Genomic DNA, 72,089 nt, shown 5'->3' on the forward strand with positions numbered 1-72,089 from the left:
AAGGTAGAGTTGAAACCTCTTCCAACAAATCTCAGGTATGCTTTTCTAGGTCAAAATTCTACATATCCTGTGATTGTTAGTGCTAAATTGACTGATTGTGAGGTTGAAAAATTATTAAGAGTTCTTAGAAAGCATAGAAGGATAATTGGTTATACCATTGATGATATTAAAGGAATACATCCTTCTGTGTGCATGCATAGAATTTTGTTGGAAAATAATCATAAAGCCTCTCGAGAGTCACAGAGGAGATTGAATCCAAATATGAAAGAGGTTGTGAAAAAGGAAATCTTGAAATTGCTTGATGCAGGTATCATTTACCCTGTTTCTGACAGCAATTGGGTAAGTCCAGTTCATGTTGTACCTAAGAAAGGGGGCATCACAGTAGTGAAAAATGAAAATGATGAACTAATACCTACAAGGACTGTAACTGGATGGAGAATGTGTATAGACTATAGGAAATTGAATAATGCAACTAGAAAGGACCATTTTCCATTACCATTTATAGATCAAATGCTTGAGAGACTAGCTCATCATTCTTATTTTTGCTATTTGGATGGCTATTCAGGATTCTTTCAGATCCCTATTCACCCAGATGATCAGGATAAAACTACCTTCACATGTCCTTATGGTACCTTTGCATATCGAAGGATGCCATTTGGACTATGTAATGCCCCTGCTACATTTCAAAGATGTATGATGTCCATATTTTCTGACATGATTGAGGGTATTATGGAAGTGTTCATGGATGATTTTTCTGTGTATGGTAAATCTTTTGATGAATGCTTATCTAACTTGTCTAAGGTTTTGCAGAGATGTGAAGAGTTCAATTTAGTTTTGAATTGGGAAAAGTGCCATTTTATGGTACAAGAAGGAATTGTTTTGGGACATCTTGTGTCAAACAGGGGTATTGAGGTGGATAAAGCAAAGGTAGAAATTATTGAGAAAATGCCACCCCCAACATCTGTGAAGGGAGTGAGGAGTTTCTTGGGGCATGCTGGATTTTACAGGAGATTCATTAAAGATTTCTCTAAGATTTCTAAGCCTCTTACCAATTTATTGAGTAAAGATGTGGAATTCCATTTTGATACCAATTGTATGAATGCTTTTTGCAGGATAAAGGAAGCTTTGATATCTGCTCCTATTATGCAGCCTCCCGATTGGTCATTACCTTTTGAGTTAATGTGCGATGCTAGTGATTATGCCATTGGGGCTGTTTTGGGACAAAGGAAAGATAAGAAGGTATATGCAATATACTATGCAAGTAGGACCTTAGATGATGCTCAAATAATTTACTCTACTACAGAGAAAGAGTTTTTGGTAGTGGTATTTGCAGTAGATAAATTCAGGTCCTATCTTGTGGGGTCAAAGGTAATAGTGTACACGGATCATGCAGCTATCAAGTATCTCCTTCAGAAAAAAGAGGCTAAACCTAGATTGATAAGGTGGGTGCTACTCCTTCAAGAGTTTGACTTGGAAATTAAAGATAAGAAAGGAGTAGAAAATGTGGTAGCAGATCATCTATCTAGATTGAGGCAAGAACAAGGAGAAAATTTGGGAAAAGAACCCCCAATAGATGATTATTTTCCTAATGAACAACTGTTAGTAAGCATGAATGCAAAAATCCCTTGGTATGCAAATTTTGTGAACTATCTAGTGTGTGGAATCCTTCCACTTGACCTAACATGGTAGCAGAAGAAGAAATTTCTTTTTGATGTAAAGGATTATGATTGGGAAGAGCCATTTTTGTTCAAGAGATGTGGAGATGGGTTGATTAGAAGATGTTTAGCTGATAAGGAGATAGGGAATGTTATTAAAGATTGCCATTCTTCACTTTATGGGGGTCATATGAGTGTAACAAAGACTGCAGAAAAAGTTCTTCAAGCAGGATTCTTTTGGCCACACATATTTAAAGATGTGAGGAAGTTTGTAAATGCATGTGATAGGTGTCAAAGGATGGGTAATATCTCTAAGAGAGATGAAATGCCCCTCCAAAATATATTGGAAGTGGAACTATTTGATGTGTGGGGCATTGATTTCATGGGACCTTTTCCATCATCCTTTGGACACAAATACATTTTAGTTGGAGTAGATTATGTGAGCAAATGGGTTAAAGCTATACCATCTCCAACTAATGATGTTAGAGTTGTGATTAAATTCCTTAAAAAGTTCATTTTCACAAGATTTGGAACTCCACGTGCCATTATAAGTGATGGAGGTTCTCATTTTTGCAACCATCAATTTGAAAGATTATTACAAAAATATGGAGTGAAGCATAAGGTTGCAACACCCTATCATCCACAAACTAGTGGTCAAGTGGAGATCTCAAACAGAGAGTTGAAAAGAATTCTTGAGAAAACAGTGAATAGTTCAAGGAAAGATTGGTCACTAAAGTTAGATGATGCTCTTTGGGCCTATAGAACAGCTTTTAAAACTCCTATTGGCACCACTCCATTTACATTGGTTTATGGGAAAGCTTGTCATTTACCTTTGGAGTTAGAACATAGAGCATATTGGGCTATAAGGACACTGAACTTTGACTTAAAAACTGCAGGAGAAAAAAGAATGTTGCAACTAAATGAACTTGAGGAGCTTAGATTGGATGCTTATGAAAATGCCAAGCTTTACAAGGAAAGAACTAAGAGATGGCATGATAAGCATATTAGGAGTAAAGAATTTCAGGAAGGGGATGTTGTTCTTCTATACAACTCTAGGTTAAGGTTATTTGTCACACCTTACCTCTCTGTAAGGCATAATATGATCCCGTAGAATACTAAATGAACTACCTAACTTCACCTACCGATAACTCATTAAGTACCCTACAAGGGATTTTAAAACAATTTTCTTACATTTTGGAAGTGGTGAGCATTTTGGTAGAAATTAAAAACCATTTATTCAAAGTTTAAATACTAGTAAAAATTTTTGTCCATTTTAATTTTGCCGCAAATTTTATAAAAATTTTGACAGAGTTCCGTTTGTAATTAGAGAAAACAGTTCTTCAAATACCTGAGAAAAACACTTCCAAAAATTTTTCGCAACTCCCAACCTCCAATAAATCTCAATCATCTCAATTCTAATCACTTCAAAGTAATTTCACAATACAAATCAAAATTCATCATCTCAAAATATTTGATACTTCATTCACGAGGTATAAAACATGAAATTCACATGTACAAATATTAAATTTACAGAAGGAAATCAAAAATAATATTTTTACAATTTATTTACAACTGCTCAACTTACATTGATACATACAACATTTCTATATTTACATCAAAATTATCTACAAGGTTATAAAATAATACCCATACAAAATGATTGATGTGGTCCACAATTCGATAACAGCTCACTCTGTTGCTTTCTCCTTGCTCTTATCTGCGACCGCAAAATAAGCTATCGCTGAGTATAAAAATACTCAGTGGTGCACAATAAAAATTTAAAATGCAATACATAAATCATTCATTGGTGAAACACAATTTAAATATTTCTCAAATTATCAAAGCTCATAATAACACAATTTAGTCAAACAATTTCATAAACACAGTGTTGCCAAAGTCATACACAACTTAAGCCATGACAAAAAATTTCCGATCAATGTCGTGTTGTACACCACGACAAATCAATCTCAACCCCATTAATCGAAATCAATGAGGGAGGTGGCTAGCTAGCTAATGAGTACTCATCCGATCTACAACCTCAACTGGCAAGCCAGAGAGGGAGGAAAATAAACGATCTCAACCCCATAAATGGAGGAGGAATAATGCGGTACTGTCATGCTAAGTGTGAGCATAAAATCAATTCAAAATAATTTATACAAACAATTTATGAGAAATTTGATCAATTTCCAAAGTCACATTTACGATTATAAAATGGCAACACAGTACATAATTAATCAAAGAAGTCAAATTTTTGAGATTAAAATATTTAAACAATTATTATTGTGCACAAACCTGACTTGAGTCGCCTTTAAGCCTTGACTCAGTCTCTTCGAATTTCCAAGTCTTTTTCAGCTGAAACACACAGTTTCACAGTGTTTCAGTACCATAACTTAGCATAAATCCAAAAATAAATTTCACTCAATTTTTACCTAGCTTTAATGTGCTAATTTCGACGTTCTCGAAGTTTTTGTGTTTCGGGTTATTATTCACTATACTATTCAAGTCAAATTGTTGACTTTTTAAGGCTTAATAGGTATGGAAACTCCAACTTCACCCACATACCACATTTTGGTCATTAAATTTGTTGGTTTTGGTCATTTTCTCAAAGCTTAAATCCTTTTGGCCAAATTGTCAAATTTTCAGTTTTGGTGCTCCAAGTTGCACTGTTCCATTGGAAATTTTACTGTTGGAATTTGACAAAACTTCCTTCATAGAAAATGTTCCTTAATGTCTTAAGTTTATTGTAATTTTTGGATCACCCCAATTGGAGTTTTATAGCTCAAGTTATGGCCCTTTGAATCAGGGCTGCCGGATGAAAAATAACCCAGATTTTCTGGGCAAATTTTGGTGCTGGCAGTTTTGGATCACCAACTTGGGGTGGCCAAATGGCTTGGTTGCTGGCAGAATTTGGACTTGTGTTCTTTATAAAAGTTTTAGGTCTATATCTCATCTAATTACTGGTAAAAGTTTAGGTCAATTTGACCTGCCTAGCTCGAGTTATGACCAAATGAACAATCACTGTACATTTGGTCAGTTTGTACAGTGGCAGACTGCTTTTACTCAAATTTGGTCAATTGGTTCACTAAGTTTTGTCAGTTTTTGGGCATAGTTCCTAAATGAAAATTGTGTCATTTTATGTCTATTTTCATCTCCAATTGGTGCCATATCAATTGGACTTATAAAATTTCAGTTTTGGTCATTCAAAGTTGACTTGGTTATGCTGCCAGCAGCATGACCATACAACCTCCGAATTTGGCTTGACTTCCAACAATTCAAACACAACTCATTTGGTCATAATTGATCATTTTTCACTTCACAATAGGTCAAAGATATCATTTGCTCATTTCTCACATTTTTTGTTCACAAACCCTAAGTCCCAAAACCCTAGTTCACAATTTCTTTGCATTTAACCAAATCTAAACATTTCAATCTCATTACCACATTCACATAAGCTTGCCTAACATAATAAATTCAATCAAAACACATGCTTTTCATCACAAACCCTAGCTGCCAGAATTTCCATCTAGTCCTCCAACAATTCATTTCTTTTCATTTTAAGTTTATTTCTAAGTTAATTAAGCTATAAACACAACTAATTCAACTAGAAAATCAAATTTAATTTACTAAACTTAGTGCAGAATTTTCTTTCCCTTCAAACCTCTTCCTTTCTTCTTTCTTTATTCTTCAATCACCTCTTCTAGTTGCCAAAACAAGCTTTAACCATGGTAGAGTAATTTTCTATGGTGAGATTTTTGGTTTTTCAAGCTCAAAGATGAGCTTTCATGGAGGTTTTAAGGGTGAGAGGGCCTTGGGAGAAAGAGAGAAAGGGAGTTACGGGAAAGAAGAAGATGGATAATTTTATGTTTTTTTTTTTCATTTAATGTGTATTTATGCAAAATTTGACTTAGTCAAATTGGTTAATTAAATTAAAATTAATTTTGATGTCATATCTTATGTCATTTTTTTTCTTTTTCTTTTATGTGTTTTTTTTTTATATTTAGTAAGATAAAATTATCCTAAAATTTAAATTTTTAATTATTAAGTTTATTGCATCATGCATGATGTCATGCATGATGTAATAAGCTTTTTCACCTTTTCCAAAATTTTTTCTTTTTCTTTTTCACATATTTTTCTATTAGCTCTTTAATTTAATTCTTGATCTCAAAATTTTCTTTTCTCCGATTTAATTTGACAGTTAGGTCAGGAGTCAGCTCTCGGGGTCAATTGACCAAATTGCCCCTCGCCGGTTCATCCCGGTTTGCAAATAATTTCATATTTCTTCCGGCTCCCTGGCCTAATTATTTGACTAACTTAACAGTTCTTTTTTGTGATTTTCTCTTTTCCACTGTGCTCATAAGGGTCCTAAGGACCGCGGTGTCACATTTTACGGTTCGAAATTTGAGTTTAAAATGACTTCGCAGTTGTTCCCGAGGAGGTCACCCATCGCTGTGACTCTCGGCTCGTTTAACTTCTTATGTTCTGTTTTTCTTATTTATACTTAACTAATTGAATATTACTAATTATTTGTGTTTATGGTTTCTTTAGTTTTCTTAAGTATGGTTCTAATCCCTTTAATTGTCCGGACCGACATCGGTCACCGGAACAGTGAAATATACCAGGCTATACAAATAGGGGTGTTACAATTCTCCCCCCCTTAAATAAATTTCGTCTCGAAATTTTACCTGGTATCAATCTCTGAACAGCTGTGGGTGTTGTCTCCTCATGTCCTCCTCTCGTTCCCAAGTAGCTTTTTGGCCCGAATGATGGTTCCACAGCACTTTTACCAATGGTATCTGCTTGTTCCGTAGCTGCTTCACCTCATAAGCCAGAATCTTTATGGGTTCTTATTCATATGTGAGGTTTGGATTCACTTCAATTTCTTCTACTGATAGTACATGAGATGGGTCTGATCGATACCTCCTCAACATAGACACATGGAAGACGTTATGTATCTTCGCCAACTCTGGAGGTAGTGCCAAACAATAAGCCAAAGGACCCACTCTTTCCAATACCTCGTATGGCCCGATAAAACGAGGACTTAGCTTCCCCTTCCTACCGAATCTCATAATCCTCTTCCAAGGAGAAACCTTGAGGAAAACTTTCTCACCCACTGCATACTCAATATCCCTTCTTTTCAAATCAATATAGGACTTCTGACGGTCTGATGCAGCTTTAAATCGATCTTTGATCACCCTAATTTTCTCTTCAGTCTGTTGAACAATTTTGGGTCCAATCATTTTTCTTTCACTCACGTCATCCCAACACAATGGGGTTCTACATTTTCTGCCATACAAAGCTTCATATGGAGGCATCCCAATGCTTGATTGGTAGCTGTTGTTGTAAGCAAACTCAATCAAAGGCAAGTGTGTATCCCAACTACCCTCAAACTCAATCACACAAGCCCGTAGCATGTCCTCCAAGATCTGAATTACCCTCTCAGACTGGCCATCTGTTTGTGGGTGGAATGCAGTACTGAAGTTCAATCTAGTTCCTAGGGCTCTCTGAAGACTACCCCAGAATCTAGAAGTGAACCTAGGATCTGTCGATACAATGGATACCGCACTCCATGCAGTCTCACAATCTCATCAATGTACAACCTCGCCAATCTGTCTAAATCGTAGTCCATTCGATCGGCGAAAATGAGCAGACTTAGTTAGTCTGTCAATAATGACCCATACTGCATCATGACTCTTCTGTGTCCTCGGAATTCCCATCACAAAGTCCATAGTTATTCTTTCCCATTTCCATTCTGGCACTGGTAGTGGATGTAACAACCCAGTTGGTACTTGATGCTCTGCCTTTACTTGTTGACAAGTTAGGCATTTGGATACAAACTCTGCCACATCTCTTTTTAAACCCATCCACCAGTAATGCTCCTTTAGCCCTCTATACATTTTTGTACCACCAGGGTGCATAGCAAAAGGAGACTCATGTGCTTCCTTCAAAATGATCTGCCTCAAATTAACATCATTAGGAACACACATTACGCTCGGTGTAGCAAAGAAACCATCATCTCTGATTGAGAACTCTGGTTTCTTGCCCTGCCGGACTTCTTCCAACAGCTTCTGATACCTTTCATCATTCTGAGCAGCCATTCTGATCTGATCAATTAACACTGACTGTACATGCCATGTAACTGCTGTCTACCCATTATCATTAATCTCTAAACTGGCATGTAATGATCTCAACTCATGTACCAAAGACAAATGAGTAACCTATAGACTTGCCATAGTCTTGCGACTTAGGGCATCAGCTACAACATTAGCTTTCCCTAGCTGATAGTCTATTAGACAATCATAGTCTTTTATCAACTCTAACCATCTCCTCTGTCTCAAATTCAACTCTTTCTGGGTGCCCAAATACTTCAAACTCTTATGATCTGTGTAGATGTAGCACTTCTCCCCATACAAATAATGTCTCCAGATCTTAAGAGCAAACATAATGGCTGTAAGCTTCAAGTCATGTGTCGGATAATTCCTCTCATGCGGTTTTAGCTGGCGTGATGCATAGGCAATGACATTTCGATCTTGCATCAACACACAACCTAACCCATTGTGAGAAGCATCGCTGTAAACTGTATATTCTTTACCCGGTGTAGGTAAAGTCAGGACTGGAGCCTCAGTCAAACATCTTTTCAATTCATCAAAACTTTGCTGGCATTTGTCTGTCCACTGAAATTTCACATCCTTTCTAAGTAGCTTGGTCAATGGAGATGCCAACATGGAGAATCCCTTCACAAATCGACGGTAGTATCCATTAACCCTAAAATCGTGAATCTCTGTGACATTTCTGGGTGGCTTCCAATTAAGGACAGCTTCAATCTTGCTAGGATCTACCTTAAAACCCTTTGCTGATACTATGTGGCCCAAAAATGATATCTCTTTCAGCCAAAATTCACATTTCGACAATTTGGCGTATAGCTGTTTCTCTCTCAAAGTCTGCAGTACAATCCGCAGATGTCTATCATGCTCTTTTGCGTTCCTCGAATAGACCAATATATCATCAATAAATACCACAACAAACTGGTTGAGGTATGGTCTGAAGATAGTATTCATCAGATCCATAAAAGCAGCCGGAGCATTAGTTAACTCGAATGGCATGACCAAGAACTCATAATGGCCATAGCTGGTCCTGAAGGCAGTTTTAGGTATACTCTGCTCTTGTACTTTTAGCTGATAATAGCCTGATCTCAGGTCAATTTTGGAGAACACAGCTGCACCTCTCAACTGATCAAATAAGTCATCAATGCGGGGCAATGGGTATCTATTCTTTATTGTCACCTTATTCAACTGCCGATAGTCAATGCATAACCAGAGAGTGCCATCCTTCTTTTTAACAAATAATACTGGCGCTCCCCAAGGTGACACACTAGGACGGATGAAGCCCTTGTCAAGCAATTCTTGCAACTGTACTTTCAATTCTTTTAGTTCTGCAGGTGCCATTCTGTATGGTGTTATGGAGATTGGGTCCACACCAGGCATAACATCAATTTCAAACTGCACTTCTCTTTCTGGAGGTAATCCTGGCAATTCATCAGGAAATACATCCGGAAAGTCACATACAGTAGGAATGTCCTCGATCTTTGGACTCCCCACTTGGGTGTCTATCACATGTGCCAAGTACGCCTCACACCCTTTTCTAATCATTTTCCTGGCCAGTGCAACTGAAATGATGTTTGAAGGTAATAACTGTCTCTCCCCATGTATTACTACATCACCATACTAAGGAAGACCAAAAGTGACTGTCTTTAGTCTACAGTCAATCATGGCGTGATGCCTGGCTAACCAATCCATGCCCAAGATAATGTCATAATCTCTGAAGGGCATTTCAATTAAATCAGACAAAAAGGTGTGTCCTTGGATAACCAAAGGACAGTCCCTATATAGCCTATTTACCTTGACCTCCTGGCCTAATGGACTAGTTACTTGCACATCATAGTCCATTGGTACACACTGAATAGCAATAGAACACATCACACTAGCACTAATATACGAATGTGTGGAGCCAGGATCAAATAACACATGCACATCTTGGTCATTGATGGAGAAATTACCAGCTACAACGTCTGATGTTTCAGCTTCTTCCCTCTGACGCATGGTATACACTCGATCGTGCACCACTGGTACCGGGCCGTTAATGTTGCTTTGACTTCCAGGAGTGCTACCAGGACCCCTACCTCTGCCTCTACCTCTAGCAGCTAACTGTGACCCTCTAGGTCTAGAGACTTGGGCTGATCCTTCCGATGTAACAAAAGATCCAGACCGGCGCGGACTAGTACAATCTTTAGCAAAATGTCCGCTCCCTCCACAGTTAAAACATGCTCCGGTGGCCTTGAAGCAAACCCCACTATGAGTTTTACCACAAGTTTCACACTGCCGGACTGATAAAACTCCTCGAGAAGCTTGTTGGGTCGGCTGACCAGACCGGGGTGGTCTTTGGCCAGAAAATCTGCCTCTGCCAGATCTATGGGAGCTGGATCCCCCAAACTGTTTCCTCTTTCCAGAACCACTCTCAGATGTTTCTCCCGTAGTCTTTTCAGCCTTCTCTTTCTCTTGTGAACCCTTCTTCACTGCCCCTTCAGATTCTATCCTTTCTAGTTCCAGGGCTTGTGAGATCAATTCAGCAAAATTCTGATGTCGAAAACCCACGACTTGCATTCTCAGATTCGGCCTTAACCCGGACTCAAACCTCTTGCATCTGTCTTTGGGGGTGGAGAATAAGCTTCCAGCATAGTGGCTTAGCCTTGAGAAGTCTCTCTCATACTCTGCTATGGTTCGGTCCCCTTGTTTCAAACTCAGGAATTCTTGCAATTTCTTATCTACATATGCATCAGGAACCCATTTCTGCCTGAATTCCCTCAGGAAGTCTGTCCATGTCAGCACAGGTGGCTCAACCAGGCTGTGGGGGATGGTCTTCCACCATTCATATGCATCCCCTTGTAACAAGGAAACATAATACTCAAACTTCATCTCTTCCGTACATTGCGGTTTTCTATAAACTCGTTCCATTCTTTCTAACCACTGTTCTGCCTCCAGTGGATCCACAGTGCCTTTAAACTCGGTGGCCCCAAATTTCATCAATTTTTCATTTTGCTGAGTTGAGGGCTGTGGTTGTGCTACAGGTACTGGCATTTGAGCTTGGGGTGGCACATTACCCGCCATTTGCTAGAAGAACGCAGCCATCTGCTGTACAAATTGAGCAGGGAACTGCGCTGCTGGAGCAGGAGCTGGAGTGGCTGACCCACTCATGTTCTTGAGTGCTGGGGCTTCCTCTTGAACCTCAGCCTCAACAGATTGTTCTTCAGAATGATCTCCTCCTTCCATTACATTTTCCCAAATTTTCTACTTCCTGAGATCAAACACAAGGAGGTTGACCTCCATTAGTGCATATTCATGATGTAAATATGTCATATGTATCAATTAAAGACACTTGAGCAGTTGTACTTATCAATAAAATATTCATACACATAGTCAAAATTTATTGAAAAAACCATGCTCTGATACCACTAAAACATGTCACACCTTACCTCTCTGTAAGGCATAACATGATCCCGTAGAATATTAAATGAACTACCGAACTTCACCTACCGATAACTCATTAAGTACCCTACAAGGGATTTTAAAACAATTTTCTTACATTTTGGAAGTGGTGAGCATTTTGATAGAAATTAAAAACCATTTATTCAAAGTTTAAATACTAGTAAAATTTTTTGTCCATTTTAATTTTGTCGCAAATTTTATAAAAATTTTGACAGAGTTCCGTTTGTAATTGGAGAAAACAGTTCTTCAAATACCTGAGAAAAACACTTCCAAAAATTTTTCACAACTCCCAACCTCCAATAAATCTCAATCATCTCAATTCAAATCACTTTAAAGTAATTCCACAATACAAATCAAAATTCATCATCTTAAAATATTTGATACTTCATTCACGAGGCATAAAACATGAAATTCACATGTACAAATATTAAATTTACAGAAGGAAATCCAAAATAATATTATTACAATTTATTTACAACTGCTCAACTTACATTGATACATATAACATTTCTATATTTACATCAAAATTATCTACAAGGGTATAAAATAATACCCGTACAAAATGATCGATGTGGTCCACAATTTGATAGCAGCTCACTCTGCTGCTTTCTCCTTGCTCTTATCTGCGACCACAAAATAAGTTATCGCTGAGTATAAAAATACTCAGTGGTGCACAATAAAAATTTAAAATGCAATACATAAATCATTTATTGGTGAAACACAATTTAAATATTTCTCAAATTATCAAAGCTCATAATAACACAATTTAGTCAAACAATTTCATAAACACAGTGTTGCCAAAGTCATACACAACTTAAGCCATGACACAAAATTTCTGATCAATACCGTGTTGTACACCACGATAAAAGCAATCTCAACCCCATTAATCGAAATCAATGAGGGACGTGGCTAGCTAGCTAATGAGTACTCATCCGATCTACAACCTCAACTGGTAAGCCAGAGAGGGAGGAAAATAAACGATCTCAACCCCATAAATGGAGGAGGAATAATGTGGTACTGTCATGCTAAGTGTGAGCATAAAATCAATTTAAAACAATTTATACAAACAATTTATGAGAAATTTGATCAATTTCCAAAGTCACATTTACGATTATAAAATGACAACACAGTACATAATTAATCAAAGAAGTCAAATTTTTGAGATTAAAATATTTAAACAATTATTATTGTGCACAAACCTGACTTGAGTCGCCTTTAAGTCTTGACTCAGTCTCTTCGAATTTCCAAGTCTTTTTCAGTTGAAACACACAGTTTCACAGTGTTTCAGTACCATAACTTAGCATAAATCCAAAAATAAATTTCACTCAATTTTTACCTAGCTTTAATGTGCTAATTTCGACGTTCTCGAAGTTTTTGTGTTTCGAGTTACTATTCACTACACTATTCAAGTCAAATTGTTAACTTTTTAAGGCTTAATAGGTATGGGAACTCCAATTTCACCCACATACCACATTTTGGTCATTAAATTTATTGGTTTTGGTCATTTTCTCAAAGCTTAAATCCTTTTGGCCAAATTGTCAAATTTTCAGTTTTGGTGCTCCAAGTTGCACTGTTCCATTGGCAATTTTACTGTTGGAATTTGGCAAAACTTCCTTCATAGAAAATGTTCCTTAATGTCTTAAGTTTATTCTCATTTTTGGATCACCCCAATTGGAGTTTTGTAGCTCAAGTTATGGCCCTTTGAATCAGGGCTGCCGGATGAAAAATAACCTAGATTTTCTGGGCAAATTTTGGTGCTGGCAGTTTTGGGTCACCAACTTGGGGTGGCCAACTGGCTTGGTTTCTGGCAGAATTTGTACTTGTGTTCTTCATGAAAGTTTTAGGCCTATATCTCATCTAACCACTGGTAAAATTTCAGGTCAATTTGACCTGCCTAGCTCGAGTTATGACCAAATGAACAATCACTGTTTATTTGGTCAGTTTGTACAGTGGCAGACTGCTCTTACTCAACTTTGGTCAATTGGTTCACTAAGTTTTGGTCAGTTTTTGGGCATAGTTCCTAAATGAAAATTGTGTCATTTTATGTCTATTTTCATCCCCAATTGGTGCCATATCAATTGGACTTGTAAAATTTCAGTTTTGGTCCTTCAAAGTTGACTTGGTCATGCTGCCAGCAGCATGACCATACAACCTCCGAATTTGGCTTGACTTCCAACAATTCAAACACAACTCATTTGGTCATAATTGACCATTTTTCACTTCACAATAGGTCAAAGATATCATTTGCTCATTTCTCACATTTTTGGTTCACAAACCCTAAGTCCCAAAACCCTAGTTCACAATTTCTTTGCATTTAACCAAATCTAAACATTTCAATCTCATTACCACATTCACATAAGCTTGCCTAACATAATAAATTCAATCAAAACACATGCTTTTCATCACAAACCCTAGCTGCCAGAATTTCCATCTAGTCCTCCAACAATTCATTTCTTTTCATTTTAAGTTTATTTCTAAGTTAATTAAGCTATAAACACAACTAATTCAACTAGAAAATCAAATTTAATTTACTAACCTTAGTGCAGAATTTTCTTTCCCTTCAAACCTCTTCCTTTCTTCTTTCTTTATTCTTCAATCACCTCTTCTAGTTGCCAAAACAAGCTTTAACCATGGTAGAGTAATTTTCTATGGTGAGATTTTTGGTTTTTCAAGCTCAAAGATGAGCTTTCATGGAGGTTTTAAGGGTGAGAGGGCTTTGGGAGAAAGAGAGAAAGGGAGTTACGGGAAAGAAGAATATGGATAATTTTATCTTTTTTTTTTTCATTTAATGTGTATTTATGCAAAATTTGACTTTGTCAAATTGGTTAATTAAATTAAAATTAATTTTGATGTCATATCTTATGTCATTTTTTTTCTTTTTCTTTTACGTGTTTTTTTTTTTATATTTAGTAAGATAAAATTATCCTAAAATTTAAAATTTTAATTATTAAGTTTATTGCATTATGCATGATGTCATGCATGATGTAATAAGCTTTTTCACCTTTTCCAAATTTTTTTCTTTTTCTTTTTCACATATTTTTCTATTAGCTCTTTAATTTAATTCTTGATCTCAAAATTTTCTTTTCTCTGATTTAATTTGACAGTTAGGTTAGGAGTCAGCTCTCGGGGTCAATTGACCAAATTGCCCCTCACCGGTTCATCCCGGTTTGCAAATAATTCCATATTTCTTTCGGCTCCCTGACCTAATTATTTGACTGACTTAACAGTTCTTTTTCGTGATTTTCTCTTTTCCACTGTGCTCATAAGGGTCCTAAGGACCGCGGCGTCATATTTTACGGTTCGAAATTTGAGTTTAAAATGACTTCGCAGTCGTTCCCGAGGAGGTCACCCATCGCTGTGACTCTCGGCTCGTTTAACTTCTTATGTTCTGTTTTTCTTATTTATACTTAACTAATTGAACATTACTAATTATTTGTGTTTATGGTTTCTCTAGTTGTCTTAAGTATGGTTCTAATCCCTTTAATTGTCCGGACCGACACCGGTCACCGGAACAGTGAAATATACCAGGCTATACAAATAGAGGTGTTACATTATTTTCCAGAAAATTAAAGTCAAGATGGTCAGGGCCCTACACTGTTATAAAGGTATACCCCTATGGAACTGTTGAGATAGGTAATGAAACCTCAGGGACTTTCAAAGTTAATGGGCAGAGATTAAAGCATTATATTGTTGGAGAACCCACACAAAAGGTTGTAGAGGTTTCATGGCTTGGTTCTCCAATCAGGGATACTTAGGTGATTTGTAGTGGAAGGTCAAGCTTAAGACCTTAAACAAGCGCTTCTTGGGAGGCAACCCAAGCGTATCCTTTTATAGTTTATTAATTTTTCATTTCATTTCATTTTCAGTTTTTACCCTCATTAAACTCAAAAGTGACATTTGTTTATTTTTTGTAGGTCATTCATGAAGATTGGGCAAATTAACACTTGTAGCAAAAAGAAAGAATAGAAAGAGAGCAAGTATACAGCAAAATTCTGCACTTTATGCAGTACCTGTGAACAGTAATACCTTTAAACTTGTGCTAAATTACTGATATTGCAATCTACTTGATAGCACATGTTTAATTTTGTGTCTTGTGTAAATTCTGCAAAATGCAACTTGAATGAGGATCAATTTTGATATTTAGGACTGATGTGAGCTTTATTGAAGTGCAAAAATAGTGTTTGTTAAGTTTTACCTTTTAGTGTATATATAATTTTGTAGTCTGATAGGAATTTACATGTTTTTGTTTAAATTGCTGCTAGTTTTTGCAATCTGCAGATTTTTGTTACTGTTCATGCTGCTTAAAAGGTCAATTTCTATGTCTTTTCTGCAATTCTTGAATGTTTGGAACTTGTCTCAAATGCTGCTGAAATGTACTTTTGGTATAAGTTTAGAAAGGAGACCATTTCATTAAGTGTGCAAAAAGGTAGTCACAATTGGTGCCTCAATTGAAAAAATGCTTGCATAAGCTAAATGAACATATATAGTGTTTGATGAGTTCTAAGAGATGATGAGCTTAAATTCCTCAATTTTATGGTGTTTGTGTGTATTTGGTAATTGCTGAGGGTCATGATAGCATTCCATAGCATTTGGACTGCTTTTGGTAAGTAAAACTACAATTTTTTCCAAAATCTGCCGAAACTTGCTGATAATGTTGCTTGTCAAACAGAGTCCTAAGCAAATTCTGCTGAACCTTATGCTTAACCCCAAGTATGGCCCAAATTACCAGATGTCTGCCCCACATTTTAAAAAAGCCCAAAACTTCCGCCATTTTTATAAAAGCCTTGCCCTCACTCTCGATAAGCCTTGCCGACTCCCTTCCCACACCATTTTTTCTGGCAATTTTTACGGGAAGCTGAAAAGTTTCTTTCTTTTCATTAAATGGTGAGAACTAAAATGTGGTCTACCCACAAACCCAAACCCAGCAGATTTTGACATTCTGTCAAATAAAAAATGGGTATTCCATCCTCTCTACCCACAAACCCTAACCCCAGCCCCAGTCCGCCGCTCCCTCAGTCGCCACCACTGCAAATGCCGTCGCTACCTCAATCACCACCGCCTCAGTCACCACCATTACCCCCAAGCCAAACACCAACTCTCATTCCGCCGACTCCCCTCTCGCCACAAACTGAACCGCAAAATGAAACACCCATTTTCAACACTCAGTTCCCAGAACTAATGCCTGAACCTGAGCCTACTCAAACGAAGTCTAAAGGTAAAACTAAAAAGGCTGCAGGTAGACCCAAGAAAACCCCTGTTGGAAAACGGAAAAGAGTACCCTCTGTTCCTTTCGACCTAAACTCTCCACCTCAACCTTCCTCTGAACCAGTCAGCAAAAGGACTAGGTCCTCCTCGTAAATTCCACCACCAGCGGTCCAAACACCTATATCTCAGTCACCCTTAAACTCTCCAGCAGCACCTGCGTCATTTGCCGATAATATAGAGGAGGTACTCTCTCCATTACCTTGGGCTTTTAAGGATATGGATATGAAAAATGCTTATGAGAAATTAGCTTCTAAACCTATTTTGGCAAACAAATATATGGATGAGCAGATTTTAAAAGAATTAGGCATTTATGACTCTGTATTTGCCTATTTGGATGCTATTAGCTGGACTAAATTTGCTAGGATTAGGGAACCAGTGTACAAGGATTTGACCCTGGAATTTTTGAGTTCTTTAAGGCTGAATTTCAAACCAACAGTACCTGAGCATAAGGATGTGATATATTTTCGATGTGCTGGAATTGATAGGGAGTTAGACATGGATGCTATGAATGCAATTTTTGGTTTTCAGGATTCAGGGTATAAAAATATTGAGTGGCAGCAAACTGTTTATGACCCTGTTCAATTCTGGAAAGATATTGCACCTTTTGGGGGTTATTATAGACAGAGGATTGCAAAAGCCTCTAGGATAGTTGATCATGTGTTAAAATACCTCCATAGGTTCATTTCTTACACTGTTTTAGGAAGGGGACACAGTAACAGTATTGTGGGTGCTGGAGACTTATTTTTCTTGTGGTGCATGAAGGAGAGAAAACAAGTAAGCACAACCCATTTCATAGCTACTCATTGGCACCAAATTGTCACAAAGCATACCAAAGGTAGTATAGTTTTTGGGGGGTATATAACTGCTATAGCAAACTCATTTAGCTTTGATGCTAGTCTATATAACTTGCTGCCAGTTTTTGGTGAATCATATATAGACAGCACAATGTTGCTGCACATGGATGTTTGTGAGAAAGTAGGCCATACCTATACTCTGTTACAGCAGCATCCTGAAGCCACTGATACTGCAGACCCCACTACCTTTGCACCAGCAGAACCCCAACCAACCACTATCCCACAGTTTTCAGCAGACATTTTGTCCCTCTTAAGATCCTTGGAATCCAGAATAGCAAGTTTCATTGTCTAACCATCTGTTCCCTCACCTGACACCACAGAAATGCTTGCTACCTTGAAGAGCTTAGAAGTCAAAATTGATACAATGGGTCAGCAGCAGGTTAACCAAAAGAAGAAGCTAGAAAAGAAACTTAAAAAGAGATTTTTATCTCTTAAAAAGAAATAGAAGTAGCATCAACTTCAAATGTTGGAGCTGTACAACAAATTGGCCCAATCTTATAACAATTTATATCATTGGGGCCAAGACATGTTTCAAGAAATAAAAGACCTCACAGAAAATTTGGAAATCGTCAAGCTTCAGATCACAATGAACCTCTTCGCAGACTCAAGGCGGACCACAGTGCAAAGAACAAAGCCTTGACAGCAGAGCTTGATCAGTAGCAATAATTTTAATTTTTGTTCTAGGTTTATTTTGTAATCTGTTTATTTTAATTTTCAAACTTTAGAAATAGTTGTAATACTTTGGTAATTAGTTTTTATGATTATACTTGCACTTCTTTCCTTTAGTTTACTTTATTTTATTTTATTTTCTGCTATGGACATAGTTACTCTGTGAATGTTTTTTGGTTTAATTTTTGATTTAACTGTTAGATTTTATTTCTTACACTTTTTCATTTTCTTGCACATTATTTTTGCACTTTATCTTTTTCTTCAATCCTAATTTTGTTGACATTGATGAGTTGCACAAATTTTCTTTGAGCCGCATCTGTTTCACATCATTTGGAGGTAACAGCTTACCCTTTTACCATTTATGCTTATAGTATGTTGCCAATGCTTATGCTTTCGCTTTACACTACGCAACAGGTTAAGCAACATCTTAAGCAGTGTAAATTCATATATTTGGGATACTTTTTCACATTTTGCTCTCTAAATCTTCATTGTTAATATCATTTTGAGCTAATTTTGGAATTCTTGAGCTTATATTGATTTAATCCCTAATTGTATAAATTTCATTAATTGAGTAATTCGCACAATTTTGCCCATCTTTGCATTCATTTTAAACATTGAGAACAATGTTCCATTTGAGTTTGGGGGTGAGGGAAAAATTTTTGCAAAATTTTTAAAATTTTCTTTAAAATTTTCATTCATTCATTTATTGCATTTCATTCATCCATATATAGATAATTCATACACTTATACATAAACCACACACATGTCTATACTCATACACATACATTTGCATATAGTTTTCATATAGATTACACTTAGTTTTAATTCGATTTATGCATTCATTTTAGGATCATGCATATCATAAAAATAAATTTTTACCTTATCCTTAAAGGATTGAGAGTTGCTTTGAAGAGCAATTAAGCTTACTTTTAGAAGGGTTTGATGGATTGAAAGTTCTAGATAGGTGCAAAGTTATTAGATTCTTCCTTTAGTTTATATCTTCTTAGCCAAGGGCCACCCAATCAATTGCATTGACTTTGAGTGCCTAGAGAAAACTCAAGGGTGAGAAGTAGCTAATTGATGTCTCACCAATCCTAGAACAATCTTTCTAAACCTTTCAAGGCGAAATCATAGCATACACTTGAAAAAGAAATGATCTAGGCATTCTTTGAATTTTAAACCCATATTTTAGCCTTAGCCAACCTCACTTAAAAATTTCCCTTTGGAACCAATTTGAGCCTACATTTATCCCTCTTATTCCTTTGGAACCCACATTACTACCTAGCCATAAACCCAAACACTTACCTACCCTCCATGAGAATAATCCTTTGAGTGATAGATACACATAAAAAAAAATAGAAAAAAAATATATATATAACAATTAGTTGGGAGAAGTGACTAAAATAAAAAAGCTAGCAAATTCAATTATGGTAAGTAAAGTAATTCACCACTCAAGTACACAGAGAAATGAGTTTGGGGGTGAATTGAAAGGGACAATTATAATTCAAAGTCAACGTTTTTATGTAGTCCCTCTAAAAGCTTCAAAATTATATGCTAGCATTAATGAATAGTTGTAAAGTTCCTTCTCCCATTTGATTCAATATATATATATATATATATATATATATTGTGTGTGTCTTGATCTTTTAATAATTTGATTATTCTCATATTTTGTTTCCCTTATCCCTTTCTTGTTAACCACATTATCACCTCATTAGCCCCACTACAACCCTTGAAAGTCCTTTTGATCTTTTGATGGCGTTTTGCTACATTAGTGGAGATTGGAATAGGAGAATTGCCTATGGGATTGGGATATCATTAATCCATTCATTTACTTCCATCATTATTTGAGACACTTTAGTTTATGGATTACCCTATAGTCTATTTAGGCATGATTATTCTTTGTGATTGATTGGTTTGGGCTTGATGATATGGATAATTGACCCAAGGCTAAGCGGTGATAACTTTGGTAAGGATTGAATTCTTTGTACCTTGAAAGTGGGTATATGGTGTGTTGGTGGCTAAAGGTAAGCTTGAGAGTTTGGATAAGTAATTTTCATAAATTTAAGGTTAGGTACCCCAAATTGCATTAATTGTTTTAATTTGCTTGAGGACAAGCAAAGATTTGAGTTTGGGGGAATTTGTTACACTCATTTCATATAGGCATTTTAGGATAGTTTTGCATCCATTTTGCCCTTATATTTTAGTATATTTTATATTTTTAGCTTTATTTTAGCTTATTTGTTAACTTTAGATACTTTATATTTGATTTTTGTAATTTTGTTGTTTTTGATAGGATTTTGTGGCAAATTGAAGATCAATGAGTGCAATAGGAAGTGATTTGAAGAGATTTGGAGTTCTTTAAGCATGGAGGAAAGTTAAAGAAATCAAGCCTTGAAAGAGCAAACCAGCCGAAATTTGCTTGAGACTTTGCTTAAGATCATGCTTAGGGTAAAGCGGTAGTGCTTAAGGTGCAGCACAAGTCAAGCATGAGCAGAAAAGTCCATTTCACTCTAAATCTGCCGAGATTTGCTGAAGGTCTGCTTAACCTTAAGTAGACAGTGTGACCAAAAGCTAAAATTTGCTAAGAAGCTGCTTAGGGTTAAGCCGAACCCTAAGCAGACTGCCCAGAACGTGAAAGATGCTGCTGACTTGGATAATTTTACACCTCATTTCCTACCCATTCCTTGGCTCTTATTTACTTTTAGGGCAACCTTTTGGGACTGTCGCAAGGGATTTTGCGGTCGCCTGAACGAACCCTCACCGAAGTGGAAAAGAGTGAGGAGTCGCCACCTTAGTTTTGAGGGAAACTAAAGAAAACCATTTGTGAAGATAAATTGAAATAAAACCACTTCAAAACAGAGATTCTAAGTTCGGGGTCCGTAAATGGGTGGGGAAGGTGTTAGGCACCCCACCTCGTCCCTTAATAAGGGTAAGTAGATTTAACTTCGTATTTTTATAAATTAGTTAGGAGGGCTTGAATGGAAATGTTAATCCTTTTAACAAAAAGGAATATTTAATTTTTCACTAAGTTTGGATTACCCAGATACATACGTAAATGAGATAACCTTAGTGAGTTACTGTTGTATATTAGTTTTGTTTGAAGGGCTATTTTATTAGAATTCAATTTTTGGAATTGGATGAGAACCCTCCTCCAATCTCTTTTGAATATTTATTTAAATTTTAGATTGAGAACCGGATAAGAACTCTCTTCTGATCTCTTTTAATATTTATTTGAATTTTAGATTGAGAACCGGATAAGAAATCTCCTCCGATCTCTTTTAATATTTATTAAAATTTTTAAGCTTGAGAAATGGATAAGAACTCTCCTCCGATCTCTTTAATATTTATTAAAATTTTTAAGCTTGAGAAACGGATAAGAACTCTCCTCCGATCTCTTTAATATTTATTAAAATTTTTAAGCTTGAGAAACGGATAAGAACTCTCGTCCGATCTTTTTAAAATTTTTAAGCTTGAGAACCGGATAAAAACTCTCTTCCAATCTCTTTTAAATATTTGCTGAAATTCTAGTTGAGGATCGGATAAAGACTCCTTTCTGATCTCTTCTATTTAAATGGCAGTCAGATAAGGGTATTTCCGATCTCTCTAAATTTTACCTATAGAGAGGACCTAAGGCTAAGGGTTCTGACGTTCAAAGTTGTCAGGGGGTCTGCGCAAGACCTCTTTAACTTATACCAACCTTAGGACTGGGCAGGGGATGCCGAACCGAATCCTCCGAACTTTCTATATGGTCGCCTTACCAGCATTTTTGGTAGCCGATCTATTCCATTTAGTTATCCAAGGTTTGATTTTACTCTGTCTTATGACGTCTTACCCCATGACCTACTGAGTCATTCTAGTGACTCAGCTTTACCATTTTCCAGGCTTATTATTCAGACCTTTCATTATTTCAAAAGGACTCTTAAGTTGCCATTACCTACATCTCATCCAACTACTTATGTATCGCTTGGAACTAGATGACTTACGCTCAGAAATAATAAAGATTAACAAAGGTATCGATACGGAAATAAACTAGAGCACAACCTTTCTCTATATCTTTCTAGCGTGATATGAACTTAAAGAAAATAACATACATAAAGAAAGAAGAATGGAAATGCGTAAAACAAGAACTAAACTTAATAAAATGGCAACATGAATACTAACCTGTAAGGAGTCGATTCTAGTGAACTAACCAAGAATCACAAAACGCAATAAGATTGCAAGTTGATAGCCGAGAGACTAAGGTTCGCCTTGGAACAAAGAGTGCTTCACTAAATGCAATCGAGTCAGAATTATACCCGAGTTTAACTGAGATTGAGCATGGGCGATGGAAGTGAAAATAAAGATAACAAGGAATCAAAAATGTGAACGCTGGGATGATGAGCAGTGAAAATGGAAAGTTTCAGTGTTCAAAATCTTTTTAAGAAAATACTTCAGAAAACTGGTTCCAAAAGTTCTTCTTATGAAAGCAGAGTGACGATCTGAATTAAATTTCAGAGTTCTTCCGCTATAGTAACTTCCTTCTTTTTTTCGTCCTCCTTTGAACAGTTTTCATGCAGGTATTTATAGGAACCGGGTGCTCCCCATGAAGGGTCAGGATCTATTTTGAGGGAGATGGAGGGTCAGGATTTCGAAGGACATGATCTGAGGCTCAGGAATTAAAGAGGATCAGAACGGACGGCTGAGATCCTCTTTAGAATATTTGTCATTTTCTTCTTCTAATCTGACGGTCCCAAATTCTCTTGTCCGGGGTGATCCGAGGGCTGGGAGTGAAAGGCGCTGATCTTGTCATTTTCTTCTTCGATCCGAGGGCTCCGAGCTCGTCCTTACAAGTAAGATCAACGGTGGAGATTAGAATGTACAGCGCTGTCCTGACGTACGCATGTCAGAAATACGGGCGATTCTGGGGCGTGCGGTTGAGATTTTACCTGCAACGCTTTAACTACCTCGGCTCTGATTATGGTGACGGCGGTAGGCGCCTTATTCTTTTTGTTTTCTGCTCTCTCTTCCTTTCCGATCTTCTTAACATGATCCTTCTCCGATCTTTCATACCGGTCTCCCCTCTTCCGATCTCTATTATTCCAATATTTCCCTTAACCAGGCCCGGTCCGGTCAAGGCATTAATTCCCCTCGATTCCCGAAGCGTCCGCTTCGTTTTCTGCTTAACAATAAATGCCCGATTTTCCCCTATATATACCCCTGACAGAAGAGACTTTCTTCATTCAATTTTCCTCTCTTCCTTCTTACTTTCCAGTTCTAGCTGCTCCGGCAGAAGTTCCGGCCATGATTGTGGCTGTTGATCCCTTTCCGATGGACCTCTTTATTCCCCGACTGAAAATTTACGACCCCGGTGCTCAAATAATCGTGATAACCTTGTCTGATGATGGTGAGAGAACTGGACCAATTAACCAATCTAGATCGCGGACCTTGATCGTGTCGATCTCGAGTCGTTCGACCGGTATAATCAGCGAACCGATTTCGGTCGAGAAGACTACTAATGTTCTGCCGACCCTTGGCGGTTGCTCTTCCAAGTTTATTTAGCTTCTCACGACATTGGGTGTTCCGACAGTGGCTTTCCTCCACATTGGGTGTTCAGACAGCGGCTCGGTTCAGGTCGATGACATCCTTTGGATCAGTCACAATGTTGACTTTGACATAGGTCCTTTAGATGGGATGTTCCACCGGTCTCTGAGATCGCCCAAATGATGTATTTTATTTTTAATGTAATCTGCTCTCTAGAGATCACAGAAATGATGTAGTCCAATTTTAATGCCATCCGATCTCTAGAGGTCACCGAAATGATGTAGTCCAATTTTAATGCAATCCGATCTCTAAAGATCGCCCAAATGATGTAATCCGATCTTTTGGAAATAAAGATTTTATTTATCAATTATCATCTTATTATTATTGCATTAATTATTTTTCGATCTCTGAAGTATTTATCCGATCTGACCTTTAATTTAAATGACCCTAAACCGATCAGCAATTCAAAAGATTTATCTTAATCTGCCGATCTCTAGTTAGCCGATCTCGTTATGGAATTTCCGGAATATTCATGAGACGTGTCAGAAACAGCTGGCAGATCTCGCTGACCGATGCACCGCCTGGGATGCCGTGAGCATTAAATGCTCGGACGAGTATAAATAGGGGTGGGGGTTAGCCATTTGCTCTCTTGTGTCATTTTCAGCTTCTCGCGAACAACTTCAAAATTCTCTCGTTTTCTCAAGCTCTTCCGACTCCGATCAAGCTTCGGTAAGGGTTTTGATCCTTCTTTTAGTTTAAATTCTTTATTTCCTTTGAAAATGAGCGGCGCCGAAGGTCAGAGAGCGGCGAGTCCTCCTTCCATCCAGTTCTCGTGGTCATCTGATGAAGTAGAGGTGGTCGGGCCAAGGGCGCGACCTGAACCTCCTAGAGTCTCCGTCCCAGCTCAGGAACAAGTGACGTCATCAAGGCATGCGCCTTCTTCAGGGAGAGAGAATCTTCCCATGGACGAGCTGCCATCGGTCCTTCAAGAAACCGATCTGCAGTCATTCAGCCACGAGTATAACATTGAGCCCGATTCATATGAACTTATCCGGTGTCACGGCGATCTCCGGGCTGATCATTTCTTCGAAGAGAACGACATGATTATGGTATACGAAGAACAGTTGAAAGCCGGGCTGCGGTTCCCTCTTGACGACTTCTTTAAGGAAGTCTTAAAATTTTTCCAAGTGTGCATAGCTCAAGTTCACCCGAACTCGTGGGGATCTTAGTAGCCTTTCGAGGCCTCTGTCGAGCTAAGGGATTCCGTCCTACGCCTAAGGTATTCGCCGAACTGCATAGGTTAACTCGTCGAAAGGACGACGAGTACTGGTTTTTCCAGGCGAAGCCACATTGCGGGCTCTTCATCGATCTGCCCTCCTCCCTGAAAAACTGGAAGAACCGCTTCTTCATTCTAAGGAGCAAAATTCCGAACGGCTTTGAGGGTTTCCCTCGTAGCTGGCTACACCAAGGCCTTTTAATTCCGAAGCGTCTCGTGTTGAATAGGGAAGAGGGTGCCATGGTGATGGAGTTGAAGGAGCAGGCTTCCAGAGAGAAGTTCTCTTGCTTGGATGCAGTGACCGCCGAGCTGCACCATTGGACTATGGAATTGATCACTGGCAAAGATCGCGGACTCCAGCTCTCTGACCTCGACATCGGTATTTTCTACATCTCAGATCTCAGGACCTTAGCGATCTCACTGACCTCTTCTTTGTGCAGGTATGGCCAGCGGCGAAGCCTCCAAGGAGAGCCGAAAGCGAAAGAGGGAGATCTCCCGGAAGGTACGGGAGATGAAGCGAGTTGAGGAAATGCAGACACCCAGGCATGAGCCCGGGGAAATACAAGGCTCGTCTCAACCTTCGGGACCGGTGATCGCAGAAGTGGTCCGATCCCCTCCTCGCCGGGAAGAGCCGCCTCCACCTCCTCCAGTTGCTCCGAATGCAGAAGAGGGTTCTTCTCAACCTAACGTGAGGACTATCTCCCGCGGTGCCCAAGTCTTAGTCCACTCACTGGAGAAGAATCATACGGTTCGAGAAAACCCTGGTTTCGCCAAGGTCTTGGCGTCCTCTATCTGTCTTCGAGAAGATCGGGATAGGCTGTCTCCGGATAACCTTGATGATATCTTGACCCGATCCATGAGCTTGAACGTGGAGTGCCTGGTGAACCAGCACATCATACGGGAGAAGGCGCATCGCCTGGGTAAAGAGGTCGAGAGGATGGGTCATGAGGCAGCTTCCCTCCGATCTCAACTTTCATCCGCTCAGGGCTACATATCTCAAATTTAGGGGCGAATGAAGTTCTATGAGGACAAGCTGGCCGAGCAAGCTCACGCTTTTGAAGAAGTGCAAGAGCTCCGGGCCGATGAAGAGGCTCAACTCGCTTACCTTGCTGAGGAGCTCAAGGTGAAAGAAGAAGAGATAGTGACTGGAGTGGCCGGCGCTTATGTGAATGCTCATAGAGATCTCCTGGCTAAGCTCAAGAAGCGTTACCCTGAGGAGGACTTCTCCTGGATGGCCAACCTGGCTCCCGATGATGAAGGTGAGGAGAGTGAGGAGGAGGATGAGGGTGAGAGAGGGGACGGACAAGATGTAGATCAGGCTGGGGGTGATCCTCCAGCTGAATAACTTGTGCAAATTCTTGAAATGAAATGAAATGGAATGCCTTTTTTGTTAGATGAATGGTTGTGATCGGAAAATTTCTAAATTATTTAAACACTTGATTGTCTGAGTATGTTGAAATAACTGAAAGTGATTATTAACCTAAGTGTGAGAGATCGGAAAACACAATGAGCATGAGATCGGTAGGGAACCAGCGCCAAACGGGACTTGATTAAAATTAGAAATTTGGGCTTGAACATTTAAGATCGGGATCATCATTAAACCGAAACGGAACCTTTGATTATTCTTAAACTTTTGAAAGGGAGATCGGCAACAAAAATGGTAACAAAGATCTAGTGTTAGTTCAATTTCATTTGTCAACAGAGATCAGGAATATACTTGACTGGTCAGGAGATTCGACAATGGGTTTGAGAGATCAGTGAGTGATTTAATAGACCGGTAAGGCTTTGACTGATGTGAGGACTTAGCATTGATTCAATTCCTTATGAGGAGAGATCGGAAATGTGGTTATCTAGCACAGAGATTTAGTACTGGGGATCGGTTTCAAAGTTTATTAATTCTGGGGATCGGCCAAAATATGGTGTCGACAGGGACGATATAAATTCATCATTTCCTTATTTTTGCCATAAGAAGAAAAAAAGGGAGAAAAGAAAAAAGGAAAGAAAATTTAATAGAGAGAGAGGAGACGCCATTTTCTCTTGGAGGAGGAGCTGCTGCATCAGTTTTGGAGCTCCAGAAACCAGAGACTTTGGTTCTTCCACCTGGGTTTTTCTATTTTAGTCCTCTTATCATGTTTTTCTTTACTTTTCCATCAATCTTTCTTGTAAATACCATCATGAGTGAGTAATCTCTTTAGATTTCAGAGTTGGGAAATATGTTTTAGATTAATTTGTGGATTTAGACTGGGTATTTCCTTATTTTATATAAATATAAGTTTTGATTCCTTCCTTGTGTGCTTGATTTACTTGCCCAATGTTGGTACCCATTGGGTATTGTATTAATCTTTGATTGAAGGACCGAAAGGTGAAAGTCATTGATAGATAATCAAGGATTAGAACTTAAAATCACCTAGATTTAGAAATAAACTAGGATTTTAAAAGGAATTAATTATTAGTTACAAAACTTAATGGGTTTTAAAGTAATCAAATAACATACGAAAGTAGGTTTGGTTATTTTAGAACACACTTTGGTTTGCTTGAAAAAGATATCAAAGTAATTTAGAATCAATTTTCTTCAAACTCTATTTTTCCCTAAAATTGGAATGCTCAAGACAAATCCCAATTAATTTATGTATAGACCCCCAACTCTAGAATCACTTTCAACATAATTAGGCTTTCATTTAAATTACCCATTGTTAATTTAGTTTAATTGCGAACTAGAATTAGAATTTATTTGTTTGCTCTTTACCCATTTCAATTAGATTAATCAATTTACCTTGCTTATTTACATTTACCATTTATCCATTAATCATTAGCCCAAATAATCGCTTCATTCATAGTTTGGTACTCAAACAGCAAATCCTCGTGGGAACGATACTTAATTCATCACTTTATTACTTGAGACGACCCGTATACTTGCGGATAAGTCACATCAACGGTCCTGTTTTGAATTGGAATCAAATTGAAATTGATTTCATCAAAATTAGATCAAAATTGGTTAAAATTTAAATCGACTTCAAACTGAACTGAAACCATTCTTCTACGGTTTGGTTCAGGTCATATTTTTTAGAAATCGTGAATTAATGATTTCGAACTGAATTGAACCAATAGTTTGGAACCGGACTAAACTGACGATTTAAATACAAAAGAATTTAATAAATACTTCACTCCACACCTAATTCATTTATGTATATATCATTAATTCTCTACACAATTATTCTTTACACTCTCTTTAATTCTTAATACTTTTTTAATTTCTCTCAAATTTTCTAAATAATTATTTTTTACACTCCTTTTAATTCTCAGTACTCTCATAATTCCCCTACTTTATTATTTTATATGCCCACTGAAATTTTTAATACTATCTCAATTACTCTGTTATTATTTTATATCTTCAATAGAATATTCAATACCCTCTATTTTAATTTTTTTTCTTTTATACTATTTTAATTATCAATTATCATATAATTTTTTTAAAAAATGGCAAATAATACTTAACTCAACTCAACTAAATTTTTATCTAAAAAATTTATTGGGATCGGCTATATGGATTATCTTTCTCCACTCTAAATGATTTTGGATTAAATCCTCGAAAATGTATAATGTTTCTAGGTCATGTTGTACTACTCTCCTTCAATTCAATTTAGATCTACTCCTTTTTTTCTTTCTATTCTCTAACCCAATATGCTCTACTTGTCTAACTGGAGTCTTCATATGTCTACGCTTTATATGACTAAATCACCTCAATTTCTCTTTTCTCAACTTATAACTGAAAATTTTGATTCATCTAAATCCTAAAGGGATACATAGGTAAAATTAAATTCATGCACCTTTTTCTAATTAAAAAAAAAATTATCTTTAGTTTTTTAATAAGTTCAAGTCTTTGCTTATTAAATTTTTTTAAAAAATAAGTTATTTTCATTCTTTTTTTTCATATTTTATTTTGATTGAAAGATTTATAAGAAAAATTAAAATATTTTTATAAATATAATTTAAATTCTAAATCAATAAAATTTTCCTCTAATTTTTTCATTTGAATCGCTTTTAAATCGCCCCTAAACCGTTCTCTAAATTATCTTGAACCGTCATTTTTTGAATGGTCCTTTAAACCATTTTAAATCGAGAATCGAACCGAAATCGATAATTCAGGAACTGTTTTCTAAATCATCTCATGACGATTTGATTTAAATTCATAATTTTATTGAACCTGAATCGGTGATTCAGAAATCATAACTGGCGGTACCATGGCCACCCCTAGCCCATAGTCACCATCATAACCAACCAAAACATGGATGAAAAGTTGAAAACAGAGGAGCGCATGTCGAGGACCTCATCACTTGAGATGATAAACACCATGGAAGCCATGAGCGGAGCCAACTTTAGTTGACTTTAAAAAAAAACCTTATATATATATATATATATATATATAATATTTTAATAAATTATTTTCATTGAAATTAATAAAAAATAAATTAGGGTGAATTTTATATTTTGAATAACATATTTAAAAAAATTTTAATTCAGACATTTTGTAACAAAATAATTCATTTATAAAATTTTATTTTTAATCTTTTAATATATATAGAGAGGTTTGATATATACATAAAAATATAAAAATATTCTATATTTAAATTATATTAGATAGCATAAATAAGGAGACACTACTCAGAGAATTATTCTTTATATGCAATCATAATTTTAATATTTTTGTTGTATTAAAATAACTATAGAATATTTTAATTATTAAAATATATTTTTCATGTTAATTTGTTATTTATAATTGATTAATATATTTCAAATTTTAATTGTGAATAAAAATTTAATATATTATAATATACAATTGTAAATTTGAAATTATGGCAATAATTTATTATTTTATAATTTTTTTACATATATTGAAAATTTTACGTGTTACGTTTTTTATTTTCATTACTATTACACATAATATTTTTCTTTTGAATTGAGCAAAATAAAATTTTTTAATTGCATTAGTCTAATTTCCTGGCTCTGCCCCCTGATGGAAGCCCAAAGCTAGAGGAAACCTGTACACTCAGTGCACCTCTACAAAGTCCAAATAAGAAAACTGTCTGAGAGTTACAAAATGAGGCAAGGTCTCAACCATGGAGGGACTAGAAGCTAAGAGGCATCGGTAACGTCCCTTGATATGCTTGCCCCATTGAACCCTTGTGGCCAAATGCTTCTCCCAACAATACAAAGAAATAGTTTGCAGTAGAACCAAAAGAAACACGAACACGAGAAAACGCAGGTCAAAACCAAATCCTTCGCTTGAAGCATCAGACGTTAGAAATGTAGTCACTAGAACTACTGGAACTGCATGCAAACCTTCTTAAAGAAGGCAGATTAATAGAAAACTTCATCCAATAAGGGCAAATACCTCAAAAATCACAGAATAATTATTTTTTCATAATCCTTATCTAGAAGTGGGGAGGGAGAAACGTACTCTTTGGATAAGGGGGGAAGGCCATCTCCTGCCTGACAAGGACAGAAGACGATCGGCAAATCTAACAAAAAAACGCAGACTAAACCCAAAAAAATAGAAAAAAAAAACATTGAGAGAACTTTTTCTCTCTAGCTAACGAGAGAGATGACTAATATACAACGATATAGGTAGTATCCCTTTTTCTCCTTCATCGGTAGGTGAATAGTGATTGATCTTGCATATGAATAGTATCTTGTGTATAAATTGTAGCCATGTTATTATCCCAAAAATTCAATAAAATTGTAGTGCCAAAAATTTAAAAATTCGAATTTGCCTTCGTTGATTTGGAATTGTAGATTTCAGTTGATGGTTACGGAAAAATTTTGAAATAAATTGAAGGGGTTGATTTTTCATAATTTCGGTCTTAATTTGTTTCCAAGATGATAATTCAAGAGTAGTTTCAGTTCCACTTTTAAAGAGAAAATTTATTTTTTTTTAAATGAAAATTTAATTTATTTATTTTTAAATGAAAATTTAATTTATTTTTTTAAATGAAAATTTATTTGTTATTTAATAAATATTAAATGAAAAGTGTAAAGTTAATTATTGAAATAAGAAAAAATAAATTTTTGTGTCATTTTTATTTGAAATAAAAAATTAGATAAAAAATTAAAAAATACAATTATATTATTCATTTTTAAGTTATATTAATTTCCTATATGCATATTAATTTTATTGATTATATCTTTCTAATTAATTATTTTAAATTATAATTCTAAAAATTACATGTCCTTAATTATTGGTAAATTTCCTTCATCATATTAGAATTATAATTACAATCAATTAAAAACTTCCTATTTAAATAGTTTGATTAAATTTTCTTAATTTTATATAAATTATAATTAATACAAAAATTTACTTATATATTAAATTTCCTTTAATTTTTTTAATTTAATTTCTCTTAAATTAATTTTCTCGACTTGAATTGAATAAAAATGGTGGCCGAATCAACAATTTTAGTTCAAGTTTGGCAAGGGAAGGGCTCAAAGTTGGGTAAGCTAGATAAGTGATATATTTTAATCACTAGATCAAATTCATATTAAACACTTGTATCTTAATTAATTTTATTTATTAAAGAAAAGCATACGAGTTCATTACTTTAATTAGATTTTTTTAATTAAATTATTTTAATTATTTTTTAATTTATAATTCAAATTAAATATTAATCTACTATAATTTAATAATATATAATAATAAATAAAATTTACTTTATAGACGGTTAATTGCCCAATCTTCTTAATTGGAGATTTCAGTCAATTTTAAATGTTGCATGTAAGAGCAATGCACAATTTTATTCTATCGATAGGAATAATTTTCGCTTCTTTGTTAACAGCCTCAATCTTGCGGATTTACACCTCCATGGAAAAAGATATACATGGAGAAACTCACGGCCACTCTCAATTCTATTCCACAGAACCCTGCTTCTGTTCCCAGGATTATATTTTCTCATGCTCTAACAATGTTGTGGATTAGCAAAGAAAGGGTTTTTTTAGGACTAAAGATTTTATTGATTGGATTTTTGGGATTCACTTGCTTGGTGCTTCATGTGCAATTTAGTCATTGAGGATGCAGGTTTTTTGTTGGCGGTAGTAATTTGTTCATCCTGCTGTTCCTTTCTGTTTCTCCCAAGCTAGATTGCTAAAATACTATGGGTGTTGCTAATGGACGTTGTAGATTTCGGAATGCGGTCTTCTTGTTATCTTTTTAGACCTTAAGCTTTTCCACATTGGGAATTTCCTTGACAATCGGCATGATTTCTTTGTTTTATCCTGTGGGGTCTTGTTACTTTGTCTCGTCTGAGATTTTATTTTGAGCTTTTGACTCTTGTTTTTAGACTTTCAAGTGCTACATTATTAGTTTGGCTTAGGTTGTATTTCCTTGGTGTAAATACTATATTTTGTCCAGATCTAAAATAAATTTTTTAAATAAAATAAAATAGAAAAGTAAAAAATAATTAGTCTATTTTTAATTTTCAGTCTCAATTTTACTTGATATTGTCAATTTTAATCTTTCTTTTCATTTTCTTTTTTTATTTTAGTTCTCAAATAGTAATTTTATTTTTATTATTTAATTAAAAGTGCAAATTAAAAGGTTTGTTTGGATTCAGTTTTGATTTTGATTTTAATTTTGATCTTGAAATTCATTTTACATTTTCAATTTATCCTAAATTTTATTTATTTATTATAGGAAAAAGAAATATTCTATTGGGTTTTAATTTGTTGCCATTAAATTTTAGTTATACATTTTTTTAAGAAATAAAATAAAATAAAATCAATTAATGAGGAATTAATTTAATTTACTAAATTTTCTAAACTTTTTATCTACCTGTACAAAGAAACTCTTCATTTTCCCTTTGACTGCTCTCTTGAAAATAACCCAGTTTCATGTGAAAAGATGAACCTTTCCACTTCCTTTGACTCTCTCGAAAGGATAGAAGCCTCTCTTTAAAAGGGAGAACGAATCCTCTCCTGAGGACTTTTGATAGTAACGTCATTAGCTTTCCTGGAAGGGGACTCATCTTCTTTCCTCTCCAAAGAAAAAATGTTGTCTCCTCCAAAATTTGATTCTCACATCAACTTTCTTCTGTCTAATCCTCAGTTTTGCTCCAAGGATTAAGGTAATTTTCTTGATCCTAAACAACTCTGTTAGATTAATTTTCATTCAATCTTAATGAGTTTTGTTAAAATAAATAAATTTATGGCTTTGATAAGATGATGTTTGAAATTTGTAACTTTAAAATTCAGGTTGTTTTGAGTTGTTGAGTTGATTTCTTTTTGCTTTGATAGTAATTGAGAAAATTAAACGTTGATTTTTATTTGTTGGTAACCAATTATAATGCTAGGTAGATTGAAAATATACTCTGCTAGATGATTTATTGATATATGAATTAACTGTTCAGTTTTCTATGGGTTTAAAAATTATCTATCGTGTTTAAATAAGATATAGGTGTTCAGATTATTTGTAATTTATAGAGTGTGGAAAACTTTTTAATTCATTTTAGATCTCATCAATTAATTTTTATTTATTTTATTTATTTTTATTATTTTATTATTTTTTTTCTTTTCTTTTTTGTTGAGTCCAAATATAAGGCCTTCAAGTGGTATTATGTTAGTAGGGAGTAGTCAGATATTCTTTTTAAAGAATGGGTTTTTACATCAGGTTGTTGTTTGAATAAATAATTTATTTAAAAAAATAGTGACAATTTCATTATAAATACTGAAAATAAATATTAAATAAATGAAATTAAAATTATTTAAAATTTTGAATTTACTAATATTTTTATCATAAATCTTGAAAAACAAAGTAAATAAATAAATTAAATTAAAGTAAAATTTAAATATTGGAGGTCTAATGATAATTTCATCTTAGACCCTGTTTGTCATGAATTTGAGATTAATTATTCTAGGTCTATTGATAATTACATCTTAGACTTTGTAATTAAAAATATTAATTAAAAGATTGATTGGAATTTATTGATAATTTGATCATAAATCCTAAAAACAAAAAAATAAATTGAAAATAAGCAAATTGGATTAAAGGAACAAGATCTTCGGTCTAATGATAATTGTATCTTAGACCTCACAAAATCATATTAATTTGTTTGGCTTATTGATAATTTTATCATAAATTCTAAAGATAAAAATCTAAATTAAAGTTTTGGAGTTTAATGGTAATTTTACTTTAAATCCTATTTAAAATAAAATTTTATAATTAATGTTTTAGGTTTAATGGTAATGTTACCCTAAACCTATTAAAATAAAATAATTAATCTAATTTGTGGGTTTTAATGGAAAATTCTTCTTAAGCCTTATTAAAGTCCAATGGAAATGAATTAATTAAATCTTTGGGTTTATTGATTATTTCATCATAGACCTTAATTAGTATTTGATGGTATTCTCACCTTAAACATATTTTAAAAAAGAAATCAATCGTTAATTAAAATTTGTTGGGTTGGTTGATAGTTTCATCACCTAAATATAAGATATAATCTTGAACCCCATAACAATGCACTAAAATACAAAATTAAAAATAATTGGAGGTCTAATGATAGTTTCATCTTAGACCTTATTAATTAAAAAATTAGAATTAAATATTTTAGGTCTAATGATAATTGCATCTTAGACCTCATGATTTTAAAATCTAAGAGTTGTTAGGATTTAATGACAATTTCATTTTAAATCCTACGAATTTAAAAATGAAGCATATAAAATCTTTTAGGATTTAGTGATAATTTTATCTTAAATCCTATAAGTCAAATAGTTAAGGTTTTTTTAGAGTTTAATGATAATTCCATTTTAAACTCTATAAATCAAATAAAATTAAAATAATAAAATCTTTGGGAAATTTAATGATAATTTCATTTTAAATCCCACAAAATGAAATAAAATGAAAATTTTGGGTTCGATGATTATTGCATCTTGAACCTAAAATTAATAAGTAATAGTTTGTTGGGTGTAATGATAATACCCAATAAATCAAAATAATTAAAAGTTGCGATATATGTAATAGATAACATTATTCTTGTGATATGAATTATTTGGCTGATTGAGAGCTGCAAATTGAAAGGAAATTTGACTTTGGGGGCATCTTGTTAAATCTCTCGGTCAACTTGTAAGTACTATACGTGTTCAATTCATAAATTGCATTTTATAAATAATTAGGTGAACCACACACATAACACCCTCAGTTATTTGGACACTGATGATGGGATCAATAATAGAGAGTTGAAAGTTTTCACAATCTGTTAGAATCCCTATGAACTAAATGACACATTTCCCGGTATTAAAGTTTTAATTAAGGAAATGGAGGAAATTAATAAAATATTAAGTAGGCATCACTTGTATCACATCTATATTTGACTCCTTCTAACAATATTTATATTTAATAAAATAACTGAAACCTTTTAAGATCAAACTAAAATTCAGTTTCTTAAAAATAATTAGCTTCTATTTTTTTTAATAATGTGATTTAAAAAAAATAAAAATTAAAAATCATAAAACCAAAAATCTATTTTAAAATCCATTTTCAATTTCAAACATATTTTAATTTTCAAGTTAGTCTAATTCCAAAAATTTTAATTTATAAGTCAATTTTTTAAGATAATTTCATTTTAGGCAAGATTTTATTTCAACGGATTTAATTTTTAAAGCCCAATTTAATTTTCAAATCAAATTTCATTAGATTATTTGCCAAATTTAGAAGCCTCTTTAAAATAAATAGTTTTCAAAAAAATAAAAAATTTCAAAAACAAAATATGGAGTTATAATTCACTTTTAGGGTATTTTCACTTACTTGTGTATTTGACTTATCCTAAGAGTGAGACATTCAAGTGTTCCAACCTTTTCGATCAAAATAAGTAGCAGACATTATAAATTAATCTCCATTTCAAATCATTGACATTAATTTATTTGAGCACATTCTTAAATCCATCTACCCTTTTGGGACAATGTGGGATGTCTAACACCTTCCCCACACGTATAAGGACCTCGAACCTTAAATTTCTGGAATAAAAGTGGATCATTTTCTTTAAAACAAAAGCTTTGAAAATATAATAAAATGTTTTCTGTATTTTTCTTACAAAAATTAGAGTGGTGACTCCTCACCTTTTCACTTCGGTGTGAATTGCTTGACAACCGTAAAACACATTGCGACACTTAGTAGCAAGTTTTTTTCACTTGGCATATGAGTTCTAGATTTGGGTGTACGGGGATGGTCCAATCACTATAAAATTCTTAAAAAATCTGCAGTATGTAGAATCTCTAAAGTTGAAACCCCTCTCCTTGCAAGTCGAAAATAAAGATCACAGATAGCTTTCCATTAGCAAATCAAGAAATACTTACCAACATTACACATCTTAATTTGTCGGCATTGATTCATGTTCTTGATTTACACACGTAGAGATGCCATGTAGGCTTCAAGTGGCATTCTGCTTCACGTGCCCTACACAATCCTTGGGCGTCCTGCCACACCTCTCCACGGGCATTACTTCAGTCCCACCTCATTCTTCGACTTTTCTTCTCTTTATATAACCTGTCCCCTCTCCTCATTTGGTGCCTCAACGATCCTCTCACATAAAGCTGATCAGTTTCCACTTAGTTAAAGCGAGTGGAGAGCATGAGTCACATTTCAATGCTGATTTTAACTTCACAGTTCAACCATGCTTATCAGAGTGTGCATGGAGATGATAAAGTTCCTTTTGGGTTTGTAGATTCAAAGGCATTGATCAAAGACAATGGTCATGGTGGCTATGATTATGCCCTAGCTGAAGCCCTGGAAGGTGATGGAGATGATGACGATGATGATGATGGAGGTTACGACTATGCTCCTGCCGCTTCTTAAGGGATGCCAAAACCCTAGTTCTTGAAAACCCTAAAATTAACCCTACTGAAGTTTGCATCGGTCTAGGTAATCATACTAGTATTAGAATGTTAACCTAGTTAATTTGATGGAGATTATTATTTAGTGTTTTCTGTATACTGAAAATAGTGATTTTGTATGCTCTCATATATGCTGAGTCTTTTGCTAATCATAAGAAATGGATCACATTTATATTAGTATCTTATAATTCCCAATTAGATGCATAATATTACTGCTATCAAGACTGAATTTATAGCTCTTCCCTTTTTATAAAACCTCATACTTTTCAAGACTGAATTTGTGATGGAGATGATAAACCTTTACTGCTCATTCATTTGTCCATGAGCATAATTTTATTAGCTTTCCATGATAGTTAAGTTGTTTCTATTTATATATATATATGTTGATCATGAGCTAATAAGCCTATGCTGATTATGAATTTGTTGCTACTAGCCAGCTTAATTATTCCACTAAAGTATGACTTTTAGTTCCATGAATGATTTTGGAGTCCACTTGATATATTTAAAATTCAAAGCATATATGCCACTGTCGGATAAGATATTAACATGTAATGCTTCTTGACAATTAATTTTTAAGGTACTGAACTGATGATAGGATATTTTAGAAGCAATAGTCAGCTATGCATTCTTTAATTATTACGTTAATTAATTAATCAATTATAATTATAATTTAATTTTGATTGCTGTCATCGGTAAAGTTGCTACATGTGATATTATTAGGGAGACTCATTTAATCTACATTTAAACTTTGAATTTTCAAGTATTGTATGAAATCATTTTTATATTATTACACAAACAACTAGAAGTCCCTCTTTCCTCCTAATAACCCCTGGCTGTGCCAATTAGCAAGCTTACTTTAGTCTGCCATTGGATTATATACATAAAAACAGATAAGAATTAATTCTTATAAACATGTCATAATTAGTGAATTCATTCTAAAAATTCATATTCATTATATGTGAGATTTACAAATATCAAAACAAGATGTGAAACATCTGTATTATGGATTAATTAATTGACCAAATAGTTCTGACTTTGGACGATGTGGTTCAAGGAACTAGACTTATCACAATTAATGATTTGTGATAGTCCCGAGATCTAAAGAGCTCTTAAATGGACGCCACACGGATTGGGTCACCGGAATGAGCTCTTCCAACTTTTGCTGGACGATCACTGGGCTTGAGTACATTTCTCGGGCTAAAGGGATCTTTGTGGGTAGGTAGAGATTTACAAGAAAAGAGACAATAAAATATTTTGTTTATAAAAAAAATTACAAGATTTGCTTAGCATTCCAATAGCTAAGTTAGTTACAATGTGTAAGGGAAAAATAAACGACACTAAAGAAGAGCAAATGCAAGAGAGCATGTATGTAAAGTAAATAGGTCTTTAAATATTCTATACTTATACCTATGTAGTATTATCTAATCAATAGAAAAGTGTTAAGTGACCTCTTAGAGCAAACAAACAATTGTAAATATTATAGAAGTGGTGCATGCTTTGTGCAGGAGTACTGTTTATTGCGCTTATAAGTAGTAGTTGTCATTGTTATGCTTTGGGATGTTAGTGATGGCCACTTTGAGTTTAGGTCTCACTAGAGTAGTTATGTCAGTGCTCTAAGCATGAGATTTTTAAACTATTGAATATTTAATGCGTTTAATCAGCTATTTAATGTTTTCAGTCTGCTTAAAATAATTTGATGTTCAAGATATTCAAACTAGGAGTTTTAGGGTACTCATTGAAAAAGAATAGGGGCATAGGTAAACTTGTAGCGCTACCTTCAGATGATCATAGTCATAGGAGCAGGTCATTGATGCATTGGGCCTGAATTTGTCCATTATGGAGACCCAGGCAGACCTCAATGATCATGGATGATCCTGGTCTCCTCAATTACTAGTTCGTTGTCATGATAAACACATATTGTAATCTGAAAAGAACATGTATTTTCCTCTTGTATCACCTTGAGCTAGCTAGCCAACCCGAAAAAAAATAAAGGGTCTCTTTTGATTCAATTGTTTTTTTAAAGTATTGAGGAAATTAAATTCATCAATCGGTGAAATTTGAATCTTGATGCCCACTTAAAGTAATTTGACATTAATATTGGGCTAAGGCACCAATTGTTTTTGATGTTGTTAATTAGTAATAACCGATAGCTTATAGATATTAATCATTAATAGATGAATTATATATATATTATAAAAATGAGATAATTAGTTGTTTGAATTCAAACTATAATAATTAATTAATAATTACTCGAAATAATTCAATTAGTGTTTTGGGTGAGTCTGCTATTAATTAATTAATTCCATTCATGATTTATTGTCACATTTGAGATATTAAGGGTTCAGTTTCCTTCGAATACAGACTTTCTCTCCTTTGCAGGAAGCTTCCTAACACGTCTTATTGCATGTGTTGCTTTAATATGGAAATTTTGATCAACGAGACTCTTGAAACACTTTATTTAAAATGAGTACTCAATATCCAATAAATCTTCATAATAATCTTCAACCATAATTAGGTCCATAAAGAAAAAAAATTAATTGAGTTGAATTATTTTAAAATTATAGTTTCTAAATAAGGGAACCTCATTTCTCATCTTCCTTTCTCCTTAATTGGTTTTTATTTTTATTTTTTTAACGAAATGTAGGATTAGAATTCATTAAAAAGGGAGCTATTACGAGGTGGCCCTGTAAACAAATAAACAGAACAGAACTAAGGCCTAGTTAAAAAAGAGACTCAAGGCTTAAAAAAAAACCAATTAAACACAACACTTTAAGTCCAACTTCATGGCTAGGCCTAGGTCCAAACAGAAGAAACCCTAGTCTTGGTAACCAACATCGTAGAGATCTGGTATATACGGCTAAAAAAGTAGAATAGCGTCGCCCACAATCACCATTATAACCAACCAAAACATGGACGAAAAGTTGAATACAGAGGAGCACATGTCGAGGACCTCACCACTTGAGATGATAAACACCATGGAATCCTTTTGCCATGTGCGGAGCCAGCTTTAGTTGAATGGGTCAACTTTATAAGAAAAAACCTTTAAAATATATATAATATATAGAATATTTTAATAAATTATTTTCATTGAAAATAAATTAGGGTGAATTTTATATTTTGAATAACATATTTAAAAAAGTTTAAATTCAGACATTTTGTAACAATATAATTCATTGATAAAATTTAACTTTTAATCTTTTAAATGATATATATATATACACACATGTGTGGGTTTGATATATACATAAAAATATAAAAATATTCTATATTTAAATTATATTAGATAGCATAAATAAGGAGACACTACACATAGAATTATTCTTAATATGCAATCATAATTTTAATATTTTTGTTGCATTAAAATAACTATAAAATATTATGATTATTAAAATATATTTTTCATGTTAATTTTTTTATTTATAATTGATTAATATATTTCAAATTTTAATTGTGATTAAAAATTTAATAAATTATGATATACAATTGTAAATTTGAAATAATAATAATAATAATTTATTATTTTATAATTTTTTTATATACATTGAAAATTTACACATGTAATGTTTTTTCTTTTTATTACTATATATTATGCATAATATTTTTCTTTTGAATTGAGTAAAATAAAATTTTTTAATCCCATTAGTCTAATTTCCTAGCTCTGCCCCCTGATGGAAGCCCAAAGCTAGAGGAAGCCTGTACACTCAGTGCACCTCTACAAAGTCCAAATAAGAAAACGGTCTCAGAGTTACAAAATGAGGCAAGGTCTCAACCATGGAGCGACTAGAAGCTAAGAGGTATCGGCAACGTCCCTTAATATGCTTATCCCATTAATCCTTCTCCCATCAATACAAAGAAATAGTTCGCAGTAGAACCAAAAGAAACACGAACACAAGAACATGCAGGTCGAGACCAAATCCCTTGCATGAAGCATCAGACGTCAGAAATGTAGTCACTAGAACTACTGGAACTGCATGCAAACCTTCTTAAACAAGGCAGATTAATAGAAAACTTCATCCAATAAGGGCAAATTTACCTCAAAAATCACAGAATAATTATTTATTCATAATCCCCATCTAGAAGTGGGGAGGGAGAGACCTACTCTTTGAGTAAGGGGGGAAGGCCATCCCTTATCTAAAAAAGACAGAGGACGATCGGCGAACCTAGCAAAAAACATTGAGAGAACTTTTTCTCTCTAGCTAACTAGAGAGATTACTAATATACAACGATATAGGTAGTATCCCTTTTTCTCCTTAATTGGTAGATGAACAGTGATCGATCTTGCATATGAATAGTATCGCATGTATAAATTGTAGCCATGTTATTATCCCAAGAATTCTATAAAATTGTAGCGCAAAAAATTTAAAAATTCGGATTTGCCTTCGTTGATTTGGAATTGTTGATTTCAGTTGATGGTTACGGAAAATTTTTGAAATAAATTGAAGGGGTTGATTTTTCATAATTTCGGTCTTAATTTCTTTCCAAGATGATAATTCAAGAGTAGTTTCAGTTCCACTTTTAAAGAGAAAATTTATTTTTTTTAAATGAAAATTTATTTGTTATTTAATAAAAATTAAATGCAAAGTGTAAAGTTAATTATTGAAATAAGAAAAAATAATTTTTTGTGTTCATTTTTATTTGAAATAAAAAAATTAGAAAAAAATTTTAAAAAATAAAATTATATTATTTATTTTTAAGTTATATTAATTTCCTATATGCATGTTAATTTTATTGATTATATCTTTCTAATTAATTATTTTAAATTATAATTCTAAAAATTAAATATCCTTAACCATTGGTAAATTTCCTTAATCATATTAGAATTATAATTATAATCAATTAAAAACTTCCTATTTAAATAGTTTGATTAAATTTTCTTAATTTTATATAAATTATAATTAATAAAATATTTTACTTATATATTTAATTTCTTTTAATTTTTTCATTTAATTTCTCTTAATTTAATTTTCTCGAATAGAAATGGTGGCTAAATCAACCATTTTAGTTCAAGTTTGGCAAGGGGAGGCTTAGAGTTGAGTAAATTAAATAAGTGATCGAAATCATACTAAACACTTATAAATATCTTAACTAACTCTATCTATTAAAGATAAGCATACCAACTTATTCGAAATTATGAATCTCACCGTAATCATATATTTTCTTCAACTGAATCTCAATAGAATTCCATCAAATGCCCATATAAGGCTTTAAACCTCAGGTATGTCATTTTTCTCCTTATCAATCTTATACATTCTTCTCACACTAGCTCTAATTTAAGTGTTTAATGGTTCTCACTCATACGATTCTTATTAGGTGGATGGGTGGATTGATACATCTATACTCATAAAGAATTTTCATGAATAAAAAAATTTGTTTAAGTAATTTTAAGAGTATACTTTATCACATTAACTTAACGTATTCAAATCTTTTTAAATAACCTTATAGTAATCTCTAGTAAAATTAAATGTTGATTGTTAAAAGTGAGAATTTTTATACTAATTAGCAACTGACTAATCCTATTTAATTAAATTACTATTCTAGTGCCTGTGTTAATAGGCGGGGGGTTTAAATGTTGAATGGACCACTCGCCTGCCAAACAAATTTACTCCTAGTAAATGCACAGAGATGGATCTAATTTAGATTTGGATCGAAAATTAAATTTGATATTAAAATCAAAATTGATATCAAAACTATAATCAAGGAGAATTCTTTAACCTCATCCCAAATCTCTATTCTAATTTTGATTTTAATCCCAATAAAAAAACCGCTCCAAGGGTTAGATAATACACACATAAATCATGGCGTTTAAAAAAACAAATAAAACCAAACTAAGTACGTATTTGACCTGAAATAATTATTGGTTCGGTTTCGGTTCGAATTGGTATAAAATTATTTATTCTGATTCATTAAAAGTGTAAATTTGAATAAGCTCATGAAATCTTAAGGTTTTGGTTGCAATTTCGGTTTTGTCTAATTTTGATTAAATCGGCCAATTTAGAATTTTTTTTTTTAAATGAAAATTTCGATTTTGATTTACAATCAAACCGACCAGTCCCATTTTAATTTTAATCTCATTTATTTAAAGTTCAAATTAATTATGGGCTTGATTGATTCTGATCCGCTTTGGTTCTGACCCGGCCCATGGTCTGCAGGCCAGGTCAATTTTGACCCATCCTGTTTCCTTCAAAATGAAGTCGTTTTTTCCCATCAAAAACTCCACCTTCTCCCCTCCGTAACGTGTGAAAATCTGGCTCCAAGTACCATGTCCTGTTTCTGCACTGTCATCAATCAGAAGTCAGCCAGTCTACCATTTCGTTCAAGATCTGCATCCCGTTTTGTGTCGGTGATTCCTCTCTCTCTCGAATTGTTACTAGTCTTTCTATTCTTAATCATCCGTTTCACTTTCATCCATTGAATCTTTTTCGCTTCTATCGATTGCTGTGCTTTTATTATTGTAGATCAACGTTAATTTTGCTTTAACGCTAATTTGCTGCCCTTGTCTTAGAATCTGGAAACGGAGTCATTTTTCTAGTTCATATTCTTTAGCCATGGCCGCATCTTCCTCTGTTACCTCTACAACTCTTTATTTGTTTCTCTAGATTGTCAAGGATCTACCAAATTCTTCCTCAAAACGCCACAATTAGCTCAAACTGTCAAAAGGGTTCCCAAATGTCTTCGATTCGAATCGATTCCTCAAAGCAATTAGCCACGAGTAGCCTTGTCTTGGGTTATGCTCTCTGTTCAAGCTTGCTTGCTGTGATTAACAAGTTTGCCATTACTAAATTCAACTACCCTGGTCTTTTAACTGCATTGCAGTACTTGACCTCTGCATTGGGCGTATGGGTTTTAGGCAAATTAGGATTTTTGCATCATGATGCCTTCACATATGAAACTGCCAAGAAGTTTTTACCCGCTGCTATTGTTTTCTACCTTGCAATTTTTACAAATACCAACCTTCTGAGCCATGCCAATGTGGATACTTTTATAGTGTTCAGATCCTTGACACCCCTTTTGGTTGCTGTTGCTGATGCTGTGTTTAGAAAACAGCCCATCCCATCGAAGCTCACTTTCTTGTCCTTGTTTATCATTTTGGGTGGTGCTGTTGGGTATGTGGCCACTGATTCTGGCTTTACTTTAACTGCCTACTCTTGGGCATTTGCTTATTTAGTGACCATCACTTCGGAGATGGTTTATATCAAGCACATTGTGTCAAATTTTGGTTTGAACACATGGGGTCTTGTGTTGTACAACAATTTGTTGTCATTGATGATGGCTCCGGTGTTCTGGATTCTCACAGGAGAGTATAGGGAAGTGTTTGCTTCTTTGGGTTCAAAGGCTGGGAATTGGTTCGAATATGATGTATTTTTTGCAGTTTCTTTGTCCTGTGTGTTTGGTTTGGCTATTAGTTTTTTTGGATTTGCGGCAAGGAGGGCGATATCTGCAACAGCATTCACTGTGACTGGTGTAGTTAATAAGTTTCTTACAGTTGTGATCAATGTGCTCATTTGGGATAAGCACGCCAGTCCATTTGGTTTGCTTTGCCTACTCTTCACACTTGCTGGAGGTGTTCTCTATCAGCAGTCAGTTACTAGAGCTGGAGCTGAGCCTGTTCCTAAGCAGACAAACAGCGAAAATGATGGCGATGAAGAGACTCAACTTGTCAAAAAAACTGATGGTGATGAAGAGAACTAAGGGAGGAGCATATCTGGTAAACATGCTTCTGCATGACAATTATTATTTCATATGTTTTCATATTCTATTTAGCTTGGATGATGATTTGAAGAGGCTTATTGTGATGTATGGAGGTTTTTATCTCTAGTACTAGGGATTAAAGAGTATCTTAGTTGTATTAGATATTTTAAGGAATTTATCCTTCTTGTTTCTTACACTATGTGTCTTTGTTTTATTTGCTTTACCATATGGTAATGATTTGGTCTTTTATTAACAGTTTTTTGGTGTTCTTGTATGTTGCTTTTGTGAAGTAAAGTGGTGGTCTTTTTACATGTTTACTTATTATTGAGAATATGGAAAGCTGGCTGTGGGATTTTGTTGCAACAATTGCTAGAATTCAAGATTGAGTTCAGGTTCCCTGGATAGGTTTACCACTCTTTTACTTCATTCAGATAGAATTTTATGGCCCGATACTGGTATAAAAACTCTAATTTTAGGAGTTATTTTTTACTCTTTTGGGTAGACACTGTAACTCTGTTGCTATTTTCGAATCTGGAATGCCAGACATTTCGTGTGCCTCTTATAACTAAAACGAATTGGGGTTAGCTTGTCAGTTTATGAGTTTATGGTGTCCTAGCAGACTGAATAAATCACCCAATCTTTGCCAGACCAGTATTGTGTGTGGATATAACTTAGAATATACTACCGGTGCTTGACTTCTGTGGGTTGCTGTTACATCCACATCATCTGCCTTTGCCCTTTTCATGCTCGAAAGTTGTTACTCTTCTCAACATGTGATGGTTCATTTCATCAGAAATACTTGGGGTTGGGGACCTGGATTAGTGGTTGCCCTTTTAATTTATGATTCAATTTCTTTTGTGTTTCTAAAAGCATTTTGCATGATTAAAATTTGGTTTACAAGTGTAAGAGAGCACCATGTTTTCATGCAGGTCTTGCAGTCCCTTTATTAATTTCTATTGTCTTTAAGTGTGATGTATTGTCAATCAAGGTGAACCACCTAGTTTTTTGGTTTTTACAACTTTTTCTCTTTGATCTGCCATTCCTGGGTTAAGTATAAAAAGCATTACCTTTTCATTCTCTATGTTGTGTGTTGGGGGCATTGCTTGATATGCAAGAGTCAAAGAGATGTGCATTTTCCCCACCTCTCCAGTTTTGCCAAAAGGTAGAACTTTAGATTGCAGATTTGGGTTGTGTGGGAAATTGCTGTAGAATTCTTGACTTGATTTCTATGAATTTCTTAGATTTATTTGTCATTGTACCCCATAATTTCTTATCTGAATTATTTCCTTTCTAAAATTCTTTTGATCATTGATGTATGGAAGATGATAAATGTAGTTTGTGTTGGAGCTACCCATAATGACTGGTCCTTTCAATCATGGAGCGTGTGCCTCCTTGTTTAGTGCTGAAAATGTGTGAATTTTAAAATCTCAGTATGTTACAATTTATTGTTTCCGCCTTTTTCTGCCATCAGTTCTCCCTTGCGAGTAACACAAAACCACATCTGCAATAAATATCCATTAGAGCCGTGGTGGAACACAAAACCATTTTCTTTGATGTACTCAGGAACTCTCTTCATTACTGCCAAATCTCTTGCTCTTGCACGAGTAGTCAAGAGATTGACAAGCCTAACCTCGTTAGGCTTTTCATTACTCTCTTCATTCTCTCAAACAGCGTGGGGTTGAACCCATTGCGCATAAGCACCAATCGTTGTTGGCAAGAAACCTCACTCTTTTGCTCCATTTTATCAACACCTTTTTAGCTGACACCAAGCAGCCACAATGTGAATACATAGTCATCAGAGTGTTCTGGATATAGGAATCTGATGCCAAACCAAATTTTATGAAGTGACAATGCTGCTGTTTCCCCTTGGATAAATTTCCATGACTTAAACAATGAAGGATACGTGAATCTATCTGGTATTATTAGTCCTTCAGCTATCATTTCTTGATGTAAAAGAAGCACGTCTTGATGGAAGTTCTTGTTTGTGTAGCCATTGCTGCTTTGCTTGTTTGTCAGTTTCAGCCAGATTCAGTGTGCTCTATCTTTGCTTCAATACAAAATATCTATTGCTAGAATTTTACAATTTTCTGCAAGAAACTAATAAGTTTAGATAGGAAGCAATATAGAATAAATCAAATTTGATGTCCGACTCTTCGGTTTGATAATCTGCAACTAATTTTTCTTTGCATTGTAAACCAAAAGGTAATCTCTCACATTCTGCTAGAGAAGAAATAAAAAAAATAATAATAATAATATAAATGAAAATTGATAAATTTTATAGGTTGATGCCACAAATTCCACTCAAAAAATCAGATTTTGATTATGCCTCAATTATATAACTGTACTTAGAACTATTAGAGAATTATAATCAGTGATACTCTCATGGCTATTGCGGGACCGTATTGTTTCTGCTCTCACTTCCCAAGCTGAGGTCAAAGCAATGAGGCTTACAGGCTGCCTTTAAGTCAGCCTATCGGGAGCACATTTGTTGGGCCTGTACCCATCAACTCTGCGCTCTTGATGCGGTCAGGGGAAAATGGTAATGCATTCATTCTCTTTGGTCTTTTGCAGATCCCATTTCCCAGCCATTGGAGCTGGTTCAAATCTAGTTCTCATCCCTTTAAAGATTTACGAAATTTATGAAATATATATATATATATATATATATATATATATATATATATATATATATATATATATACTTTTTCATAAATCGATAATTGGCATTTTTGTCAATGGTTATATATACTACATATTTATTAGTTCTTCTATTTTTCTTTGTATAACATTATTTTGTCGGGGATGATATTGAAACCGAGATTCAAATCCCTAATAAAATCAGTTTTTTCTGTATTTATGGATGGTTGCGGTTTAAAGTTATTAATAACCGAATAGGTTAGAGAACACTTAGCGAAAACACGCGCCGGTCACCACTAGAGTTGCCACCACCGTAATTCTGAGCCAAGACCAAAGCCAGACATAATAACCAGCACCGCAAGGAGCGCAAACGCTCAACCCAGCACAGTATCACAGATTAACCTAGTAAAAGACTTTCCCCTTTCTCAAATAGAGAAGCAAAAAAACACAGCTAAACAAACGTGAAAGGGGTGTCGTCACAGAGTTCACTGACATATTAGCAATAAAGAAAATGACCTTTCTAGTCATAGTGTGGAAACAAGATCCCGGAGATGCGATTCGGCTAGAACAATCAAAGCCCCTTCAATGCGTGTAGTAGGCCCAAACAATGGCAAAACAGAGAACAGAGACCCGACAAAGCTTCCCCCCCTGATGGACCTTTCGCCTCCTCTATATCAAGCACCACAAACGAACCGACATGCAGGTCTTCGCTATTAGTTGCTTTTTCAATTATCCTAAACTTTTTTTTTTTAGCTCACGTATTTGTATCTTTACTCAACTACTTTTAATTTTAATCCTAGACTCAATTAATTAATTAATTAATTAATTAATAATAATGATTAATGATATATTTTTATCCATTAAATTAAGTCAAGTTAGATGAAAGAGTTTGAATTGTAAAACGTAGAAACAGAGGAAAATATACATTACAGAGAGAAGGAGAGAAAACGTGATAGTGTCAGCTAAAAGAACGGAATGGAATGGACACGCAAAATATAAGAGATAGAGATGGAGGAGAGGTGTCTGTCCCAAACACAGCATGTTCTCTTTGGAGCCTCAAACTCAGATTTTAATTTTATTTTATTTTTTCATTCTTTTTTGGTATTTGGGTTTCTCTCTCTCTCACTGCAGAACGTATGTGTCCACATCCATTTCCCTCAATTTTCGAGACCTTTGGGTCCTCCTCGACTGTTACACTTCCTTGCTCTTTATATTCGTGCTTTTTGGGCCTTGCAATGCTGATGGTCCCATTTCCATCTTACTCCTTCCCTTCTTTCACTATTCACTCCCACTCTTTTCTTTTTTATTTTCTCCACGATTTTCATTCCACAAATTCGTTGCTCATATGCTTTCTCTCTTATTTTATATTATTTGATAGTATAATATTTATAAGGGAGTGATTCATAAACATTTTTTTTAATTTAAAAAAAATTAAAAAAATATTTTAAGTAGAGTCAAAAAGATATATAATTATGTCTATATTATTTAATAACTATTTTTAACCAATATAAATATTTTAAATCATTATATAAATAAATAATAAAACAGTTGATAACTATTAAAATAATTAATATTAATGATCAGACCCTTCACTTATTTTACTATTTACAATTTTCATTAGACAATTTCTCTTGCCAATGAATTAGCTCTCTTAAAGTGTGTTTAGTATTGCTGTTAGAGAGAAAAATATATTAGGGTGTGTCTCTAGAAAGTTCGAACTCATACGAGAACGAGTTTATCCATCCTTAGATTAAATTTTTATATATAAATTTATGTATTTTATATATAAACTTTAATTAATTATGGATATATGTTGCTATAAGTATTTAATATAATGGTAATTAAACTCATTCTTATATAATTATTCTTTATCTGATGCAAGAAAAACTATGAGCATTTATCAAATTAAATTATAACCTGTAAAGAAATTTTTTATTAAAAGCTTAAGGTCAGAAATATTACTGGCTAAAAGGGAAGTTTCATTGAATTTTTATTATGGGGACCATGGTCCTCTCTGACCATAACATAGATCCGCCTCTGTTGAGATGGGCAGGATATTACTTTCAGAAAAGTAAAATCAAAATTTTAAAATAAAAAGTATTTAATTATCAAATAATTAATTAATAATTAAATAAATATATATACCCTGTTGTGGGCATGGTCCTAAAATTTAATAGTATTAGTGGACCACGTCACCCCACTGTGAAGAGGAATTGCAGAGGATCTCATGGCTAATTTTGTTAATTTATTTCTACTATGGAGGTAGTATATGTAGATGAAGATCTCAACTGGAGTGATTTTAAAATCCAACTACTTTTTGATTGAATCAATTTGATCCTCAAAGTCCAATAAGTGAAGTCTTTGATACTAAATCCCTCTCTCTGTGTGTCTCAATAATGGCAGATATTATTGTAGAAAAGTTGCATGCAATCTTTCTTGACTTCCTAAGACATTGGATGAGGGTAAAAGTCTGTGGCCTGCTTGCCTGATCATATCCTCCAATTACGAGACAATCATGTGAACGTGATACCCTTTCTATGTAAAATGCTCCATTTATCAGAATGACCCCGTACAACACAAGGCATTCAAGATAATTGAGGCATTGCTTTGCAGAAAACTATTCAATATGTTTGAATCTCCTGATTTACTTGTTAGTACTATTCTCTCCTCTCTTTTTTCTCTTTTATTTTTTTTCCCATTTAAATCTCTTTTTTAGATAATCACCGATAAATTTCTCATTGATAACTGTTTCTAAATTAATTTTTTTTATTCTTTTGTTAATTTTTTTTAATAAATTTTTAAATTTATATTCATTTAGAATAGATTTGAGTTTCTCTGTTTAAATTTATGTTTATTATGAATAAATATAAGATTCTCTTCTTAATATTAGAGTTTTATTCTCTTTATTGTTAGGGTTTTGTTTTCTTCTTCTCAGTGAGGTTATGTTTTATTTTTTGCGGTATTTAAATAGACTTTTTGACAATTCAAAATATATCATAGATCATTGATTCTTTTTATTTAAAGACTTTAAATTTTCAAATATAGGTAACGATCTTTTATTAATAAAGCCTAAGAGTGTGGCTTATTTTTCTATTAACGTTTTGTGATTCAATCTTTTCTGCAGATTATAAAGATGGTAAGTTTTCGAAAAGGCAATATTGCAAGTTCCTTAATTTAGTAGTCTAAAATGAAAAATAACCTGAAAATTATTCTGCTCTATTTAGATCATCTTTGAACATAAAAATTTTAATTGTCAATGTTTGTATTATTTTTCTTTTATGAGAAGATTATGTTATACCTATTATATGATTCTAGTTAATGAATTATTAAATTTTATTAAAAAAAAATGTTTGAATCTCCTTTGCAATAAGAAAAAGAAAAGACCGCAAAAATTTTCATCCATGAATATATTTTCAGTTTTTATTTTGTGGTTAGAAAAAATGAGAGAGGAAAAAAAATTCAATAAGAAATTTCTTTTTTTAAAAAAAAATTAAAAATTTAATTTTCCTAAGAAGGAAAAGAGAAAAAAATGAAAAAAAATTATGAGAATTTGCATGGAATAATATTTTATTTTTTTGCCCAAAATTAGGTGGAAAGTAATAAAAATAGTGTTAATTTTCTATTTTTCCTCTATTTTTTAATTTATTTAAAAAATACAAATCACTAATTTTTTATTTTAATAGAAAAAAATATAACTTTTTTAAAATTTTTAGAATATAAAGTCATTAATTTTTTTTAAATAAAATTAACATTTTAAATTTTTTACTAAAAATTGTTTTTAAAAAATTAAATATAATAATTTATTAAAAATATACTTATATTAATAATATACTTTCACTTAAAAATTAAAAGTTTTTGGAGGGATGGTCCGGCCTGCATCCATTTGGGTCTGTTACGTACAGAGAGCTAGAACTAAAATTAATCGTGCCTAATTGACTGGCTGAACCACTAAACCAAATGTTGCCGTGTCATAGAGAAAGGAACATTGAGTTTGAGAATCATTTCAGATAATTTAATTAGGGTTTTCAGTTTTAGAGATTGAAATATTATAATTTTATTTGTATTTTGCAGTCTCTGAATATGTTGATGTGTAGTTGGTGCCTGTCAATTGTTCATCTCACAATAAAATATGAATCTTTCCATGTCTCAATTATAGAAATTAATGCCTAACTCCAATTGATGTTGACTAATTAATAATGCATATACTTTTATGACTTTATAATTCATATTTAATTAGCGAAATTATTTTATATTTTATTAATTAAATTTTTAATCCTGAAACTAAATCTTGTAAATATCATTGGAATTATACATGGAAACAGATTGTAATATCACGTTAATATTATATTTAAAAATTAAATTATTATTTATTTAAACTCTATTTATTTCAAGAAAAGCGCTAAGAATACTTAAAAAAATGAGTTCATAAAAAATATTTTACAAATCAAATGAAAAATTAAATTAATTTTTAAAGTGAATGACTTTTTTTTAAAACGATAAAATTATTTTTCAAATTTTGTTGGTCTTACTTATATATGCGTAATACATATCATTAATTTAACATTGTAATTATGGTTAAAAAATATTTTTCACATTTTCTAGTATTTGAAATACTTAAAAAAATAAATTAATAAGAAATATTTTCATTATAAAAAATAAAACTAAACAATTTAAAAAAAAATAACTTTGTTCTTTCAAAAAAGAAAATCATTTTTCAGATTTTGTCAGATTTATTAAAATAAGAAAATATTTATAAATATGTGATGTAAATATATATAATTAATTTAATATTATAAATAAATAATAAAAAAATTTTTATACACAAATTATCTTTCGTAAAACAAACGGAGCTCAGCATAATAAAAGTTAAAAAAAAGTTGCTTAATTTCTTGATTATAATATATATAATTTATCAAAATAAAATAAAATTGTGGACTAAATAATTGTAAGAAGAATTATGAGTTATCTGATATTATTAGAAAAAGGTTATCAAGATGAGAATATATATAAAAAAGAAAGCTTATATAAAGTATGTGATTATTATGATAATAATGTGTTAGCTCTTTCAATGTTGTTAAAATGTCATTTTCAGTATTGTCTAATTAAAAAGAATAAAAATACAATGTTCGCTCGCTATCAATTGCTATTACTTTCCACTTCATATGCTTACATAATATTTACATTTACTGTTGCCATTTCATTTTCACTTACACCCCACTGTCGTAAACCTTTTCTTCATTTGCACCCTCCTTCCAAAATTAACACTCCCACTACTCCCACTCCAACCTTTTAAATCCACTCAGAAATTATACCTTGCGTCTGTTGTCCTAACTCAATATCTAAAAAACCAATACTTAATTGACATGTGTCTCACCTTTATAGCTTCAAAAGTAAATCTGTAATTTTTGGTAAGTTATAAAAGAAAAACCAATCTGTAAAGAGCAATGGTAGCTGTAATATTATATTAATTACGCCATAGGTTAATTTAATATTGGCTTTTGTATATTGAGTAATGCATCACATAATTTCTCATGCATTAGAGATAGCGATCACTGCTACTGAACATCATGATAATCTGATTAATTAATTTAGCGAGATAATTTTATTTTACTTTAATTTTATCTTTTCATATTAATATTAATAATTAAATATTTTTCCTACGTAAGAGTGTAAATAAATTGATAATAAATTATTTAATGACACATTTTATCAATAGATAACTCGAAATTTCAAATTTAAGTAGAGTATGATTGTTGTGTCCAAAAAATTTTATTTTTGTTTTATTGAAAAGAAAATTTGGCCACCATTGATTTGGGTCCATTTTAAATTAAAAAATTATTAGTTGAGGTGATATTGATTAGAATATATTGATAAAGTAGTACAATTTGGAGGGTAAAAAATATTTTGTTACGTGATCAATGTATTCAGAAGGGAAAATAATCAATATATTTTATTAATTGAGGGGATATTCTGCCTCTGTCAATAACAAGAATACCCTTAAATAATGGACAATTTTGTAATTTTAAATCTAAATTTTGTTTAGGAAAAATATAATTTTTGTCATATCCTTCAACCACCTTCGGAAATCAAAATCGGCAGCTCTATGATCTATAGAGCAAGCTTCACATAAACCTCACTGAAACACAAATGGAATAAGCTGAGGCTTTTCCAGTAAAATAAATTGATTTTGGAGGCTTGTCAAATTTCCATATGCTTGACCTAAAGTTCCTTTGAATTGAATTGAACATAAGCAAGTAAGGACTAACAACTTCAAGCTTGGAATTTGAGTGAGTTGAACAGGTAATGAACTTGAGAAATTAATGTAGCTTGAGTATAATCAACCAACATTGAATAGCTTTGCCAATATCTGAAGAACGTAAGCCCAGCAGCATATAGATTTCCAAGGTAAATTTCCTAAAGATTAAGAGATTGGTTCATATGGTAAGAGAGATTCTATCTAATAATTTTAAAATTTTAATTCTGATATAAATAATGAGAACACTTTAATTGTATTCAGCTTAGAAAAATTATATAATAAAGTAGTGATATTATATTAATATATAATATGAAATGACATAATAATAAAAGATTGATAAATATATAAATATAATTATTAAAATTAAAAAAAATAATTATTTAATATTTATAATTTTTTAAGACTTATATATATATATATTTATTATTAATTTATATATATATATATTTACTATTAATTTATCATTTTGTCTAAGTTATTTTACATGAATAACCAATAAAGTATAAGCCTTATGTCCACACTTTCTTTCAAAAAAATAAAAAAGCTAAATTTGTAGGCGTAGAGGTAGGGCAAAGAAGAAATTGGGATTGTTATTATTATTATTATTATTATTATTTTAGAGACTAAATAAAATTTTACTTTTACCTTTGATTATAAGCAAGTTAATTTATCTATATTTAATGGGCCGTACATAATGCATGTCATCCTGTTTTCTCACCATCTCCCAAATCAAAAACTCATCTTCACCTCTCTTTCCTCACCCGTCAGTATTACCTTTTTCACTCTCTATTCTCCACTGCAGACTCACTCGCCACTTCCACTCTCTCTAAAATCTGCCATGACCAACACATCCTCTTCATAAATACCCCCAGAAAACAAAACCAACAAAATTATCTCTAAATCCCCAAACTATGGTGCCGTATGACTCCGATGGCTTAGCTGGAAGCGCTCCCAGTTCATCATCCTCTATCACTAAACCTCCGCAGATAGATGGCTTGCTCGCCGGTGCCGGCTACAAGGTCCCGTCTTCTGAGCTCCGGCATGTGGCCCAGCGTCTCGAACGCCTTGAAACGGCCATGCTTAACTCCGCTTCCCACCAACTTTCCCTCCTTGCCTCTGACGCCGTCCTTTACAACCCCTCTGATCTGTCTACATGGGTCGATTCGCTCCTTTCCGAGCTTAACCAATCTCAGCCTCTCCCTTCTCTCCCCTCCGATCTCTCGGATCTGGTTCCCAATTCAACGGCTCTCGATAGCTCCTGGGGGATGGAACACTCTTTGTCTCAGCAGCAGAATCAGAATATCTCTCAACACCAACAGAATCAGCTGATGGTCGTAACCGCCCTGGAGGAGGATTCCGCGATAAGGCTCGTCCATATGTTGATGACGTGTGCAGAGTCCGTCCAGCGTGGCGAGCTAGCATTGGCTGCCTCTTTAATCGAGAATATGCAGGGACTGTTGACGCGTGTCAACACCGGCTGCGGCATTGGCAAAGTGGCCGGTTACTTCATTAATGCTCTGAGTCGCCGGATTTTCGCTCCGGCGGGTTCAATTAGCGGCGTTGGTTCTTGCTACACTTATGAGAATGAACTTTTGTACCATCATTATTACGAGGCTTGTCCGTACTTGAAGTTCGCTCATTTCACCGCGAATCAAGCGATTCTCGAGGCTTTTGAAGGCCATGATTGCGTTCACGTAGTGGATTTTAACTTGATGCACGGATTGCAATGGCCGGCACTAATACAGGCTTTGGCTCTGCGCCCCGGTGGGCCCCCTTTGCTTAGGTTAACTGGCATTGGCCCTCCTTCATCGGATGGCCGCGACTCGCTTCGGGAAATCGGGTTGCGACTCGCTGATTTAGCTCGGTCAGTAAACGTTCGATTCGCTTTCCGTGGGGTGGCAGCTGCGCGGCTGGAGGACGTGAAGCCGTGGATGTTGCAGGTGAATCCTAAAGAAGCGGTGGCAGTCAATTCAATCATGCAACTACACAAGTTGTTGGCGTCTGACCCAACCCGAAACCCAGCAATCGATATTGTCCTGAATTGGATCCGGAACCTGAACCTGAAAATTATGACCGCAGTTGAGCAAGAGGCAGATCACAACCAATCGGGGTTTTTAGACCGTTTTACCGAAGCTTTATATTACTACTCAACGATGTTTGATTCGCTGGAGGCTTGCGCCCATCACCCAGAGAAAGTTTTAGCCGAGATGTACATACAGAGAGAGATATGCAACGTGGTGAGCTGTGAGGGTTCAGCTCGGGTAGAGCGGCACGAGCCGCTGGCTAAGTGGAGAACTCGGCTTACAGGGGCGGGGTTCAGGCCGCTGCATTTGGGGTCAAACGCGTTCAAGCAAGCGAGTATGCTATTGACATTGTTCTCATCGGAAGGGTACAGTGTGGAGGAGAATGAAGGTTGCCTTACTCTGGGGTGGCACAGCCGCCCTCTGATTGCTGCTTCGGCTTGGCAGGCAGTGCCCGATGTTGAGCCAGCCCTCGGTGTAATCGATAACAATGGTGTTGTGCTGTAAATTTTATAATAGTATTTTGAGGTATTTTTGGGGTTAACAATTTTCAATTCCTCTTGTACTGCTTCCATGAAATCTTTTCTTTTTTTTTTTTTTTTAATTTTCTTATTTTATTGATAAAGATAAAATTGCAAGTGAAAAAGACGATAATTACATTGATATAAAAATTGAAAATGAAGATGGGGACAGTGTAAAGCAAAAGCTGTTGCAATTCATGTAAATGGCAGAAGGTATAATCAATCTGGAAAACTGGCAATGCAGAAGTGGCCATTATAAGGCTGTGTGCTCCCAACAACATTCGCATTATTGGGAAAAAGAGGGGAGCGGGGCATATGCATAGAGGTACCTCGCGCCTTCTAAATAGGGAATTGCTTCAATGCGCCATACAGCTAATACACTTACTAACAACATTGGAGATTGTTCATTACAATTAAGCTACATGAAAATTGGGAGATTATATGTGTGATATGGCAATAATTGCATGCACAAAAGGATCCCTGTTTCTCTTTCTCGCTTTACAACCTTTTCAATTGCAAATCTGAAGCGTAACATTGCTTATATAGTTATTTTTTACGGCTAGAGTAGAGATGGTTGTGAACGGGATCTTTGATAAGCAGCGGTGGGGACCAGGGTACAGTGGCAGAGCATGTTAACGCCACGTTTCGACAGTGACATTAGCTTTTTCGCCCCTTGGGTCAATTTGGTATAAGTGTGACCCCCCTCTCTAGCATTAAAAAGAAATAAAAAGATCCCCTTCAAAAACCAACCCATTTAACCGTCGGGTCCCACTTTTGTTTGTGTGGTCCACTTCCCGTATCAATCCAGGGGCGTTTATTTTTCCACAGAAATTGATGCTGCCCATTGCCTTCCCCTCTTTAACTTTTTCCATTTTCAATTTTCCAAATACTAACTCTATTATTAATCTCTTTGTTTTTTTTTTTTTTTTTAAAAAAAAACTTACTCCCGCTCTCATCCAAATCAATGATTTATAATTTATTTTTATTTTTATTTTTATTTTAAAAAAATATTTTTATTTTTATTTATTATTATTCTCATTACATTTATCAATTTTCAATATCTTTTTATATTTCATTATATCATAAAAATACTTTAATCAGTTATTAATATTTTTTTTATAAAAATAATATATCAAATTATTTTCTTAATTTTTATACAAAAACCTTAAATAAGTATTAAAATAAAACAGAGAGAGTATAAATTTAATCCAATTAAATATGAGTAAATTTTGAATTTATTTATTTATTACTTCCTTCATCTCATTATACTATATGATTTAAAAATAAATTATCCCACTTTATTTGCTATTTTCAAAAATTAAAAATGTATTAATTATTTTTTTTTCAATTTTTTCATTCTCTATATCACAATTCATTTATCTTTTCTTAATATCTTTCTATATTCTAATGATATTATAAGGGTGCTTTAGTTAATTATTAATAATTTTTTCTATAAAAATGATGCTATCTAACTTTTTTTAAAAAAAAATTTATGAAAAATTTTAAAAAAATTATAGAAATAAAACGAAGGGAGTATTATTTAAAAAATTTGTGTTCTAGCTTTCTATATTATCATTAAAATATCTTAATGATTTTTGTGAAAATAATAAGCATTAGCTAGTTTATGACAAAGACGTGAATTTCGTACCAAATTTTATATACTTAATTCATACTAATAAATAATAATGATGTCTAATCTCATATATATATATTAATTGATTTTAAGCTATGTATTATTATTCAACCTTTGGACATGGTTATATGAAATGGTCGTTATATATTATTAGATTGGACCATTTCATATAACGACGTCCAAACGTTCAATAATAATGCTTAGCTTAAAATAAATTAATATAATATTTTTTTTAATTTTAAATAAATAAAATTGATGGGAGAATTTAGAATCGCACATCATTAATATAAAATATACACGCGCGAAACGCAATCAAAGATAATATATGCATAATGACGTATTAAATTCATTTATAATACCTGTAGTGTCCTGAGCTACTTCTAAAATTTATAATGAATTACAAACACTACTTTTAAATAATAATAATAATAATAAGTTAACATTTCGCATTTAAATTTATAAAATATGTAAGAATAATTATATACTTTTTTATATGTTTATTAAGTGAACCTGTGTGAGAGTCAGCATATGAGAGTAGGAGCAAATCCTTGTATTTATGAAATTTTGAAAGAGCTTTGATAATTTAATTTTTGGTTTGTTAACTAAATTTGATTCAAAATTTACATTAAAGTATATGGATTATTTTTAAACACATAGTTATTGGCATAATTAATAGGACTAATTACAAAAGAAAATTAAAAACTCTTCACGAATTGCACTTTTAATATGAAAGTTTCACTTCTAGCATAATAGTTTATTTAAAATTTATGGAAATTTAATTTAATTTTTAAATTAAATTTGAGAAGAGTTTACTAGAAATGACATAATACTCGAAATGAAAATTTTTATTATTATAAATACCACATAATTATTTAAAAAAAAAATTCCTCTTCTTCTCATACTTCACCATTCCTTTGCTTTCCTCTTACTTATAAATTAAAAAATCTCTTCTTTTTATCTTCCTTTATTTACTCATATAGGTAAAAAGAAAAATTCTTAGATTATTTATTTGGTTTAAAGCTCAATTACACCTTGTATTTATTGGGAAAGTTTAATTTATACGATGTTCATATTTTTATCTAATTTAACAAAAACTTTCTATTTAAGTTCAATTTAGCTAAAAAATCGAGAAAATCAAAAAATTGAATTTCTCGATTTTTGAGTTTAAATAAATAATGTAACGCTTCTAATTTTTAAATTAATTATTTTATGGGTAGATATTAATATTTTATTTTATTTGAATTTTGAGAAATTATTTGAAATTTTTCAGATTTTAGAAATCGGGTTCAATTTTCTGAAAAAATAAAATTTTGATGATTTTTAAAAATTAATTTAAAGATTACGTGGCAAAACTAAAAATATATTTGGACTCTACGAATTTTTCTGAGTTTTTTATAATTTTTTCAGAATTTTTAGGCCTCGTTTTCGGTTTCAAGACAGAGTAAAAATTCAAATTTTTGTATCCTGAATTGGATCCGTTGAATCGAACCGGACCGAGTCGGATTGATCGAATCAGACCGGCCCTTTCCTTTTTCCCTTCCCCTTTCCCGCGTGTCCCGACCTCTCCCCTTCTCTCCTCATTTTCTCTCTCCTCCCGCCTCGTTGGCGCCGCCAGACCTCCCAGCTCGGGCGCCCCTCGCAGCGAGTAAGCCTTGAGCACGGAAACGTCGCTCGAAACTCACCCAGAGCGCAGGCGCACAGTTGCACTTTCTCGGCCAAAATCCGACCGATCCGGCTACCGATTAGACCGAGTCTTATTTCAAAACCGATCTATACCTTGAGAGCTTTCTATATATACCAAGAACACTAAAATCTATCAAGCAGTTTGTCTAATTTTTATCCGGAAAATTTTAGCCCATTTCGACTTTTGGGCTAGATTTCTCGAAAACTGTAAACCCCACCAAAAATTCGAGAGTACCGGAGTGCTCCGCTCGTTGAGAGCTTCGTAGCAATATCCATTTCAAATTTTTCCGACACTGTTTTTCAGTGTATCCCACTAGATTTCACAGTATTTTTTGGAACTTTAAATGAGCTTAGAAATTTCCGTAAAAATTATATACTAACCCCCGTGTTGAGGACTTCGTGTAGGTATCTTCAATTCTTGAAAATTCAACAGTTGCTCAAGTTTGCAATTTCTAGCCGGGCAAACAAGTTACCGAAAAAGTCTCTGAATTGGGTTGAGGTTGTAGGCCATTCCATCATTTTCAGACGTCCCGGACGCATCTCCAGGGTTGGAATTGGCATAGGTAAACCCGAACCTTACTTTTTCTTAATTATCTAGTGCTTGAATTCGATTAAAAATCTATAAAATATTCGTAGTAGTTTAGAAAATTATAATTTATTTTGCATTAGCTTAGTAATATTGCTAAGGACCACGGGGTAAAGTTTTAGAATTTTTAGAGCTCATATGGGTAGTTTTTGCAAAAATAGTTAATTATAAGGACTAAACTGTAATTTTTCACATTATGATTGTTGATTGTTTGGATGGGCCCAGGATGGGCTATGTGATGTGATTGAGTTGTAGATGTGAGATTTGTGGATATAGAAGTGTATTTTAAACCCTTTTGTATGTTGGGTAGGACCTAGGTATAGGGGAGACTCTGTCGGATTTTCGGCATGACATAGGGTGTCTTTGGTCTTTTCCAAGCTTGTATTAAATCAAATATATTAAATAATTGCTATGAAATTATCAGGTGAGTCGGGACAACTTTCCTCCTCTAACCAGCCATCGCAGTTACTTCGGTTATGTCTGTGAGTAAAATATTAATTTTAATTGTAATTTTGATATTATTATATGTTTAAACATGTCCATGCATCACTTATAAATATATATCTATGTAGTTAAAAACTAGGCATGATTTATATTGCATCTTAAATTGATGAAGTGTTATGGGTGTTGGTTGTGATAATTTGGAGCAGTGTGCGTGCATTGGCGTGCGTGTAGTATGGTATTGGATATGGACAGGATGGGTAGACACAGTTTGAGAGACACTCGCTGGGACCCGGTCCTTTATGGATAAGTCAGGATAGACACAGCTTAAGAGACACTCGCTGGGACCCCGCATTTGGTTTATTAAGCGAAAGTCCGGCTTGAGGGACACTAGCTGGTAGAGTTTGGATTAAGAGGGTTGTATAGGGGATCAGCTCCCATATATGTATTGCTTGACAGTGTTTGGTGTGTAAGTGCTCCCAATTTAGCTTTTTGCTGTTATGATATGAGTTGTATGAAAATTATGACGATATTGTATTTCACTCTACAGAGTGCATTAGCTTTGGATAGCTATAAAGATTATGGTTAAAATTGGTATTTTACTCTCTGAGTCGAATGCTCACTCCTGTTCATCTATTTTTTCAGGCTATAAGAGAATTATTTGTTGTGGCTAACATGCTCTTTTTCTTCGCAGGTCCATTAATAGTATTTAATGTATTTTGTACAATTGAGTTAAAGTTTAGACTCCACATGTGTTAGAAGTATTTATTTTTATTTTGGGCCTGTATTATAAAAGTTATGTTGGACCTGTAAAATTATTAATTGCATGCATGACTTGATGGGATGAGGAAGCTGAGCTCCCATTGTACTTTATGATATTATGAGTATGTGGAGGGTGAGCTGAGCTTCTCAATTTATTATATATTGTGTTTATATGTCGGGCGAGTCAAAAACTCTCCGTTGAAAGGTCCATTTTATGGTCGGACTCTGTCCGGTTGAATTCTTGAAATTGAGCCCAAATGGGCCTTATGATTGGGTTGAGGAATAGTTAGGCTTACCCAGGTCCTAGTGTCGGTCTGGCCCATAGATTGGGTCGTGACAAATAAATTAAGAAATTTAGCCTCAAAATTAATAAATTGAACTTCTTAATTTATATTTAAATTAAGAAATCAATAAATTTAACTTATAAAATTTAATTTTTGGGTTAAATTGAAATTAAATTTAAAATTTTAAATTAATTTAAATAAAAAATTAAAAATAAACTGAATTAAAATTTTCCAATAAGTACGATGGCTAAATTGAAAATTTGCCTTATTTATTTATTTCTTTGGAGAACAAATATTGGCACCATTCTCGGTCATCTTAGGAACATAGGCATGGCGAGATTGAAATGGGGGCGAGGGCGGTTGCATCACCCACTATTGTCATTGGGAAGAGTGTAATTTGGTGGGTAAAAGTTCGTAGCAGTACTGAAAATGGAAGAGCTGCCTCGAGTGTTACCATTTTGGTTCGTTTGCACACTTGATTGCTAATTATACTTTAAATTTTATTGATTATGCTCTAATTTTTCATTGATGATAATCATTTTATTAAGAATAAGTTTTTCATTTTATGAAAACTAAGAGCACTATCAATAAAATTTAAAATACAATAAGCAATAAGTGGTATTATTTTTAACTTTATTTTATAAGTCATTAATGATATGACTAATTTATATTTAATTATTAATTTTATAAATTTAAGTGCTCAATTAATTATGATTTTAATTTAGATTTTTAATAGATTAATTTCAAGTAATTAATGAATGATTAATTTATACTTAATTATTAATTTTTATAAAATTTAAGTATTCTCGGATGTTGAATGAATTAATCCAAATAATACGAGAGAGTAAATTTGTATTTAACCTATTACCATGTATTTGTCACAAACCACAGCTCACATCCGAGGGCATGCCCCTTGTAAAGTGCTGAAAGTACAATGTGTCTGATGCGTTAGACTAAGGAGATAAAATCTCAGAAAGCATCTCCTCATATATCATCCCAGGCAACAGAAAACGAACACAAAATTTTAATATATCATACATGTTTGTAACACCCCTAATTTTTATATATTATTATTGGGCTTCGTGTAGGTATCATCAATTCGTGGAAATTCGACAGTTGTCCGGATCTGTGAATTTCCGGCCAGACAGACCAGCTACCGGAAAAGTCTCCGAATTGGATCGAGATTTTGGCTACCCCACCATTGTTAGGCATCCCGAGCACGTTCCCGAAGTCGGAATCGGCAAAGGTAAACCCGAACCTTGCTTTTTCGTAATTTTCTAGTGCTTAAATAGGATTAAAAATCCATAAAATATTCGTGGTAGCTTAGAAGATTACGATTCTTTTTGCAATAGCTTAGTAATATTTCTAAGGACCGCGGGGTAGAGTTTTATAATTTTTAGAGCTTATTTGAGCAGTTTTTGCAAAAATGATCAATTATAAGGACTAAATTGAAATTTTACATATTGTGATGGATGATTGATTTGATGGGCTCAGGAGGGGCTGTGTGATGTGATTGAGTTGTGGATATATGGATTGTGGATATAGAAGTGTGTTTTGAGCCCTTTTACAGGTTGGGTAGGTCCTAGGTATAGGGGAGACTCTGCCGGATTTTCGGCATGACTTAGGACGTATTGGGTCTTTTCTTGATTTGTATTGAGTCATTTGTATTAAATGATTGTAATAAAATTGTCAGGTGAGCCGGGACAGCCTTCTTCCTCCGCCCAGCCGCCTCAGTGACCACCGTCAAGTCTGTGAGTAAAATATTAATTTTAATTGTAATTTCGATATTATTATATATTCAGCATGCCCATGCATCACTTATATGCATATATTTATGTAGTTAAACTCTAGGCACGATTTATGATGCATTGATAACTGTTAAAGTGCCATGATGTTGTTGTGGTAATTTGGAGCAGTGTGCGTGTGATGTGGTGTGGACTATGGATAGGACGGGTAGTCACGGCTTGAGTTCTTCGCTGGGACCCGATCCTTCGAGGGGTAGTCACGGCTTGAGTTCTTCGCTGGGACCCTCGATTTGGTTTATTAAGCGAAAGTCCGGCTTGAGTTCTTCGCTGGCACCAGGTTGGATAGGGATCAGCTCCCATATGTTATGATTGATGCTACAGGGTGCGTGAGTGCTCCAAATTACCTTTTTGATGTTATGATGTGAAAATGATGTTGATGTTGCATTTCACTCTACAGGGTGCATTAGTTTTAGATAGTTATAGAGATTATGGTTAAAATTGATATTTTACTCTCTGAGTCGAACGCTCACTGTTCAATATTTTTTCAAAGCACAGGAGGATTTTATTTTTGGTTAACCTGCTTTTCTCCTTCGCAGGTTGTTTATCAATATTTGTGTAATTTTATTTACTCCTAGAATTTTCGCATGTGTTAGAAATATTTATTTGATTATGGTCTGTAATATTATTATCATGTTGGACCTGTAAACGTATAATGATATGTATGTTTGATGGATTGGATGAGGGAGCTGAGCTCCCATTTATTTTTATGAGGATATGAGTATGTGGAGGGTGAGCTGAGCTCCCCAATTGAGTATTTATTATGTTTACAGGTCGGGTGAGTCGAAAACTCCCCGTTGGAAAGTCCATTTTATGGCCGGATTCTGTCCGTTTGGTTTCTTGAAATTGGGCCCAAATGGGCCTTAGAGTTGGGTTAATGAACAGTTAGGCTTACTACGGGCCTCGGGGGCTTTAGGCTGGCCCAGGTCCTAGTGCCGGTCCGGCCCATAGGTTGGGTCGTGACAAATGTGGTATCAGAGCTTAGGCTCCAAATTCGTAGGGAATGTTTATCTAAAGTGTTGGGAAGAGTGTACTAGGAGTCACATGCGGAGTATAGGATTCTGTTTCGTCTTTTTCTGTAATTCTTTGTTTCTAGATTCTACGTTATACCTCGGGAAATATAAGATTACCTCAGTTAGTGTCTTGATTTTCGTGGAGTACATAGAAACATGAAATAGATTTAGCAAACTTATTGAGATCTACCTTGGAAACACGTACTCCAATAAATACTATATTTTCGTCAGTATGGGTTTAAATGGTGTGCCCATTTCTTGCAAGGCACGAGTACATAAAAGTGAGTCTTGAAAGTACAGTTGCCCTAGATAAGGATGAGGATACCATTGCTGGCGGTCATCGATGGATGACCCGCAGAATAAGTTTATGATAATAGAAGATTCAAGAGAGATAAGAGATTAAGAGACCTAGTCTGCCAGGACGTATCGTAGTAACTATACAATATTCTCGATGTCCTGCATGTAGTCGCAGACATGCAGATCGACATGAGATTATTGTGTAGAGTCGCGTACTTCCTGTAGTGCTTATGATGAGGATGTTGCGAGCGTCTGCTTTGGTACAAGAATGCCGCAACGCAGTTCTATATCCGCAAAGGAGTTGGGAACTCTTGGTTAGGGATCTAGAGCTAGAATATCAAAGGTCACGGTTGGGTGGTAACTAGAGTCGATGACCAGTTACCCTAGCATGAGCTAGAGTTACAGTAAGAGTTGCTATCAGACCAGAGGTTTCGGACTAGTTGCAAAGTAAAGGTGACACCTATAGAGTGAGACCATCTAGTCTTCGGTATGAAATTTTGGATGGTTTTTGCTGTATGACAAACATTTTGCTTAGAGCTTAGTGAGAATAGTATACTTTGTGTGTATCAGTATGGAATAAAGTACAACCCTACTACCTAGAGAAGGTCGAAACTATGAATATATGATTTACAGAGCTATGATATGATAAGAGAGACATTAGTTTGACATGGTTTTGGGCAAGGTGGTAAATGTAGTACCTTTGTTGCAGCAAGTTAGGGTATAGTCCTATCTTTTCAGAAGGGATCGAAAGTTATTACTAATAATGGTGACCCACAAAATAGTGCCCCAGATGGGACTGTAGAGTGTGGTAGAGAGTAGTTGGCTCGGGCATCCTGGAGAGGATACAAGTTCCATTATAGGAATCATATATAATCAGATCACGATGGATGTAAATCCTTTGAATTGGATGACGGGTTTGGGTGCCCGGAACCTTAAGTTTTGGCTAATTGAGTAAACATGGATAATAATAATAATAACAAATAAATAAAATTACTACAGAATCAGTTCTCGAGGTGGTAAGGGTATGATGTAAGCTAAAGGATAAGAATAGAGATCATACAATAAAAGTATGACTGTAATTTGCTGAGTTCCTTTCTAATTTCAAATTATTCAAAACAATAGTATAATCTAATTATAATAGTGTTAAGAGTAATAAATTAGCGAAGATAAATCACAGAAGGCCAATGGATAAAGAAAGTGCAGAATGAAAGTTTGGACAATTGATTGCAGATGCAATATAATCTAAATGCTAGTGGAAGTACTAGCTAGAGTGGTCAAAGGACCAAATCTGAGTAGCACAGACATATGATAACGCGATAGAGACTCTGAAAGATATAGTTAGCAAGTACAGCTATTATGTTAGGAAAAAGAATGGAACCAGGGATAGAATAGTCAAGTTCTATTTTGGGTAAGACAAAGGAAATAAATAAAAGGACAACCTAAAGAGCGCATAATAAAAGGAACAAAGTTAAGATATAGGATAGGCTAAGTGTTATTCTTGGCAAGGAGAATGACAAGGATGGAAAACCCAAAATGGGACCACATTAGTGAGAAAAGTGATGGAGGTATGGAATACATTAATAATGAGTAAATGTTAGAAGGTGTGCGATGGTATTGCGGACTACCTAAATAGGTAGAGAAAGAGAAGTTAGTAAGCAGTAAGTTGAATAAAAGTCAGTCTAAGGGATCAAATAGGTATGATGAGAGGAAAAGAATGATAGATAATGACACATAGGTTTTAGGTTAGACTTTTGAGATAGTGAGAAGGTAGTTAGAGGTTCGTTATGAATGTCAGGCAAACATTTTTAGTGTGATCAATGTAATCACTTTGCGGTGAAGCAATAACAACAGAGCAACAATGAGGGGTAGAATAAAAAGTAACAAGTATGGATGGTAATAAATCACTAGAAAGTTTAAGGATCAAATTAATGACCATAGATAAGGGTGGAATTAGTGTTGAAAGAATCTATTAGCGAGAGAAATCTTTCAGGATTCAACAAGGGTTAAGGGCACAATATAAACGATGATAGATATGAATCATAGGTCGAGTATAAGTAAAGTTAATAAATTATAAAATATTATGTCAGGAAGGACGATAGTACAGTAAAGGGTTCATGCAGATGATACCTTATAGGTAGAGCACAATTGTGCTAGGAGATGATGAAATTTGAAGAGAGACTAAGAAACATAGGTTAAACGTTATTATATGGACAATCGGGCGTAGTTGAATATAGAGGATATTTTTCTTTCTTTTCAAGTTTAGCTCGTGTTTTTGATTCCAGAGCGTTATATAAGGAGCAAAGGCTGAGGCAAGGAGACCTAGTTATTTGAGATTTTGATAGGCACCAATTCATATATAATTTCCTGATATGAGAATGACAGTAAGTGCATACCTAGTGTTAAGTATGAAAGGACGATCAGAGTAATGACAGGAGTTAAATTGAGTTAGCTACTAAGGCTTGCGACTGTTTTAAACTATGAGCTAGATGAAGTACTATTTATGGATGAGTTTCAATAGATGAAATTGTTGCTGATGGGTAATTTGAGGTTGAAGTTTAGAAAGCTATGGGCAGTATATATGATTATATTAAGGAGAATGAACACGTGAAGTATCTTGTTTGGAATTAAGGCATGACACATATTTCCTACAGCCGTGTTAGTTCAGATGGAACTTATAGTTTATGGGGCTCATATTCATCCAGGATAAGCAATTTCCTACTAAGGCTGGTAGGGAATGATAATATTCTGATAGTTAAGTTGGAAAAAAAAGGGGATACAAGAAAAATTTTCTATAGGTAATTATAAGTGTTACATAAGGTGAAGAATGTGCTGGTAGGAGTAAATCAAAGGGTTAGAATTCTCTCAGTAATGAAACTAGTAATCAAGATAAGACTAAGAAATAAAAAGAAAGTTAAAGTTGATGATGGGATAGACATCTTTGAAGGAAAAGGTGTAAGGATGAGATAGGACTAAAATTAAGGAATAAGTACAGCAGGTTGAAAAGATACCAACAATACCAAAAATAGGAAAAGGGAAGTGGATAAGATGCAAAGGACAGGAAGAGAGCTCGATAGAGTCAGTTATAATGACGAGGATAAGGAGTGTCTAACCACTGCCCCTGTGTTAACACTACCTATGAGCGGTGAAGGATAAACCGTGTACTGTGACGCCTCCAGAGTTGGCCTAGGGTGTGTTTTGATGCGGAATGAAAAAGTAGTGGCTTATGCTTCAAGGCAGCTGAAGAGGCATGAGCAGAACTATCCCACCCATGATTTGGAAATGGCGGTTGTAGTCTTTGCACTAAAAATCTGGAGACACTACCTGTATGGTGAAGTGTGCGAGATATACACCGACCATAAGAGTTTGAAGTACATCTTCCAACAGAGGGATTTAAACTTGAGACAGAGGAGATGGATGGAGCTTCTGGAAAACTATGATTGCACCATCCAGTACCACCATGGGAAGGCCAATGTAGTAGCAGATGCTTTAAGCAGAAAATCTTCTGGCAGTTTGGCGCACATTTCAGCAGAGAAGAGACTGTTGATTCAGAAATTACATGAGTTGATGGATCAAGGTTTAATCCTAGATCTTTCAGATGAGGGGGTCTTGTTGGCTCATTTTTCAGTGAGGCCAGACTTGCGAGATAGAGTTAGAGTTTCCCAACACAGAGACCAACAATTAATGAAGATCATAGAAAGAGTACAACAGGGTGAAGGTGGTGAGTTTGGATTTGCCAATGATGGCGCCCTAGTGCAAGGTTCTAGGATATGTGTGCCCAATGTGGATAACCTCAGGAATGAAATCATGCGAGAGGCACACTATACACTGTACAGTGTCCACCCAGGTTCCACCAAGATGTACCATGATGTGAGAGATAGCTATTGGTGGAATGGCATGAAGAAAGGCATAGCAGACTTTGTGTCCAAGTGCTTGACTTGTCAGAAGGTGAAGTTTGAACACCAGAGACCGTCAGGGAAGTTGCAAGAGCTCCCTATCCCAGAATGGAAGTGGGAAATGATTTCTATGGATTTTGTGACTGGGTTGCCTGCATCACGCGAGGATATGATTCGATATGGGTAATTGTAGACCGCCTAACCAAATCAGCTCACTTCTTGCCTGTGAAGACTACATATTCTGTGGCACAGTACGCCCGGCTCTACATTCGAGAAATAGTCAGATTGCATGGAGTTCCAGCTTCCATAATATCTGATAGAGGGCCCCAGTTCACTTCTCGGTTTTGGAGAAAGTTGCAGGAGGCACTTGGCACACAGTTGAACTTCAGTACGGCTTTCCACCCTCGCATGCACGGACAATTGAAAGGACAATCCAAACACTGGAAGACATGCTTCGCATGAGTGTCTTGGATTTTGGAGGTCAATGGGATGAGCAGCTAGCTTTGGTGGAGTTTGCCTATAACAACAGTTATCACTCCAGCATAGGGATGGCACCCTATGAGGCACTATATGGGAGAAAGTGTAGGTCTCCTCTGTGTTGGACAGAAATGGGGGAAGCGAAGGTGCAGTACACTTCAGAGATAGTTCCTTTAATCAGGGAACGATTGAAAACAGCTTTCAGTAGGCAGAAGAGTTATGCAGACCCCAGACGGAGGGATATGGAGTTTGCAGTAGGCGACTATGTATTCCTGAAGGTTTCTCCGATGAAGGGAGTCATGAGATTTGGAAAGAAGGGCAAGTTGGCACCTCCGTATATTGGACCTTTTGAGGTTACTGATAGAGTTGGAGCAGTTGCCTACCGGTTGGAGCTACCACCCAACCTTTCTCACGTTCATCCCGTGTTTCACATCTCCATGCTCAGGAAATACATTCCAGATCCTTCTCATGTACTACAACCAGATGTAATAGAGCTAAAAGAGAACTTGACATTTGAGGAGCAACTCAGAGCCATAGTGGACTACCAAGTGAGACAGCTAAGATCAAAACAGATCCCTATGGTTAAGGTTTTGTAGAGGAGCCAGTCAGTGGAAGAGTGCACCTGGGAGTCAGAACGGGACATGCGTAGCAAGTACCCTTATCTGTTCAATGTGTAATCATATACTTTATTCTGCCTTGTGTAAAATTCGAGGACGAATTTTCTGTAAGGGGGGAAGAATGTAACACCCCTAATTTTTATATATTATTATTGGGCTTCGTGTAGGTATCCTCAATTCGCTGAAATTCGGCTTGTCCGGATGCGTGAATTTCCAGATGCACTACCTACCGGAAAAGTCTCCGAATTGGATCGAGATTTTGGCTACCCCACCATTGTTAGGCATCCCGAGCACGTTCCCGAAGTCGGAATCGGCAAAGGTAAACCCGAACCTTGCTTTTTCGTAATTTTCTAGTGCTTAAATAGGATTAAAAATCCATAAAATATTCGTGGTAGCTTAGAAGATTACGATTCTTTTTGCAATAGCTTAGTAATATTTCTAAGGACCGCGGGGTAGAGTTTTATAATTTTTAGAGCTTATTTGAGCAGTTTTTGCAAAAATGATCAATTATAAGGACTAAATTGAAATTTTACATATTGTGATGGATGATTGATTTGATGGGCCGGGAGGGGCTGTGTGATGTGATTGAGTTGTGGATATATGGATTGTGGATATAGAAGTGTGTTTTGAGCCCTTTTACAAAGTTGGGTAGGTCCTAGGTATAGGGAGACTCACTGGGATTTTCGGTATGACTTATGACGTTTTGGGTCTTTTCTTGATTTGTTTTGAGTCATTTGTATTAAATGTTTGTAATAAAATTGTTAGGTGAGCTGATGCCTTTCTTCCTCCGCCCACCGCCTCGGTGACCACCACAAGTCTGTGAGTAAAATATTAATTTTAATTGTAATTTCGATATTATTATATATTCAAGATGCCCATGCATCACTTATATGCATATATTTATGTAGTTAAACTCTAGGCACGATTTATGATGCATTGATAACTGTTAAAGTGCCATGATGTTGTTGTGGTAATTTGGAGCAGTGTGCGTGCGTTGGCGTGCGTGTGATGTGGTGTGGACTATGGATAGGACGGGTAGTCACGGCTTGAGTTCTTCGCTGGGACCCGATCCTTCGAGGGGTAGTCACGGCTTGAGTTCTTCACGGGACCTCGATTTGGTTTATTAAGCGAAAGTCCGCTTGAGTTCTTCGGGCACCGTGTTGGATTTAAGAGAGTCAGATAGGATCAGCTCCCATATGTTATGATTGATGCTACAGGGTGCGTGAGTGCTCCAAATTACCTTTTTGATGTTATGATGTGAAAATGATATTGATGTTGCATTTCACTCTACAGGGTGCATTAGTTTTAGATAGTTATAGAGATTATGGTTAAAATTGATATTTTACTCTGAGTCGAACACTCACTCTGCTCAATATTTTTTCAAAGCTACAGGAGGATTTTATTTTTGGTTAACCTGCTTTTCTCCTTCGCAGGTTGTTTATCAATATTTGTGTAATTTTATTTACTCCTAGAATTTCCGCATGTGTTAGAAGTATTTATTTGATTATGGTCTGTAATATTATTATCATGTTGGACCTGTAAACGTATAATGATATGTATGTTTGATGGATTGGATGAGGGAGCTGAGCTCCCATTTATTTTTATGAGGATATGAGTATGTGGAGGGTGAGCTGAGCTCCCCAATTGAGTATTTATTATGTTTACAGGTCGGGTGAGTCGAAAACTCCCCGTTGGAAAGTCCATTTTATGGCCGGATTCTGTCCGTTTGGTTTCTTGAAATTGGGCCCAAATGGGCCTTAGAGTTGGGTTAATGAACAGTTAGGCTTACTACGGGCCTCGGGGGCTTTAGGCTGGCCCAGGTCCTAGTGCCGGTCCGGCCCATAGGTTGGGTCGTGACAATGTTTGTTGATGATATATATATATATATATATATATATATATATATATATATATATATATAACATCATTACAATAGTTTTATTTATATGATTTATTCATCATATAAACTTGTATTTAATAAAGAAAATATAAATTTAGGGATAATGTTAAAAAAATTCTAAACGTTGAGATTTTTAATAATTTTATTTCAATTTTTTTTAATAAACACCCTAAACTAACAATTTATTCTATCGTCTATTCCACCATTGAATTTAATGGTAAAAATGTTCAAAAGAAATCTAAATTTTATATTTTTTAACAATTATACTCTAAATTATTTTTTTTAACAAATATACTTAAACTTTAAAATTTACTACAATTGAATCTTATTGTCAGTTGTCCCATTAAATGCTAGGTTAACACTTCTAATTTTTAAAATTAAAATTATTAAATATAATTTACAATAAAATTGTAACGCCCTTCCTGGCCCACTAGGCCTAATGGTTTTGTCCCTTAGATTCCTTCTTTGAGGCCCAAAAGTAGGCTATCCAAGTTAGAAGACTTGCCACTTATATAGCTTATTACAGGCCCACCAGCTTTTGCTGGTTCATCCTTGAACTTGAGAGAGGTTAGCTCTGATATCATATGTAATATTATCCGCTTTGGCCCACTGGAACTCATGGTTTTGTCCTTTAGGGTTTCTTTGAGACCCAAAAGTGCACTGTCTAGGTTAGAAGGCTTACTACTTATATAGCCCATCACTTTCCCCTCTCTTTTCAATGTGGGACTCAGTTCATTCCTACCTCCTCCCTTGTACCTCAAGCAATGCCCAACCCTTTACCACACCGTTCTCTACGTGGCAATTGCCATCTCAAAGAGGCTAGTTGTTACAAAAATAAACTATAATTAATGAATTATTAGGTTTTTGAAGCTATCAAGATGAGCGTGATTGAATTGTTGAGATGGAATATTGATGGGGAGTG

At 34.4% G+C, this 72,089-nt stretch overlaps 3 protein-coding genes across 3 annotated transcripts; all 3 read left to right on the forward strand.

Annotated features, from left to right (window-relative positions):
• The first annotated feature begins 16,147 nt into the window (after window positions 1–16,147).
• Window positions 16,148–36,617, forward strand: LOC131172190 (vegetative cell wall protein gp1-like). The gene is made up of 2 exons (XM_058133134.1): window positions 16,148–16,522; window positions 36,429–36,617. The coding sequence occupies exons 1-2, from the start codon at window positions 16,148–16,150 to the stop codon at window positions 36,615–36,617; spliced, it is 564 nt and encodes a 187-aa protein (XP_057989117.1).
• A 6,246-nt stretch (window positions 36,618–42,863) lies between these two features.
• Window positions 42,864–44,599, forward strand: LOC110638312 (GDP-fucose transporter 1). Its single transcript, XM_021788825.2, has one exon. It carries the CDS (start codon window positions 43,322–43,324, stop codon window positions 44,342–44,344), a length of 1,023 nt encoding a protein of 340 aa, XP_021644517.2. The 5' UTR covers window positions 42,864–43,321; the 3' UTR covers window positions 44,345–44,599.
• A 9,350-nt stretch (window positions 44,600–53,949) lies between these two features.
• Window positions 53,950–55,812, forward strand: LOC110638316 (protein SLENDER RICE1-LIKE 1). The gene has a single exon (XM_021788835.2). The coding sequence runs from the start codon at window positions 54,149–54,151 to the stop codon at window positions 55,763–55,765; it is 1,617 nt and encodes a 538-aa protein (XP_021644527.2). The 5' UTR covers window positions 53,950–54,148; the 3' UTR covers window positions 55,766–55,812.
• Window positions 55,813–72,089: the final 16,277 nt, after the last annotated feature.

This window comes from Hevea brasiliensis, chromosome 13, assembly GCF_030052815.1.
Source record: "Hevea brasiliensis isolate MT/VB/25A 57/8 chromosome 13, ASM3005281v1, whole genome shotgun sequence".
Lineage (NCBI taxonomy): Eukaryota > Viridiplantae > Streptophyta > Magnoliopsida > Malpighiales > Euphorbiaceae > Hevea > Hevea brasiliensis.

Bases quoted from the DNA above. Each gene is read 5' to 3' on its own strand.
- LOC131172190 (XM_058133134.1), top strand. From the start codon at position 16,148: ATGGGTATTCCATCCTCTCTACCCACAAACCCTAACCCCAGCCCCAGT. The intron at 16,523-36,428 runs GTCAGCAAAAGG...TTAACTTCACAG, and splicing joins CTCAACCTTCCTCTGAACCA to TTCAACCATGCTTATCAGAG.
- LOC110638312 (XM_021788825.2), top strand. From the start codon at position 43,322: ATGTCTTCGATTCGAATCGATTCCTCAAAGCAATTAGCCACGAGTAGC.
- LOC110638316 (XM_021788835.2), top strand. From the start codon at position 54,149: ATGGTGCCGTATGACTCCGATGGCTTAGCTGGAAGCGCTCCCAGTTCA.